This window comes from Gymnodraco acuticeps, unplaced genomic scaffold (assembly GCF_902827175.1).
Source record: "Gymnodraco acuticeps unplaced genomic scaffold, fGymAcu1.1, whole genome shotgun sequence".
Taxonomy (NCBI): Eukaryota; Metazoa; Chordata; class Actinopteri; order Perciformes; family Bathydraconidae; genus Gymnodraco; species Gymnodraco acuticeps.
The window spans coordinates 2,116,231-2,177,178 of NW_022992265.1; the positions used below are offsets into that span (position 1 = coordinate 2,116,231).

A 60,948-nucleotide genomic window follows, 5' to 3' on the forward strand; every position below is an offset into this window, starting at 1 on the left:
CTCTTTTTCCTCCCTCTCTTTGGACAGCGCCAGTGTCTGTTTCATGCAGCAGCTGATCCAGTAATAAGTGACCCGGCCGACAGTAAAAATAAACATATTTATAACTAGTTTAGGTAGTTTGAGAGGTGTGTCCGTCCTGTCAGATTAGACTTCACTCGCGTTTATGTCCATATCGAGAGAAAGATAAATAATCTGAATTCAGTGTGCAGTTTAATTTGACGCGGGGGTTAGCAGCAGAGGTGGGGAGAGGCGGGGCTATTGCCTCATCATGATCAGAAAATGATCGTATAGGGCGTACACACGGAGCCGCTGGACCCCCCAGAGCGTTGCGTATGCCGTTCTATCCACCTTGGGACCCGTTATCGTTTCCGCAGTCGTTTAGTGCCGTATTCTGTCGTCCTCGTGTGGCCGAACGGTCTATATGACACTAAACAGTAACGCAAACGACCGTTTTCGTCCTCGTGTGGCCGGGGCATCAAATGTGATCAATGTTGGCCAATTAACTGAAATACTAACCGTTTTATGCAGATATTTTTTGTTTTGAAGGTACAGTATTTGTGTAAACAAAATAATGAATAGACTTAGGCCTTGATGATTTTGTTAGATGTAGGAAACAATGTTTATTTCTCTGTTTAAAGGTGGGGTAGGTACGTTTCAGAAACCGGCTCGAGTGCACTAAAATTTGAAAGTACACAGCCGAAAAGAATCCGCCCCTTCAGACTTCCTTACAGAGCACCTCCTCCAACACACATGAACGTGCACATGACGTCAGCAGACTGGTGAAAGTGGCCGCCTGTTGCTGGCGAGTCATTGAAGTACTGCTGCAATGCACGCCCAATAACGGCACGCCCAATGAGGGCACGAGATACATTTGTGCGTGCACGAGATGGAAGGCTGACAGACAGGGCGGCAATCCAATCTGCCGGCTAAACGGATTGGTTGTACTTTTTACATTATTACGGCTTCCACAGATGACATTTTTTTATGGATGTTGTGTCAAAGCACTTAAGATATTCATTGCTATCGGGATGTTAAGAGCATTCAATGGAATGTAACAAAAAGTGTATCTCGAGCCGGTTTCTCAAACTTACCTACCCCACCTTTAAACTACTCACTGTCTAATGTTTTTTGGTTGAAGGCTAAAAATAAAATGCCTATTATTCTTCCAAGAAAACCCTCTCCGATTGTGCAGTTTTATTACCTGCACCTCACATTACAACATCATGTAAAGAGTATGCCGGTACTACGAAGCAGGATTTGTGATTAGCAAGTTAACTTCAGGGTTGTTTAAACAAGTGCCATGAACCTGAGATTGATTCATTGTTTCATTCATTTATTTCGAACAAGTAAAATAAATAATTACAAAACAAATGTTGCAGTGCATAGTCATGTAAGAGAAATCAAAACAAAAAAAGACATTTACAACAACAGCATTAGCAACATAAACAGTGCCACATCTAGTGTTCGAAAAGGAGTGAGAAGAAGTATAATTTATTTAATCTCACCCCCTTGTCCCTAAATGATTTATTTATAATCTATAATCTGCAATAATTATAATTTGTATGCATTATTATTGATATTATTAGTATTATTAATCTACTTTACCTGTTGATTGACATATATACATATACATACATACATACACTGATATACATATATGCACACATACATATACACACCTACATACTCACACATATATACATACACATAGTCAAACACCTTCCCCATCCCTGTACCTTGAGAAAAATAATTTCTCTGTATTTCCTCTTGAACTGGTTAATGTCTGGACATCGTTTTAGCTCCACATTCACACTGTTCCATAGTCTCACTCCACAGGCTGAGATACAAAAAGTTCTTCTGGTTGTACGGACCCTATGAATTTTCGAATTGAAATTGTCTCCTTGAACTATATCCCCCCACTCGTTGAGTGAATACTTTTTGGATGTTTCCTGGTAAAACGTTATGATTAGCCTTAAACACGATTTGAGCCGTTTGGAATTCTACCAGGTCTGTGAATTTTAACAATTTTGACTGCAGGAATAATTTGTTAGTGTGATCAAGGTATTTGGCATTGTGAATGATTCGTATGGATTTTTTTTGTAGAATAGATACTGCATGTATAGAACTTTTGTAGTTATTGCCCCAGATTTCAGCACAGTAATTCAGATAATTAAGACTAGTGAACAGTAGAGAATGCGAAGTTATTTCTGATCTAGAACTTGTTTTACTTTGTTTAGTATGGAAATGCTTCTTGACAGCTTTGATTGTACATGTTTTATGTGTAATTTTCAACTTATTGTGTCATCTAGTATTACCCCAAGAAATTTAATTTCATGGACTCTTTCCATTTCAACCCCATCTATTTGTATTTGCATTTGTGTTTTTGTTCTATGTTTACCGAACAGCATTCATTTTGTTTTACTCAAGTTTAATGATAGTTTATTTTTGTCAAACCATGTTTTTAATTTGTGCATTTCATTTTCTATGTTCTCCACTAGCTGTTCTAAATTCTCCCCAGAACAGAATATATTTGTATCATCAGCAAACAAAACTAGCTTCAGTACATTGGATACTCTACAGATGTCATTGATGTACACTATAAACAATTTAGGGCCCAACACTGACCCCTTTTTTAACAATATTTAATATCTCTCTTTCATCAACTGGTTTAATTTTAATTGAGCAGGGATTTCTCTCCAAAACATCGTCTTGATGTTCCCCAGTTGTTGTTCCCCAGTTGTCCCCAGTTGAGATGTAAACAAATAAATGCAACAAATAATGTCCAGGCTACCTACAAAAAGACAATACAGTCAATCAGCTACAAAATCTATGAATAATACGTTTGACTTACTCAGGACATTGATGACCCTCATTAACATTATGAATGAATGAGTTGTGTTTTTTCTAAAATGTAAATGAAGAACATACTGCAGAAATACTTATGTTTTCCCCCTGACCCATCGTTAACACCTATATAATGGCCATCAAATAATTTCCTCTATGTCGCTTTGCATTTCATAGCTATACATTTGGTCAGTAGGTAGACATGCTATATCCTCAAATACAGGAGCATAGCTGCTAAAAGGAAGGTGTATATTTAAAATATTTCCCCATTGCTCAAACATACTAGAGGGAGCACTCTCAGCTTTATCCTGACCTGCATCAGAGGGACAGGTGTGCTTTAAGAATGTGCTGACAGGTAGGATGCCTTGTTGTCTGAAGCTGCATGCAAACTGTCCACACTCAGACTCCGAGCAGGTGAATGTGCTGTCTGTTTCACTGTCAGAAGAGCCATTGATCAACGTGTGGGACTTGGTAGGTCCAGACCTCAGGGATTCTCGATGTGACATTGTTTTGTCCTGAGGAGTGTTTAGTTTACTAATTTCTTCAAGAGTGAGGCATTGTACAGGATCCAGGAACTCTAGTTCCAACCTCTTCTTGTGACAAAGTGGTGCATACTGTAAATCGATCTTAGTCAACAACTGCTTATTTAAGAAAGCAATATCTTGTGGCTTTGTCTGACATGTTGCCCTCTCTTCACTGGAGTGTTCTTTCTTAAATCCTGCTAACAGTCCCCTCAGATCTCCCCTCTGCTTCGGCTCAACTTTCACACACTTTGTGCTGTACAAATGCTTGTGCCAGCTGAGCGTCAGTGAGGCAGTGTCTGAATGAAGTTCACTACAGATGCTGCCGATTTCATAATACTCCAGCTCATTGTTTGGCACTGGCAGAACACTTGACAAACTTGCATCACTGTAAAACTCCACTTTCAACCTCGGCTGATCTGCCCTTATCGGGACGTTTTGTTTCTTGTTTTCTGCATATGTGAGCGTTCTGTTGTCGTCAAAGCAAAACACTACATTGCCAGTCCCTTGCTCTGTTTTCTGTTGCGAGTTATCAGTCTGACCCTCTGCTTTGTGACGCCTCACTTTGTAAACGGCAAAACAAATTCCTATAATCACAAGGATGGATATCAGAGGAAGAATCAAAGCTAGGAGCCACAGGTGCGCACTGACCTGGGCCTGAGGGCATTGGTTACGGCTCTCTGTTGTAGAGAGGCAGATATCACAGGCATGGTCAGAAACGTTATGTAGACAGACGCAGGATGTGTTCTGCTCAGCACGTCCACACCCACCCAGACGGTTTTGACAGAGTGCAGAGAGACAATGCCCCCTGGCTGTGTCCTCCTCAGAGCAGGGGAGGCAGACAGCTGGAGGGCTGCAGCCCGGTTTGATAAGAGTCGAACTTGGCCTGACTTCTACCATCTCACTGTGTCCACTGACAGGCAGAGTGTAACCGCTCACAGTGAAGTACTGCACACATCCAGTGAACCCTGCATAAAGAGATAAAGACAGAAATGCATGTACGTTTAAAAATACAGGTTGTAATATAAGTGATCTTAAACAGCAAAACTTGGGTGCTTGGTCCTAATTTAAAAAATTTGCTGCAAGTTATTACTTAAATGATGACGAAGCAACAAGAGATAATGAGAAATGACTGTCACGATATTCATGTTATGTCTCTCCCTGTCATGTTTTCCTCCTGGGTTATTGTCTGGTCCTTTTCCCTGTGTTTTTCCTCCTGTTGTTAGTTTCCCTGGTGTGTCTAGTTGTCTGATTGTGTTCACCTGTGGCCCTTGTGTTTCTCCTCCCCTGCCCGGCTGTTTCTCGTCTTGTGATTACCCCTCCCTGTATTTAGTCTTGTCTCTTCCTGTGTTCAGTGTTGGTTCGTCTTTTGTTTGTGACTGAGTTCACCGTGGAGTGTTTTGTGTTTCCATGTGATATGTTCGATAAGAGCCCTTGAAATAAAGGTATTATCAGTATTATCTGCGTTTGGGTCCTACCTGCCTCACTCCCCGTATCAGTACGAACCAACCGAGAAATGGACCCAGCAGATGATCCATTTCAAAGGGAGCTGTATTCATTCACCTGCTTGCTGGCTTGCAGCCATGGTGAATGGAGGGGAGCGTCCGGAGTTCAGCAGCGAGAGGCTGTTTTGGCAGAGGCGCGCCAGATGGCTACGGAGAAACCAGGCTTGGTGAAATTCTTACCTGGCTGGATTTCAAATTTCCTCTCGGTGTGTGATTCCCGGCCTGCTAGCCCCAGGCATGCTAGCTCCCTGTCTCCCAATTCCCAACCTGGCACCATACGCCTCGGTGGGTTCCGTCTGGAGTCAACCCATGCTTCTGCCCCAGTTCCTGCTCCTGTCCAGGAGTCGTTTTCTGGAACTCGTCTGGCTTTTGGAGGTCCACGGAGCCTTCAGGCGGCTTCTAAGAGAAGAAGTCGCAAGTCCAGGCTGGCAGCCCGAGCCCCAAGAGCCATGGTTCCGGCCCTGGTTCCGGCCCCAGCAGCCATGGTTCCAGCCCTGGTTCCGGCCCCAGCAGCCATGGTTCGGGCTCCAGAACAGGCCCCAGCAGCCATGGTTCCGGCTACAGAACCGGCCCACACAGCCATGGTTCCAACCCCAGTTCCGGCCCCAGCAGCCATGGTTCCGGCTTCAGTACCTGCCCCAGTAGCCATGGTCCCGACTCCAGTTTCGGCTCCAGGACTGGCTTACCGGCCGACGCCAGCTCCCCGAGTCCTGTCGGCGTACCGGCCGACTCCAGCACCTCGTCTCATGTTGGCTCTCCAGCCGACGCCAGCTCCCAGAGTCCTGTCGGCTTACCGGCCGACTCCAGCACCTCGTCTCCCGTTGGCTCTCCAGCCGACGCCAGCTCCCCGTGTCTTGTCGGTGTACCGACCGACGCGAGTCCTCTCTCAAGTCCTCTCTCAAGTCCCCTCTCAAGTTTCCTCTCTAGTCCCCTCTCGAGTCCCCTCTCGAGTTCCCTCTCAGGTCCCCTCTCGAGTCTCTTCTCAAGTCTCCTCTCGAGTCCCCTCTCAAGTTCCCTCTCGCATCCCCTCTCGAGTCCCCTCTCGAGTTCCCTCTCGAGTTCCCTCTCGCGTCCCCTCTCGCGTCCCCTCTCGAGTTCCCTCTCGCGTCCCCTCTCAAGTCCCCTCTCGAGTTACCTCAAGTCACCTCTCGAGTTCCCTCTCAAGCCCTCTCTCGAGTCTCCTCTCGAGTTCCCTCTCGAGTCTCCTCTCGAGTTCCCTCTCGAGTCCCCTCTCCAGTCACCTCTCGAGTTCTCTCTCAAGTCACCTCTCGAGTTCTCTCTCAAGTCACCTCTTGAGTTCTCTCTCAAGTCACCTCTTGAGTTCCCTCTCAAGCCCTCTCTCGAGTCTCCTCTCGAGTTCCCTATCGAGTCCCCTCTCAAGTCACCTCTCAAGTCAACTCTCAAGTCTCCTCTCGAGTTCCCTCTCAAGTCCTCTCTCGAGTCCCTACCCAAGTGTTGTTGGAGGCCCCGCCGACTACTCTTCTGTCGGGGGTCCTGCCAACCCTATGTCCTGTGCCGTTGGAGGTCCCGCGGACTGCTCTTCTGCCAGGGGTCCTGCCAACCCTATGTCCTGTGCCGTTGGAGGTCCCACCAACTACTCTTCTGCCGGGGGTCCTGCCAACCCTATGTCCTGTGCCGTTGGAGGCCCCGCCGACTACTCTTCTGCCGGGGGTCCTACCAACCCTATGTCCTGTGCCGTTGGAGGTCCCGCAGACTACTCTTCTGCCGGGGGTCCTGCCAACCCTATCTCCTGTGCCGTTGGAGATTCCGCCGACTGCTCTCCTTCCGTGGGGGATCTTGCCGACACCTGTCCCACCGGCTCCGGATCCTGTCCGGTCAACACCGGCTCCTGCCCGGCCTCCAGAGCTGTCCGGTCTTCGCCCTCGGGCCCGGCCCCCTGAGTGCCACTGTCTTCGCCCTCGAGCCCGGCCCCCTGACTTTCCCGGTCGTGGTCCTCGCCCTCGGACCCGGCCCCCTGACTCTTCCTGCCGCTGCCTTCGCCCTAGTGCCAGGTCCCCTGGGTTCGCCCGCTGTGGTCTTCGCACGTTTTTGGACTCTGCCTTGCCCCCGGGCTGTCCGCCCGAGACCCCCTCCTCGAACTCTGCCTTGCCCCCTTGCCGTCCGCCCAAGACCCCCTCCTCGAACTCTGCCTTTCCCCCGGGGCCGTCCGCCCGAGACCCCTTCCTGGTCCTCTGCCGTGCCCTGGGCTGTCAGTCAAGGCCCGTCCTCCGGACCCCCTCCATCCACCCTGCTGGACGTTTTGGATTCTTTTTTGTTGGTGTTTAGGGACGTATAGTATCCGTCCCTTGAGGGGGGGGTTCTGTTACGATATTCATGTTATGTCACGTTTTTATGTCTAGGTTTGGGTGTTTTGCTGTTCTCCCTGTCATGTTTTCCTCCTGGGTTATTGTCTGGTCCTTTTCCCTGTGTTTTTCCTCCTGTCGTTAGTTTCCCTGGTGTGTCTAGTTTCCCTGGTGTTTCCCTAGTGTGTCTGATTGTGTTCACCTGTGGCCCTTGTGTTTCTCCTCCCCTGCCCGGCTGTTTCTCATCTTGTGATTACCCCTCCATGTATTTAGTCTTGTCTCTTCCTGTGTTCAGTGTTGGTTCGTCTTTTGTTTGTGACTGAGTTCACCGTGGAGTGTTTTGTGTTTCTATGTGATATTTTCGATAAGAGCCCTTGAAATAAAGGTATTATCAGTATTATCTGCGTTTGGGTCCTACCTGCTTCACTCCCCGTATCAGACTGACTATATAGATAGAGATAAGACCCTGATCATCTGAGGATCACGCCCTAAAATGATCTCTTTAGTTTACGCGCAACAAAGATTATCTTTTCCTTCAGATTCGACCTGATTAATCAGACTGTTGGAGCTTTGAATCACCTGTCACAGCTGCACCAAGAATAATCTTTTCCACACGAACAGGAGAGAGATCCATCCTGTGCTCAGTGATGTTTAAGGCTGATGTATTATCTAGAAGCAGAAAGGTAGTCTGTCCGTTGCTGAGCAAAGTGAGGACATGCCACACTCCGTCAGCCACAGGAGAGTCCAGAGGGAACTCTGACTCGTGTCCTGACAGTGTATCTTTGAAAATGTACACAGGCCTTCTGTCTTTTATCTGTATTAGACAGAAGGAACAAGCTATTACACACTTCAAATATATGTAGTAATATATATGTATGTAATCTCTGGATAAGTGTGTTCATGCCTACCTTTAGCATAGAGAATCCTATCTTTTCAACAACAGATATTAAGACCCCATCTTCTTGGGTCTTGAACTTGATTTCAACCACTCTTTGGTCTCTGCTGTTTTCCTCTTTGTTATCATCCAGCAATCCTTTCAGCAGATAGTCTCTCTTGAATCTCTCCTTTATGACATACTCAATGTATTCATTCCCATTAAATCGCAATACAAGCTCCTCTGACATTTCTATTGAAAAAGACAGAACATGTTTAATTTGTATTAAAAATAAGAAAATACATTTCAAATCAGCCCTGGGTATAAAAAGGTATATTTACCCTTAGCACAGTTGCTTCCAGTAAAAATGCTTTTGCACTCACAAATAGAATATGACCAAAGGTCATGGCACACACCGCCGTTTTTACATGGGTTGCTATGACATGGTGATGCTGTTGTCCGAGGACACCTTCATTAAGCAAAAAGATTATGACACAAATCATTTGTGGAAATGTGGACATAAACATAAGTAAACCTCACAGTTTATTCTTACATTGGAAAAATGTATTGTGCATATTAAATTACCTATTAAGGATGTTATATGTTGCTAGAGCCATTGAAGGTCTCAGCAAGATGCCATTCACATGAGTGTTACGAATACATCCAACAAAGTCATGGGTTTTAATCTGACCAGGATGCAGTAAAACAGATTCAAAAGTATTGGTTCCTCCAAACGTCATGTTACTGCCAACATCTAGTGTTCTGAAAAGACATGAGATTAATAAACATCAAATATAACCAACAAATAGGCTGTGTATTGTGTGTAAGTACTGATTACTATCTTACTGCTACCTCTTCAAGCTACTGCCATCACTTTGTGAAAAACAGAATCCAGTGTTCTCTTCATCTGTGCAGTTGTCCACATGCAAAGAACCCATCTGTTAAATGGAAATATTGCTTCTATCAGATTGACTATTTAGATTGACTTCTCTCATTTCAAAATGTAAAAAGCCAACTCATTAACATTGCGTATATGTATTGACATATGTAAAACTCACATTCCCAATCCTCCTGGCAGTGACACTGTGGAAATATCCGTCTGCCACTTGTTTGTTTGTGTGTAGCCTCACAGGTCCAGAGCCAAGGTCATAAGAGAGATGTATGGCCCCATCCAGTATCTCCAGTGCAAAGAACTCCCTGCTGGATGATCCTCCATGGTTATACAGGAGCAGAGACTTCCTCTGTACTGTTGCAAACTCTAGAGAGATTAAATTTGTCCTGCGATCCAACGGGGGAAACTCCATGAAGGATAGCTCCTCAAAGCCATAACTGTGCTCCTCGCAATGGACTCCACTTACTCCTAAAATGAAACAGGCTGCTTGAATATTTTATCTCTGTCAGGTTGAAAAGTTTAAGGAATATTTCCTTAAATTAAAAATAATAATTAAAGCTGCAAATTACACATTTTCACCTTCTTGAGGAAAGTGGTAATATAACATCAGTAACAATATCATATTCTGTCAATTAAATGTAATGCCTTTAAGCTAACACCCCATTAGCTAAGTTTAACAAGTGCAAGAATGAACATTTTAAAAGGGGTTATGCTCCAGACTGTTTTTTCCTTTAATATGAGAAAATGGCCCACAATTTCAGACAGTTTCTCTTGGAAGAGTGTTCCACTCATGTATGCTTATGACAAGGGACAGATAACATATAGAGAACGAAAAAGAGAAACCTGGAAAAGTATCGTGGGAATCACAAATAATGATCCCCACAATAGCTTTCAATAAAGTTTCATGAGTTGGATTTTGTTGCTCTTTTACAAAGCCAGTGTCTTCGTCCTGTTCCAAGAGTCTGTGCTAAACTAACCTTACCAACTGCTAACTCTAGCAGGAAAGCAAATACTACAAATGTAAATGTTCCCATCTGATGAACTTTGACATTAAAGCTCCCTCTTTATGCATATTTCTTACCAAAGGGACATTGACAAGAGAATCCAGTCTGTGAATTGGTGCAGCTGCCCTCAACACAAGGGCCTGACCTACAGTGGTTTGTTGGCTGCTCACACATTTCTCCTGGAAAACAAAACAAAACTAGCCCAGTTTTTTAAGAAATTCTGAAAACTATTCATGCATAACGTTTTTAAATATTTAAAAGGCTACCCTCAAATCCAGGCACACAGCGACAGTGATATCCATCCTGCGTGGGAATACAAGTTCCACCGTTTTGGCACTTCACTTTCAGGCATTTGTCTTCATCAGGAGAGCAGAACAAGCCAGAGAAACCGCTCTGACAGTGACAGTAGAAACTTCCTGGAGTATTCACACATGTGCCTTTATTTTTGCAAGGATTTGCTTCACATTCATCAGTGTCCTCTTCACACAATTCCCCAGTGAAGCCAGATGGACATGTACAATTAAAAATCTCTTTCTGGGGTGACACAAAGATGACTGCTGAGCTTTCCAGGACAGCAACATCCCGGCTGATGTAAATGTTTTTGTTGCATGTTGCCCCGTTTTGACATGGGCTGGTGAGACATGGATCAGTTGTGATGCGAGTAATCTTCACATTGCTTTGAGCCTCCAGTAATCTCCTATGACCTACAGAGATACCACTGGCCACCTCTTTGCTAAGATATTGACCGTTGTAATTTTTCGCCGCTGCCAATAGAAGGATCTCACTGCCAAGATGCTTGATTCCAAATACATGAGTCTTAGAGGCCTGAAGGTTAAACAGACTGTCTAAAGCTTTCACAAAGCGCAAATACTTATTAGACATAAACTCTTCCATCGAGGATGATGACACATAAAATAGTATGCAGCTGTCTAAAGTAGCATTAGTGAAACCTTTGTAGTTTACATAGATGCTGTTGTTGACTGGGAAGTGAAGCTGATCTGTAGCCTCGATAGTGATGTTTAATGTAGCCTCACCTTGAAAAGGAGATGACATCAGCTCACATGTGCCGTTAGGTATTGTAAACATATTAAGTTGTCCACTTTTGATGGCGCAGTAGAATGTATCAGACTCATCCTGATCTTCAGGATGGACGTTACCGATCAGGCCTCCATGGAAAGCACTGCCAAAGTATTTCACCTCGATGAAGATATTTCTAGGCAGTGAAGGGTTATCGTTCTCATCCATGATCTTGATGTGGATCATTGTTGTTGATGAAAGTGGGGGGACCCCTGCATCTCTAACGGCCACCAGGACTCGATAGGAAGAGATTTGTTCCCGATCGATAGTCCGTGTGGTAAATAAAACTCCATCAGGAGTCAGGGAAAAAGCAGTACCCGTTGAAAGGTTAACCAACCAGTAAGTAAAAGGTCCCTGGTTTGGTGGCAAATCAGAATCAAATGCATTTAAAGTTGCAATTAATGTGCCTTGAGGTTGATTTTCCTTCACTTGAGCCTCAGTGAGTGTGAGTATGGGAGTGTTGTCGTTAACATCATCAATAGTGACAATCACATTAGTAGTTCCAGTGGATGGTGGAGAGCCATTATCAGTGGCTGTAACAGTCAGATTATAAACTGGCCACAGCTCTCTGTCAAGTGTAGAGTTTACTGAAATAACACCACTTGATGAATCAATGGCAAAAGAGAAGTTTGTGTTTCCATTTTCAATACTGAAGAAGAAACTATTCCAGTCCAAGATAGAGTCCTCATCTAGAGCACTCACAGTTATCACAGATGTCCCAACCGGGCTATCTTCTTCAACATTGGCCAAATAAAGTTCAGAGGTAAAAACTGGTGCATCGTTTGTGTCGATGACACTGATGTGGACCAAAGCCTCGTCTTCATCCATGCCAGTGATAACACCAGAGTTCTTCGCTAGAATTTTCAAAACTACGTGACTGTTGCCTTGTTTTCTCAAACTGCCAGTTGTGTATATTTCTCCAGATTGTTTGTTAATTTCAAAGCCCATATGTTTGTTTTGACCAAACATCAAGTAAAACACCTGACCTGCAGGGCCTTGGTCATAATCTGTAGCTGTTATTTTTCCAATTCTAGTTCCAAGGGCAGCATTTTTAAATACAGAAAAGTTATATTCTTTTTTTCTGAATATAGGTGTATACTCATTAACATCTGAGATGTGGATGACAACGTGTGCTAAACTAAATAAAGTATGACGACCATTGTTTAAAGCTTTGATTGTCAGATCAAACATTTGCTCTTGCTCATAATCAAATACATCCAAAGTGATGATTGTGCCATTATTTGAATCAATTGCAAATTTATCCACATGGCCAGCAATAAAAGAGTAGGCTATCTGCGCACCTGCATCAGCATCTGTTGTCTTCACAAATAGGACATTTGTTCCAATTTCAGAGTTTTCAGGCACTGATGTAATATACTCTGAGGATGAAAAGACTGGAGGATTGTCATTCACATCCATAACTACCACAGTAACATTTACCGTTCCAGTTTTAGAGACCCAGCCTCCATCCAGGGCTGTGATTTGGAGATAATAAATATTTTCTTTTTCAAAGTCAAGCTCTCTGATCAATTTTAACAGCCCAGATGCTTCTCCTACAGAGAACGGTAAATATTTATGGTCAGGGGTAATACAGTACATGATTGCTCCATTGGGACCATAATCCCCATCTTCTGCTAGAATTTTCCCAATTACCGATCCTGTCGGCAAGTCCTCAGGGACAGAGAAAATGACATCTGGCTCTCTAAAGCTTGGAGAAAATTGATTTCTCCCAGTAATTTCCAAAGTGATTTCACTATGTGATGACAAAGAAGGGAAGCCCTGATCTTTTGCAATAACTAATAAAGTGTAATACATATTTACACTCTCAACCAAAGAGTGATTTAACCTTACTTTTCCATTGTCCGCTTGGATCCAGAAGAAATCCGATGCATTACCTCCATCCAAAAAATATTCAATACCAATGCTGGTGTTACTGACATCCTGATCTATTGCTGTTAACTGGACCACCTCAGTACCAACAGCCATGTTATGCGGGATAGCAATAAGAGGCTTGAAAGCTAAAAACATTGGTGGGTAGGAGTTATATGGCTCTAATCTCACTGTGACTGTGGCAGTGCTGTACAGAGGAACACTGCCGCAATCCAAAGCAATAACTGTAAACTCATAGATTTCGAAAGCAGAATTATGTAACATCAATGGTTGCTTAGTATAGATCTCACCAGATGAAGCATTCACCCAAAACTGCTCATGTTCATGTTCTATAGCATATACGATCTCACAGTTCTGCCCCATGTCTGCATCTGTTGCAAAAACCTGCATAACAAACACCTCTTTAGCTTTTGTTTCAGTGAGTACAATGCTGTAAAAAGGATTAGAGAATACTGGTTCATTATCATTGACATCTACAATGATTATAGTGACTTCAGTGCTGATGCTCCATGCTGAATCATTTGCATTTACTTTCAAGATATAATGATCTTTCAACTCCCTGTCCATAAGTCTTCCAACAGTGATGAAGCCACTAGTGAAACCAATATTAAATGTCAAATCATCACTTTGGTCAATTATGGAGTAATAGATTACTGCATTGGCACCAGTATCATCATCGGCTGAGGTGACTTGTAAAATTGTGTGTCCAACTGGGGAATCCTCAATGACCTCGGTAAGAAAAATCTGTGAAAAGCGAGGTGCGTTGTCATTTCTGTCTAAAACAACAACGATAACAGTTACGGTGTCTTTGTGAAGAGGGGTGTTTAGCTCTGCAGCTTCAACTGTTAAATTAAATTCCGGGATATGTTCTCTGTCTAAACTTGCTGTGGTGCTCAATAAACCATTTTCAGGGTCAATTGTGAAAAAACCATCTGTGTTTCCTTCTGTTATATTGTACTGCACTGTGCCATAGCTGCCTGAATCAGCGTCAATGGCAAGAACATCACAGACCCAGGATGGTGGGGAGTTCTCAAAGACTTCACACCTGTACACTGCTTGGGTGAAGTGAGGGAAGTTATCATTTATATCACTGATGTTTATGGGAATTTCTGCAAATGATGAGAAAGGAGGCGAGCCAGAGTCTCGTGCTTCTACCAACAAAGTAAACTCCTTTTTGTTCTCATAATCCAGAGGGTTCTCCACAGTCAAAACTCCACTCGCTTGCTCGACATGAAACATGTCTTCTAAGTTTCCAGAAGCTAGATAAAAAAAGACAGGCTCAGCTCTGATGCTTGCTGCAGAGACAACTGCCACTAACGTTCCGACTGGCGTGTCCTCAGAGAGAAAACCGCTGATGACACTCACATTAATCTCTGGAAACTCAGAGGCATTCTGAAACCTGATGCTGATCGTAGTGACATCAAATTTAGGATTTTCTCCAGCATCTTCCACATGTACATTGACAACGATAGCTTCCGTTCTCCAGAGAGCACTGGAAGTGAATACAGTGCCGCTGTAGGGTTGGATGGAAAACAGATCTGAACTTTGTCCATATAACGAATAATGTAGTTCTGCGTTCATCTCAGTATCTTCATCAGTTGCTCTTAATGCACAAACAACTGAACCTGTAAGGGTAAAAAACATAAACAAAATAAAACTCAAGTCCATGTTATCCAGGGTGGAATAAATAACTGTCAAGTGGAAGTGAAAACTCTCACCTGGAGCCATCTCTGTGGGTACATAGGCCACATATGGGCTGTTCAAAAACTGGGGCCCGTGGTCGTTAATATCTCCGATGAGCACAGTAACCAGCACTGAGCTTGACATAGGCTGAGTAGGATGCTTGTCACTGCCAATCACCATCAACCTGTAAATGGCTACTGTCTCCCTGTCCAGGACTTTGGTTGTTAACAGCTCTCCAGATGTTTCTTCAATCGCGAAAGGCACATCAAGGTTTTCCATGGAATACCTTAAGATGTGTGAAAAGATGTTATAGTTTTCAAGGATTATGTATCGATCAATATATTGTATATAGAATCTAAGAACTTTTCCAGAGTATCTTATGCAGTATAATGAGTAAATACTCAAGAAAGACCAATGTGTCAGAAATGTTAATCCTAATGTTACGCTACTATTGTCAAGAAACATGATACCAAACAAGGTCACGGACAAAAATGTGTAACTTAAGCCTTCAATACCTAAGTATGTTGACTAGTATACACATTACTTATCAACATTGCTGTCTAAATTTGAGAGACAAATTTGACATTTCACCTTATTTCCCCATTGAGACCTTCATCAATGTCTGATGCTGTTATCATGGCAAACACGGTGCCTGTGGAGCAGCCCTCGGACACTATGGTGTTGTAGACTTCCTCCGAAAACTCTGGACTGTTATCATTGACATCATCCACTATGACGTGTAGAGTTAGTGTTCCTGTTAGAGGTGGTAATCCTTCAAATGACAAAGTAAATAAAGATTTGTCACACAGTTTGAAGTGAAACTGACAGAACAAACATATGATAAAGTTGATCACATTTATCGTTGGCCTTAATCACCTGAATCAACAGCAATGATGGTAACGGAGTACAAGGATTCCTTCTCTCTGTCCAGGCTGTGTACAATTTGAAACGTGCCATTGGGAATAACGGAGAAAAAACCGTCACTATTTCCTGTATGTATAAAATAGGTAAGCAGGCTGTTGATACCTAAATCTTCATCCAATGCCGAGATCTAGATAAAAAAATGACAACTAGAAGTTAGCATCAAAACATTATGTAGTCAACATTTAATGAAGTGTTCAGTTAACAAGAGCACCTGATGTGTCAGCTGAGAGGGTGCCTCCTCATTCTCCATTACATGTAAGGTTAGTGTTTGAGGAGTAAAGATAGGTGCAAAGTCGTTGACATCCAACACTGTGAGACTGATAGCAGCAGTAGAAGATCTGTATATGTCACCCTGATCTACAGCTGTTATGATCAGGGTGTAGTTTGAATTCCTCTCCCTGTCCAGTTTTTCCATGACTGTGATGACACCTCGAACAGAGTCCACAACAAACGGACTCGTCTGAGTCAATATGTACAGCACTTGTCCATTTATTCCAATGTCCCGATCGAGAGCCTGAACCTGAAACAGGCTGGTTCCTCTCGGGGCGTCCTCTCTGATTGTCAGGCTGAAGGTGCTTTGAGAGAACTTGGGGTCATGGTCATTAACATCTTCTACGTGCACCGTTATGTTCCCTGTGGTAGCCATCCTGGGTGACCCTTTATCAGTGACTGTAACAGTAATAGTCATTGTATCTACTTGTTCTCTGTCCAATGCCTCCTCCAGGTATATTTTTCCACTCCTGTTATCGATGCTAAATATGCCACTGGAAGTGTTGTTTAAATAATATAAAACTTCCCCATTTGATCCGGTGTCTTTATCCTCAGCATGCAGAGTCATTATAACAGAATGAAGTGCAGTGTCCTCTGGTATGCTGATTGTTTTGGCTGACATAAACGATGGAGCATTGTCATTGATATCACCAACCACCACAATAACATTTGCTGTGGTGGTGAACTGTAAATACACAGGCTGGACACAGTCATTGGCTGTCACAGTCAGATTGTAGAAGGGCTGTCTTTCTCTGTCTAACTCTGTTTTCAGGCACAAACTACCAGCTCTGTTTATGAAGAACATTCCTTCATCAGCTCCACCGGCCACTGTTAGTTTCAAGGCTCCATTGTCGCCTGGCAGAGAGGGAAAATAATCCATGATGAACACAAATTATGAAATGTCTTTAAAAATAAAATATTTATAAAGGAACAATTCCTGCACTTTGCACATGACGTACTGACATTATGACCTGTTCGCTGCTTCACATATACTGTATGCTAATACTAAACTGTTGTGCATTAGCAAAAACAAAGATACTAAGAAAATAAATTCAGTGGCAAATGTAAAACTAAAATGTGCCAACTACATTTTGGATTTTCAGCAAGACACAATACAATAAATAAATAACACAAAGATAAACAACATGTGTGATCATGTCTGGATTTGACTTGCCAAATGTGTCTCACTAAGAAATGTGTGAATAATAATCATGCTATTTCGCACTTAAAACCTGGAAGGTTTCATTTTCACAGTCTTACATGCTTTTCTGGACTTGCAGATTGGGCTGGGCAGGTCAATCCAATTAATAAGAAGACATTTTTTCATTGCAACCCTTTTTATTGCTATGATAAATTGAACGATGTAGATGTGGTTGATGCTAAGTAAAGAGAATATACAAATGCTGTCATACATGGCTAAACTTTGTATTTTACACCAATTAATTGCACAGATCTAAAATCCTCCATTTGCAGCAGCATGTGAAAAAAGGTGTATTTGTAGTCTATGAGCAATTGTGAAAAATAGACTTTAAAGTATTAATGTGTTGAAAAACTATTTCATCTAAGAACTGTAAAGTCAATTATTTTTGACTTTACCACAAGAGGCTTAAAAACAAACTTACTGATGAAAACTGATGAGGACAAACTGCAAAGTAATACAGTAAGAAAGAAAAGGTAAGGTGCCAGTACCAGTTACCAGCAGTGTGTGGATGCTACTTTGTGTGTGACATACTGTATGTTAAATTATTTTACATTTCACTTGCACTTACCATCATCTTTATCTGACACAATCAAGGCCAGGAAGCAAGTTCCAACCACTGTGTCTTCTAGCAGTAATGCAGAAAAGGTATCCTGGCTGAAAACAGGGGGGTTGGCATTCACATCCAGCACATTGAAGTACACCCTGACACTGGACACCTTAGAATCCCCCTGCTGCACCACCACAGTGAGTATGTAGAATCTTTGTGCTTCAAAATCCAGGCTGCGGGACAAAAGGAACTCCCCTGAGAACGGGTTGAGGAGGAACAGGTTCTCCCCGTCATCCTCCTGCACTGAGTATTTGATAGGCGTGAGAGCCTCAAACACTGTTCCCACCTTTCCCACAACTGTTCCTGTCAACACATAATGCACAATCACTGGGTGATCTAGTGACCGTAGAATACAAATAAAACATTGGTAACAGCATTGGCCAAACGAGAACAAACTACACTATCCTAAATATTAATAATGATGATAGTATTTATAATCATAAGTAAAATAACATGAATTAAAAGAATATCCTTTTCTACTCAAAATCAAATCAATGAACATCATGTATTTGATCAATAGGGAAAGGGGAGCATCTCTTCTTTGATTACTAACCTGGTACTGTGTTTTCTTTCACTTCAAATGAATAAACCGTTTTTGTGAAAGCCATCTGTGTTTGCCATCTGTTATGAGAGTTGGTCCCATGCTTCAGCACATCATGAATAGATGTGTTATACCAGGAGGGAAGTGTTTGCTGCCCTGAGATGATGTCTGCAAACTGTCTGCTTGCATTCACTGTATTTCCAGATGAAGGGTCATGTGAGGATGTAGTATTTAACACCTGATGAGCCATACAAAATAAGGAAATAACTTGTTTCTTGTGCGAGTGAAATATGCATTGACAAGCAAATGTCGAAGCATTCAAATGATACTTAATTGTCCCAGAGACAGATTTGTTTCCACAACCTATAGTACATATTCCACACATTTAATATAAAATTAAATAATTATGAAAATGATACACACAAGTCGACAACAGACGATATATATTACAATTAAAATAATGTTAACACTTTCTCAGAGTACAAACTAACACTTGAGACATAGTTAACTTTTTCTTTTAACTCAGAGCAGTGATAGTTGTTTAATCCCTTAGTGTTACTTTAACTCAGTTTTGAGAGTTAAAGAAGTAACTCTGGCATAGTGTTAAATATTTAACTAGTTTAAAAGTGTTAATGTAACTCTTCAGTGAGCAATATAAACTCTGTAAGAGTTAATTCAACAACTGACTTTTTGCTGTGTGCTGCAATATATAAGCTAACAGTCAAACTTACCAGAACATTTAAAAACAATAAAATGGAATATGTTATCCAGTGTCCAATGAAGTCCATTATAAAGTGTACTTCCCAAGTGCCTCTTACTTGCAAATTAGGTGAGAAAATGGGACCGCAAACAAAACAAAACAGAGTAAAGTACTGGAAACTACTCAGCATTACCTCCACACAGGACCAACTATTGGAAAACTATAAAAGATGTATCCATAGCGACTACTCGATCTTCTCAGCAACTAATCCTGACTGACACGCCCCTTTGACATCACTCTATGCAAATCCTGCAGTGGAGAAAAAAAAGCTCTTCTGGGGCTTCAAAATGAGGCAGATTGTATAGGTTTGTTGTTATATGTATTTTAAAAGAAAGCACGCCTTGTATTCAAGTCCACATGTTCTTGCTTTCTTTATGAAAAATGTATTGTGCAAAATAAAAGAAAAGAATACACTGCTATTGTTACGGTGTGCAGGAATCAGGACCCAAATGCAGATATAACGAAAATAACTCCTTTATTTCAAGGCTACAAATATACCATAAACAGAGACAGAACAGAACACTCACCGATGAACTGGTCATTACACAAGACAACCCGACAAAGAGAGACAGAAAACCCAGAACTTAAATACACCCAGGACTAATCACATAAACACGAGACAGGTGAGGAGGGAGGAGAAAACACAGAGGTACCAGGTGAACACAATCGGGTAATCGGGGAGGGAAACAGACAGAAAGCAAAGAGGCAGGAAACGGGGGTGAACACTTTACAAAATAAAACAGGAAACCCAAAGATAGAAAAAGACAAGAAAAACACCAACACAGACAGATCCTAACAGTACCCCCCCCTCAAGGGACGGATCCCAGACGTCCCAAAACAAAACAAAAAAAAGTCCAAAACCCCAAGCAGGGTGGGTGGAGGGGGTCCGGAGGAGGGACGCATCACTAAGCCACCAGGGTGGGTGGAGGGGGTCAGGAGGACGGGACTGAACTGACCGCCCAGGGGCACGGCAGAGGACCAGGAAGGGGTCTCGGGCGGACGGCCCGGGGGGCAAGGCAGAGTCCAAAAAGGGGAATTCGGGCGGACGGCCCGGGGGCAAGGCAGAGGACCAGGAAGGGGTATCGGGCGGACGGCCCGGGGGCAAGGCAGAGTCCAAAAAGGGGGACTCGGGCGGACGGCCCGGGGGCAAGACAGAGTCCAAGGTGAGGACCATGGAGGGGCGAAGGCAGCGGCAGGAAGAGTCAGGGGGCCGGGCCCGAGGGTGAAGGCAACGGCAGGAAGAGTCAGTGGACCGGGCCCGAGGGCGAGGACCGCGGCACTCAGGGGGCCGGGCTCGAGGGCGAAGACCGCGGCTCTCAGGGGGCCGGGCTCGAGGGCGAAGACCGCGACTCTCAGGGGACCGGGCTCGAGGGCGAAGACCGTGGCTCTCAGGAGGCCGGGCAGAACCCGGTGTCGACCGGACAGGAACCGGCGCTGGTGGGACAGGCCTCGGCAGGATCCCCCACGGAAGAGGACCAGGAGTTGGCAGGACCCCCGGCAGGAGGGCAGTCGGCGGGACCCCCAACGGGACAGGGCACAGGATTGGCAGGACCCCCGGCAGGAGCGCAGTCGGCGGGACCTCCAACGGGACAGGACATAGGGTTGGCAGAACCCCCGGCAGGAGGGCAGACGGCGGGACCCCCAACGGGATAGGACATGAGGTTGGCAGGACCCCTGGCAGAAGAGCAGTCTGCGGGACCTCCAACGGCACAGGACATGGGGTTGGCAGGACCCCCGGCAGAAGAATAGTCGGCGGGACCCCCAACGGGACAGGACATATGGTTGGCAGGACCCCCGGCAGAAGAGCAGTCTGCGGGACCTCCAATGGGACAAGGCATGGAGTTGGCAGGACCCCCGGCAGAAGAGCAGTCTGCGGGACCTCCAACGGAACAGGACATGGGGTTGGTAGGACCCCCGGCAGGTGAGTAATCAACGGGGCCTCCAACGAGACAGGACAAAGGGTTGGCAGGACCCCCGGCAGGAGAGTAGACGGCGGGACCTCCAACGGGACAGGACAAAGGGTTGGCAGGACCCCCGACAGAAGAGTAGTCGGCGAGGCCTCCAACGGCACAGGACAAAGGGTTGGCAGGACCCCCGGCAGGAGAGTAGTCGGCGGGGCCTCCAACGGGACAGGACAAAGGGTTGGCAGGACCCCCGGCAGGAGAGTAGTCGGCGGGACCTCCAATGGGACAGTACATGGATTGGTAGGACCCCCGGCAGAGGAGTAGTTGATGGGGCCTCCAACGGGACAGTACTTGGAGTTGGCAGGATCCCCAGTGGAACCTCCAACGGACCAGGACATTGGGTCGGGACTTGAGACGTGACTCAAGGGGGAACTCGAGAGGGGAACCAAGGGGGAACTCGAGAGGCGAACTAGAGAGGGGAACTAGAGAGGGGACTCGAGGAGGGACTAGTGGAGGGACTAGAGAAGGGACTAAAGGAGGGACTAAAGGAGGGACTAAAGGAGAGACTAGAGGAGGGAACTCGAGAGGGAACTGGAGAGGGGACTCGAGAGGGAACTGGAGATGGGACTCGAGAGGGAACTTGAGAGGGAACTGGAGATGGGACTAGAGAAGTGACCTGAGGAGGGACTAGGGAAAGGACTAGAGAAGGGAACTCGAGAGGGGACTCGAGAGGGGATCTAGAGAGGGGACTCGAGGAGGGACTAGAGGAGGGACTAAAGGAGGGGACTGGAGATGGGACTAGAGATGGGATTAGAGATGAGACAAGGGACTAGAGGAGGGACTTGAGATTGAACTCGAGAGGTGACTTGAGAGTGGACTCGATAGGGAACTCGAGAGGGGACTCGAGAGAGGGCTTGAGAGGGAACTCGAGAGGAGACTCGAGAGGGGACTCGAGAGGTAACTCGAGAGGTGACTCGAGAGGTGACTTGAGATGGGACTCGAGAGGAAACTTGAGAGTTGACTGGAGAGGTGACTTGAGAGGAATCTCGAGAGGGAACTCGAGAGGAGACTTGAGAGGTAACTCGAGCGGGGACTCGAGAGATGACTTGAGAGGGAACTCGAGAGGAGACTTGAGAGGGGACTCGAAAAGGGACTCGAGAGATGACTTGAGAGGGAACTCGAGAGGAGACTTGAGAGGGAACTCGAGAGGGAACTTGAGAGGGAACTCGAGAGGAGACTTGAGAGGGGACTCGAAAAGGGACTCGAGAGATGACTTGAGAGGGAACTCGAGAAGAGACTCGAGATGGGACCTGAGAGGAAACTCGAGAGGAGACTTGAGAGGGAACTCGAGAGGGAACTTGAGAGGGGACTCGAGAAGAGACTCGAGATGGGACCTGAGAGGGGACTTGAGAGGGGACTTGAGAGGGAACTTGAGAAGAGAATCGAGAGGGGACCTGAGAGGGAACTGGAGAGGAGACTTGAAGGGTGACTTGAGAGGTGACTCGAGAGGTAGCTCGAGAGGCAACTCGAGAGGGAACTGGAGAGGAGACTTGAGAGGGGACTTGAAAAGGAATTTGAGAGGGAAGTCGAGAGGGGACTTGAGAAGGGTCTTGAGAAGGAACTTGTGTCGGTCGGTACGCCAACAGGACACGGGGAGCTGGCGTCGGCTGGAGAGCCAGCAGGAGACGAGGTGCTGGAGTCGGCCGGTACGCCGACAAGACTCGGGGAGCTGGCGTCGGCTGGGGAGCCAGCAGGAGACGAGGTGCTGGAGTCGGCCGGTACACCGACAGGCCTCGGGGAGCTGGTGTTGGCCGGTACGCCAGTCCTGGAGCCAAAACTGGAGTCGGGACCATGGCTACTGGGGCCGGTACTGAAGCCAGAATCACGGCTGTAAGGTCCGGTTCAGGAGCCGGAAACATGGCTGTAAGGTCCGGTTCTGGAGCCGGAAACATGGCTGTAAGGTCCGGTTCTGGAGCCGGAAACATGGCTGTAAGGTCCGGTTCAGGAGCCGGAAACATGGCTGTAAGATCCGGTTCTGCAGCCGGAAACATGGCTGTAAGATCCGGTTCTGGAGCCGGAAACATGACTGTAAGGTCCGGTTCTGGAGCCGGAATTGTGGCCGCTCCGGCTGCTAGCCTGGCCTTGCGACGACTCCTCTTAGCAGCCGCCTGAATACTCCGTGGACCTCCATAAGCCAGACAACCCGACAAAGAGAGACAGAAAACCCAGAACTTAAATACACCCAGGACTAATCACATAAACACGAGACAGGTGAGGAGGGAGGAGAAAGCACAGAGGTACCAGGTGAACACAATCGGGTAATCGGGGAGGGAAACAGACAGAAAGCAAAGAGGCAGGAAACGGGAAACCCAAAGATAGAAAAAGACAAGAAAAACACCAACACAGACAGATCCTAACAGCTATGTTTTGCCAGATAAGCCAATTTAATATTCTCACTATGGATTTTTCTTTTGAGGTTCCGCAACATAGAGATAAAAAAAACAGAACAGTTGGTCTAGAGACGGAGCTTTTTTGTTGCATGTCAGAAGGGGAATTTATTCAGAGACCGCAAGGCGTTCATTCAATGCGTCAAAAGAGAGAAATTCTGCTCTGAATCACAGGTTTGAGAAGATAGCTGACATGACAATGTGGCAGAGAATACTAAATCTGAATATAGATAAACTGCTTTTTATTGTACCTAGATAATATATTTATTGGAGCTTGTATGATATTCAGACTTAATAAAGTGCCTCTTATGGGATGACATTTTTGTTGTTGTTAGTATATTGTTAAAATGTAACCAATACACAGGGTGACCATCATGTGTTTTCCCTATGACAAACAAATGAAAGCTTTTGCGCAAGTTCAATAGAGAGGCGAAGTCACGCCCATCTACTTCCGGTCCATGGGACCCCGGAAGCGAAAAATTATACATTGAATTCAATGGAGAGAGAAAACGTATCTTTTGATCCCGTTTGAATTGTGCCACGAACTACACATATGATGTTTGTCAATCTTAAACAATCATTTCCATGTCAAAAAAGTCACATTTTGTCGTAAAACTGTTGAAATATAAGACTATGAAAAATACGCGACTACAAAGACTACAAATCCCATTCTGGGTCGCGTAAGTGATGTCACCGGCGATAATGCTCCAAGTGGTTGGTTCACTTTTACAAGATGCCTGTGTGCTTTGTACCAGGTTGTAATCACAAAAGTGATCATACCACTTGCTCGTTCTATCGCTTCCCGTCTGATGAAAGGACCAGGAGTCGCTGGATCAGACATATCAGGTAATATCATAATATACATGTTGTGCATGGAACATAGTCAAGTTAGCTACCTAGCTAGTAGCGACGAGTAGCGAGCACGTTAGTTAGCATTACATTACTTAGCCTTGTCATTTTTAGTAGCCTTACCATGAAGAAATTATTTTATTACATGAAGTAAACCAACATGTTAAACAGTAAGAGTAGTCATGATGGTAAGTATTTCGTGAAACATTTGAAGAGTAGCCTACTGCGCCCTCCACCGGGGTGCTAAGGAAGCAGTTCAGGGAGAGTCGAAGGCAGGCAGGGAGCTTTGCATGACATTCTTCTGGACGTGTTTCATTGTGATGACAGTGAGGGTGAGTCAATCTGTTTGTTGGAAAGACAGTAGTTGTGTGCTTACTGAGAGAAAATTGTTAGAAGAAATAATTATTCAAAGTGTTGTTACTTTAAACTAAGTGTTGTTACTGTAATAAAGTTGATCTGTTTTCTTTATTCTTCTCTCTTCCCAGCTCCATACATCACCATTCTCTGTTCCTGCAGGTCCTGCTTGCTAATCAATGCTCATATTTTTTTACACAATTACAAATAAGTCAATGTATTGTATGACATGAAGTTGTGCTTCATTCGGAGTCAATAATAAATTCATTCTGCCTTCAACTGCACAATGATTGTGGACTGCACCGACTTCCATGTAGCTGCCCCCCAGTAAGATGAACCAAGCAAAGAGGGTCACCATCATGCCCAAGGACATCCAGCTGGCCCGCCGCATCCGCGGAGAGAGGGCTTAGACTGACCTGAGACCAGCACACCCAAACACAACGGCTCTTTTAAGAGCCACCTACAGTTTCAAAGAGTTGCAATCCTACGTTATTATAATGATTAAACTGGTTCATGTATCACTTAGTTTACTGAACCGTGATGAATGAAAGAAATTAGTGAGGTAGTGGTTTACTGAAGTTACAAAGACATTAATATATGAGTAACAGGTCAGTGTAAACACAAGCTTCTGTCAATTATGGATCATTCAAACTATTTATATACAAATATGTAATAAAGTTCTAAAACAAGTATTCGGTATATTCCTTGATAGCTTTTGGAGAAGGTTGTTTTTAAGTTTACTAAAATCTATCGTTTCAACTGTTTCACTTTATAAAAAGGGAACAGGTGAGTAGAGCATCATTGAGTTTCTTATTCTGTCAGTAAATTATCCAAATGAATGTTTTTCATTATTTTAGTCAACCCTAAACAAATTGATTGTACCTTTTAATAATGACCTTACATGGTTGGCAAAGTTAAATTAACTTCAGAAAATCAAATCTGTTCTGAGAAAAAACTAATAAATGTTTAAAGATAGGAACTTGCCATCCCACTGAAAAACAGTCCGTAGAGATTTTAAGGCGTAGTTGTAGTTCAGTCCAACGTTTCATTTGGATTCATTTGACAACAGTCAACTATTTTCATAAAGATTTTTTATTTTTTTTTAAGTCAACTTTATTGTCAATCTTACTCAGTTTGTGTTTATAGACAGAGAGATCAAAAAGACGTTTAAATAAAATTATACAATTTACAGATATGTATACAAATATATATATCCTATATACACCATCATGTATAATGATGGTGTATGATGTAGAAGGAAGTGTTGTAGATAACAAGTAAATATAGAGTTACATACAGATCCATGTTACAGCAAAAGATGGAATAACTAAGAAGCACGGAGTATAATAATAATTACATGCAACAATTAAATAACTACTCAGCATCTCCACCACAATCCCAATCTGCTGTGTCCTGTTTTCCTCCCCCCTGCATAACACCCCATCACACATACGAAACACAACGCAGAGTCCGAGGGTGTTAAGAGTATGTTTATTTAAATGTCCTCCTCTCTACTGGCCAACACAGGGAGCATATGCTGGGTGTAGAATTTTTCCAGGAGGAGATTTACATGCCATGCAGGGTCTTTGGGGATGGGGATGATGATCGCCTCCTTCGTGGTCCACACAAAAAAGTAGCAGAGACTCCGGTCTGTGATATGCAGCTGCCCTTGGACTGGTGCCAGTATGGGTGATTCTCCTTGAGAATATATGACCCACCCTCCTCACGGAGACAGAAGGATGGTAACTGGACTGCCTCCGCGATGGTCATGTTCCTCTGGCTGTGTGGACACTTCACCTCCAGCAGGGCAGATGGCTGCACAAGTCCATCGGGTGATGCTCCCAAAACACCCGACTCACTCACAAAGAGACCAGACTCGAACATTGTCACCCGATAGGCCTGCACAAAAGCCTTCACCCCTTCGGCCTCGTTTACAACCCCCCAGTTGACAGTTGGCGATGTCTCTGGCCAGTGGGTTGTATGTCTCCTCTCGCTGTTGGTAAAGTTGAGACACCGGCTGGACTACTTTTTAAGTGCCAGGCTTCCTCCACTGGCACTCAACATCTGTGGAGCTGATCTGCCACATGGCAAATATTGCCAATGCTGCAACGTGGCTGCATTTGTACATCCCCCGTGCACAATCACAGACAGCGCTCTGCATCGCGCCATCGTCTCCCATGCAGATCTGTAAAAATAAAGTAAGTACCATTTGTTAGCATGCTATAATAGATTGAATGAGCAATAATACAAGGATGGTCCGGATCTGGGGGTGGGAGGGTTTATTTTTCCATAGTTTTGTCCTCTTGTCTGATTGTTGTTATTGTTTGTTTTTTCTGTATTTTTTGTAATTTGTGTTGTATTGGTTGTGATTGTACATTGTATTTTTTTAAATATGTATAAATACATTTTTTGAAAACATTTGATCAACAATAAAAAAGGATTTGGTCAGGATCTAGACTCAGTGTGTAGTTTATTAATTAATCAATGCTCTCTACATTAAGAAAACACATACCAGTGTACCAGAGGGAGTCACACACAGCTGTGCCTAGATAACCAAAATCCTTGAATCTACACACAGCAAATAAAGTCAAATGACACAACGAGAAAAAGGATATCACACATACAGTATAGTGTAGTGCCAGGAAAAGGGAGTCGGAGGCGGTGAATTAAGAACAGAGTTCCAATCTTTATTAGCCATTAACAACAGAGAGGTTATCGCATGAACTGCTCTGCTTGACGAGCTAGCAGGAATGCAAGCTAACGCTACAGGTGTTCCCACTAAAGGGTCCGTGTGGCAACACAATACGAGAGGTGAATTATGTCCAATAACGTGTCACCACACAAGCCCCCCCAGAATTCACGTGTAAACAAAATCCGTGTGGCGGGGAGGAACAATCCGCCTGCCCCCACGAGACCTGCGCACCGGAGTCGGTACATCGACCTCCACCCGTGCGGCCCCTGACAGAGGAGGGACCGGAACAACAGGTCCACACTCCCTGACAGGAATCAAAGACGGGGGTCGGCCCCGTCTCGGCGGCCGAGCCAGCACCACCGGCCGGTCCACGTCCAAGTGAGCAGCCTTCACACGGTCAACCGAGACGTGCTCAGCCTTACCGCCCATGTAAAATCACCAGGTGTTTTTCACAGTGTTCCAAAACCCGGAAAGGTCCATCGTAAGGGGGCTGCAGGGGTCCTCTGTGTGCGTCGTGACGAATGAAGACGTGCCCAGCCGAGCGTAGCTCCGCGGGAACTTGAGACCCTGGCGCACCGTGCTGAGTCGTCGGGACTGGAGCGAAAGCCTCCGCCGCATCACGCAGAAAAACTCGCCTTGCCGTGGCAGACCAGGGAGCTGATGCATTTGGGAGTAAATCCCCCGGAACTCTCAGCGGCTGACCGTAGACCATCTCCGCTGTAGAACACTGCAGATCTTCCTTAGGTGCGGTCCTCAAGCCCAGCATCACCAAGGGCAGCTTGTCGACCCAGTTACCGTCCGTAAGGCCGGCCTTGAGGGCCGCCTTCATGGAGCAATGAAAGCGCTCGCAGAGGCCGTTAGCCTGAGGGTGGTAAGCGGTAGTCCTGTGCAGCTTAACCCCCAAACCGCCTGCCACAGCGTTCCAGAGCTCGGACGTGAACTGAGAGCCCCTGTCTGAGGAAATGTCTGACGGGGTGCCAAAACGACACACCCACGTTGCAATGAAGGCCCGGGCAACGTCTGCGGCTGATGTCGAAACGAGCGGAACCGCCTCCGGCCAACGGGTCGTTCTGTCCACCATGGTGAGGAGGTAGGAAAACCCCTGAGAGGAAGGCAACGGACCAACCAGGTCAATGTTGACGTGATCAAACCTCCTCTCAGGCACCAGGAAACGCTCCAACGGGGCCTTCGTGTGGCGGTGCACCTTAGCGCGTTGACAAGCCACTCACTCCCTGGCCCAAGTCCTCACGTCCCTTTTCAGTCCTTGCCAAACGAACTTCGCCGCTACCAAACGCACCGAAGGTTTAACGCCGGGGTGTGACAGGCCGTGCACAGCCTCGAACACAGGACGCCTCCAGCTGGCAGGGACGACAGGCCGCGCCAGGCCCGTAGAGACGTCACACAGGAGAGTAATGCCCGCCTCGCCGAACACCACGTCCTCCAAGCGCAGCCCCGCGCTCTCCACCTTCAGGGCCTGGACGCCGGGATCTGTGACCTAGTCTGCCGCCATGTGAGTATAGTCCAGGCCCAACTGGACGGCACCGATGACAACCCTGGAGAGGCAATCAGCAACCAGGTTCGACTTGCCAGCCACGTGCTTAATGTCCGTAGGGAATTCCGATATGTAGGACAGCTGCCGCTGCTGACGTGCCGACCAAGGCTCCGCCACTTTTGACATGGCGAAGGTAAGCGGCTTGTGGTCGACAAACGCCGTAAATTCACGGCCTTCCAGCATGAAACGGAAGTGCCGCACGGCCAAATAATGTCTGAGGAGCTCCCGGTCAAAGGCGCTGTATTTGCGTTCTCTAGGCGTCAGCTGGCGGCTGAAAAAGGCGAGCGGCTGCCAAACGCCCTCCACCCACTGCTCGTGCACTGCGCCGACCGCGTAGTCCGACGCGTCCGTGGTGATGGAGATGGGAGCCGTAGATGATGGGTGTGCCAGCAAAGCCGCCTGAGCCAACGCGGTCTTGACCTCAGCAAAAGCGCCGTCCGCCTCTGCTGTCCAGTCGATCTCCTGGACGGGGGTCTTGCCTTTCAACGCTTCATACAGCGGCCGCATGATGTGTGCGGCCCGGGCGATGAAACGGTGGTAGAAAGTCCCCATCCCCAGAAACTCATGGAGCGACCGGGCTGTGAGCGGGCGAGGAAAAGCCGCAACAGCCTCCACCTTCGCTGGCAGAGGTGTCGCACCGCCCTTGGTGACGCGGTGCACCAGGAAATCGATGTCCGACACCCCGAACTGGCACTTTGCAGGATTGATGATTAATCCGTGTTCGTTGAGCCGTGTGAAAAGGGCTCGGAGGTGGGACAGGTGCTCCTGCACTGAAGCGCTGGCGACGAGTATGTCGTCGAGGTAGACAAACACAAACGGCAGGTCCCGCAGCACCGAATCCATCAGGCGCTGGAACGTCTGAGCGGCATTTTTGAGTCCAAAAGGCATCCGCAGGAACTCAAAAAGTCCAAAAGGCGTTATCACTGCTGTCTTGGGAATGTCCAGGGGGTGCATGGGCACCTGGTGGTATCCACGCACCAGGTCCACCTTGGAAAACACCCCCGTACCGGCCAGATGCGCCGAAAAGTCCTGAATGTGCGGCACCGGATAGCGGTCAGGCGTAGTGGCGTCGTTGAGTCGGCGGTAATCCCCGCACGGGCGGAACCCGCCGTTCGATTTGGGAATGACGTGCAGGGGGGAAGCCCAAGGACTGTCGGAGCGGCGGACAATGCCCAGGCGCTCCATTTCAGGTGACTACACGCCGTGGTAGCACTACAATACTCCTCCTCGTGAGAAAACCCGTAAGAAACAATTAGCTCAAGATGTCCAACTCGGACAATTCGGAACACGAACCTTCTCTGGAAGTCTCCGATCCCGGTTCGGCTCCCCACCAGTGGCGTTTTCTCCCGGAGGCCAAGGGAAGCCAGGCTTCCCCTGTTTTTTCGGATTGTAGTTATAATTTAAATAAATAAATAAAAACACTTTGTTTTGTTTCGATAATTCTCCTTTGCTGTGTGTTGCTGCCGGCCCGTCGCTCCCCCATTCTCATTGAGTATTTTACAAAGAGTGAAACAAACAGCGCCCCTCTAGATGTTATGGTGAAACAGTAGATTGCACTAACTGTTGCGAGAGGAGGCCAGCCGAATCTGGCTTCCCTTGGTGAAAAACATGGAGGGATTGACCAATCAGATGAGGCCCACGTGATGCCCCTGCCAACCTGTGATTGGTCAGGGCCATGCCAAGGGAAGCCAGCCGCCTCTTGCTTCCCTTCAGAGGCGGCTGGCGATTTGATTGGACACTGCCATACAATCAAATCACATCAACATCAGTTTTAATACTGATCATCACCGCCGTTAGAAATTATCAAGCAAATGAAGCATTATGGAGGGTGGAGATTTGGCGTACTTAATCAAACATAACTTTACTAAACTTCCGCTACAGCAGCAACTGAAAATTAAATCAGATGACAGGCCAATGCCCGCACTCGAGCTGTGTGTACACAGAGGAAAAAGGGAGAGAATCGGACGTTCAATGAGGATAATTATGTCCGCACGGAGTGGCTAACTGGAAGCGCTAAACTTCAGCGTCTATTTTGCTGGCCATGTCTTCTTTTTGACAAGGATTCGTGCTCCCTGAACAATCCTTGGGCAACTTCAGGAATCATCGACCTGTCACGGGCAATTGAGAGGCACGGTAAATCCAAAAATCACATAGATTGTGTGATTGTCTGCATTAAATTAATAAGGAGAGAGTTTCAGCTGGAGAGTGCGTGCGGACCTTTCGGTTAGATAACAGGCGTGTGCAAGTCCTGCATCTGTGTGATACAAATGTGTGTAAAATGATACCGAGCGCTCTAATCACTCATCTGGTTACGTTATTGACCACCCCCCCCCCACCCAAAAAATGGGCTTCCCCTACATTTTTCCCCACGCCACGCTACTGCTCCCCACAGCAGCTTATCAACAGAGGCAGACTTCCTCATCGCCTGCTCCTGCAGCAGGGCATTCCCACAGCCCCAGGCCTCACTCTCTCTCAACTCCGAGAGCTCTCGGACCAGGTCTCCAGCGTAGCTCCCCAGTCCGGGGCAGCAGCTCCAGTCAGCTCCCCAGAGAGCAGGGCGAGGACGCGGAGGTAAAAAAAAGGAAAAAAAAAAGGGCAGGAAGTCGAGCCCTCCAGGATCCCATCCGCCTCCAAAATCCACCCCTTCCCAGGCTCGCCAGTCCGAGAGCGTCACTAACACACCCCTTATGGAGAGTAGCGTGGCCGGCTCCCTGCAAACCCTGGCTAGCTCCATGATAGCTATTGATGCTCGCCTCCAGGCCCTGGAAGACTCCGTCACAGGAGCTTCAACTTCCGTTGCACTCAGGTACTAGTTTTAACGAAAATGTTTGCACTCACCCTTACACAGGGTTGGGTCGTAACGGAATACATGTAACGGCGTTACGTAATCAGAATACAAAAAATCAAGTATATTCAGCTGGCGTTACATTTGAAAAACGAGTAATCTGAGTACAGTTACTTTCGTAAACCTGAAGTGAATACTTGGTGGAAACGTTTCCTCACAATAGGTAATATTCATTACCGGCAGAACCATGTGCACACTGCACAGCGCTGCAGCGTGTCTGCGAGCGAGAGATGCAGCGTGTCTGTGAGGCCCCGCCCCCGCACGCAGATGAGAGAGAGAGAGTTCTCTTTCAAAATATATTGAAAGGTAGAAACGGAGATGGTTAGATAAAACGTTGAAGATAACGTTTATGTAGCATTTATTTATTGTCGAAATGATGACATTTATAACGGGATCAAATCAAACTGAATGGCCTGCTGAATGCATGGGGCAAGTGACTGGGAAAAGTTTTAAAATTATTACATCGTTTCAGATAATAAATAATAATGATAATTCATTCCATTTAGGGGCGCCTTTCAAAGCACCCAAGGACACCTTACAATGCATAACATATTCCAAGGAAAGGTTTTAAGACAGTACAAAGAATGCAGTCTGGGTGAGTTTTTTATGTGTGGTGCAGATGAGAGAGCTGTCCAGAATGACACTAAGATGTTGTGTTTGTGCTCTTCATAAGCCATTAAAACAGTAAAATACGTGTCTCCCGTTCACCAAAACATACCCATCCGTTATGGAAAGAAGTATTCCCAAGAAAAAGAAAAAGAAAGAAAAGATAAAAAGAAGAAGAAAGAAAAAGAGAAAATATTATATAATAAATATAATAAATAATTATGCACATTTACAGATATTTTACATGATATGAGTGATAACACGTGTTATAAGGGCTATTTTGCACAATAGGTGTGCCTTGAGATTTTTACTTGGGAAGTTTGGGAACCACTGCTTTAGAGAATCCGAATGCACTGACACTATCCGACGTGTTTATGATGCGCCAGCGGACGTCATTGTGTGCGTCTGCTGCTGTGGGGAAACTATGGAAACTACAGTTTTCTATACAGCAGACTACAACATGGATGTATAATAAGAACGAGGGACTACTGTAAACTCATCTAGAGACTCTGCACCGTGCTCTGATGCTGTTGTTTTATGCTTTATGAATGTGGACAACAGAGAAACATATTATTCATGACCAAAGTTGGAATTGAAATAAAAAAGGAAAGTGAAACTTATGCTCGTCACCCTCTCCCTCCGGTCCACATTTATACAAATGATCCCAATACGTATGATTGTATGAACTATGAAAAGATCTTAAAATAAATACAGATGTATTTATTATAAACGTTAGTCCTTAACACCTATCACTGAGTATATCACCATTCAATCATCTTTTAAAAGTTGAACAAACCCCACAGCTCAGTAAAGACTGTGAGATGTTGACTTTATTTGATCATTTCAGTAAAAACTAACGTTCATATTTCTCTTTTCGATTATAATACTGATGAACGTTCAAAACAAAGCACTTTGGCAACTTACCACATACGTTTTAAAAAGCTTAATACGCACCGTAACTTTCATGATATAATTTATCGGTCATAATCGGTTGTTTCCGTGAACAGCCGACTGTTGTGTGACGGCAAATGCTGCGGCTGCAATGCATTGTGGGGCAGCATTTTCTCCTCTCCTTTCTGTTAGGGAGGTCCAGTGGTTCCTAAACTAAAGGAGGTTATAAAGGAAGTTTGAAACCTCCTTTCCTTTCATTTGGAGAATTGGAACGGCACTTAACATGGCTGCCACTGACGTACTTCCGGGTCATTTCACTTGGTTAGAAAGGTTCCTAAGCTAAATGGACTATTGGACTGCAACCCTGCTGAAAGGAGACCATAGTGGTTCAATTCATATTTGCAAACACGTTGAGTAAAAGTTTGATCAATGGCTACGTGAACACTCTTTAAGTGATTGTGAGACCACTGTGACCGTGAGACTGTCTCCAATTACACACAGAGGGAACTCTATCCCGGCAAAGGATTCACAAAAGGTTCCTGCCTTGACTCACTGGGGAAGTGCACACAAAAACCACAATGGAACTTTTCTCTGCACACTTTAGTGAAACTAGAATAGACACACATTACTTAGTCTTATCTTTTGGATGTGGTCAGTCTATCTCAGCTAACATTCTGGAGTCTTCTTTGAGTCACAAAAAAAACCTAATTGTTATACATGACAATGTTTTTCTTGGATTTAATTATATACTTTCAATGATATAAAACAATTCTAACATTTTGAATTAGGGATAGTAATTAGTGGTATGTTAGAAGCCTAAATTGTGAACATATTTTCTGAACAAAAATACAATTTAGTATGAAAAGAAGCAGCTTTTAGCTAACAGTTAAGGTGCATTATCATCAGCTATAGAAACAAGCAGGTTTATTGGTCTCCCTGAAGGGGAAAATAACTTCTGGTAGATGATTCAGGTGAGACTGAAATTACATTTTAGGTGGGATGAGATACAGAAAATGCACCGAAGGCATGTATATACCTGACAAATGTTTGTTTGAATACTGCAACATTTCTGTGTGTCTTATAAAAGCATGTGGGATGGGCACTTGTAAATTACATGTACAGTAACTGTTTCTTTAAATTGCCAACTTCATCTACCTAACGTGGCGCCCCCTTCTGGATTTGAGACCACAGTACACTAACCATCAAATCACATTCATATTCCAATGCTATTCTGGGAAAATAAAGAAATGTGGAAGAATTTGTTTGCATGTTCCCAAACCATTTTTAAAATTATTTTATTCTATAGTTCTTCACTTAATTTGTATTTTCTCCTTTCATGTTAATTGGTATGCAGTAAGATAAACACCTATGTGAATTACGTACTTACCTAACTTACCAATGAAATCTGATCAAATCATTAACATCAGGCCCTATTTTTATGGAACTACAAAAATGCTCATCATTTTATTGAGACAATAATTGTTGTGTGTATATTGTTTGCGTTTTGGATGACCAATCATTTCATCAAGTCTTACTATAAAGTCTATATAGATGTACTCCAAAGCATCAGAAACAGAGTACACTTACATTTATTAAGCCCTCATTTCCAGTTTAGAATATGTTCTATTAGACTGTAAGTATGATTGGACAGTGTGAGACTTATGTATTCTTTAATATATTTTATTACATGGCTTAGTTGAATACTCGATTCTGATGGGTCAATTCAGAACACGTGACACGTTGTTAATCCAGTAGTACAGACCGCTGTCAAGGATTTATTGACCGTTGTTAAGGACGCTCACATCTGCAGAAAGTCCGGTCGATTTAACTGTATACAGTTTGGCCGAAAAGCAGACTGCATGCAGTTTGCTTGTCTTTAGTTTTCCGTTGTCTACCGTCTGAGAGCAACATGGAGGATTTTAAAATATTTGGAGAACACAGTAATGTGGATGAATGGTTAGTGGCTGATGAGTCGCCAGTGAAGAAAAGAAAAAGACAAGAGGGACAAGAAAACAGCGGAGAAGTAACGGGGCATCCTCAACACGGAGCTGCGGTCCTTTTTACGCAACGGTCCAGACATAAACATCAAAACATATTCAGTTGCTAGTTACTTTGGCATTAGGGCAGGGATATCTAGATACTTCCGAAGGTTTGACTTAATGAATTGTGCTACTTTTAAAGCAAGCAACGATGTTTTCAAATCTGTAATCAAAAAGGTCCGCAAAAACGCTATCGAAGCAGTTCCTGACGTTTCTACATAGTTCAAATGGTAACAACGGACTATTTTTCTTAGCGGATGCATGCCATTCTAAATCAATAAAACTATTTTTTAAATCAATAAAAACACTTTCTAAATCTATAAAAGCATTTCAATTAATATTGGGAGTAATGTCGTTACTTTGTTGAGAATGTGGCCTTGTAATAAGCGGGATAAGGTGCAGCGACTTGGTCATTATGGGTAAAAGAACATGGGTTATTTTACCCATAATGACCGGCTCACTGCACATTATCCCTTACATAATATATGAATGGACTACGTTTTACACATTGTGTCTTTGATAACTTTCTGGTAGCCTTGTTGACAAAATAAGAAGAAAAGACAAACTTAAAAAAAGAAACGACCTTTATTGAAGACATTCTTCAATGTCAACAGCTGCTTTTGATATTAGAGTGGTATTCAAAGAACAATAAAAAGACATTGGGACGTCACATAAAAAAATATTTTTCAAAATAAAGAATACATTACCAACTCGGAATCTTATTTTTGAGTTGTAACACCTAAAGACTATTTACCTTTATACTGATTTTAAGTCCTCCCTTACTGTTACATATAGCAGGAGATAGTACTAGCACTAGAAAAAATCCCAAAGAAAAGATATGTAGCGTTAACTTTACAAAAAAAGGAGAATAACACTGTACATCTTAGAAACATTAAATATACACATGTTCTTGTTCAATCTGACTTATGTTTCAAGATGGTGAATTTAATATAGTAGGGTTATATGGCATAAACAAAAATTCAGGTCCCACCCCCATGCCGTCTACTCATCATCGTCATCATCATCTTCCTCTTCATCTTCGTCATCATCATCGTCGCCGTCGTCCGCTGCTGCTGCTGCTGCAGGAGGTGCTGCGGCCTCAACTGTGCCCTTTGTGCGGTATGCAAGGACATCCTTTGGAGGCAATCAAGAGTGTTACAGAGGATCTAAATATGATTATCAGATTCAAGAAAAAACAAGTTGAGCTTTGTCTATTTACCTTGTCATACTTCTCCTTCAACTTGGCTCCCTTCCTCTCGTATGGCTGTTTGTTCTCTGCAGAGGAGGTGTTCCACATCTCTCCCAACTTCTTTGCAGTGTCCCCAATAGTAAGTCCAGGGTGCTCGCTTTTTATCTTTGCACGAAAGTCACCGCAGAACAGGAAGAATGCAGACCTGAGGGGGGAAATGTATCAAATAAGTTAAAATATCACAGTCCACTTGGCACTGTCAAAAGTGTAGCAATTGTATTATGGTCCCTTACGGTGGTCTCTTGGGGGCATTGGGGTCCTTGAATCGCTTCTTCCTCTGGCCGGCTGGGGGATCGTAATTCTGCATGTCCCTCTCATAACGCACCTTGTCTAGTTTGGCTAAATCTTCAAACTTGCCCTTCTCTTTCTGTGACATTGTCTATGGGAAGAAAAAACAGTGTTAAACATCATATAAGACAATCTGATGAAAACACATTTTGGATTATAAAAATAAAATTCAGATAATAAGTCATGATTTTACCTTCCATCGCTCAGAGCATTTCTTTGAGAACTCAGAGAAGTTGACAGAGGCTTCAGGATGTTTCTTCTTATGCTCCTCTCGGCATGTTTGTACAAAGTAGGCATATGAGGACATTTTGCCTTTCGGCTTTCCCAAAACCTTCACCATCTTGGATTGCTAAATAGAAAAAAGAAATATAAGTATATGTTTTTTAAATAAATATATCCAAGTCTACTCATGCAGCAGCAGTGCCAATATCTAAATATCACCCAAATTAAAAGGAGGCCTATTGCTTTGTCAGTTCCACCTATTGTTTAAACCGGGTGGTGGGAGGAGGGTCTCTGGGATGACTAATAAGTAACCCATTGTATGTAAGGACAACATGATGCTCTAATACAACACATTAGTGTCCTGGTATGTATTTCCAACATGCATTCACGGTGATAAAGTACAACGTTACTTAAAATACATGTGTGGTAACTATATTACCTGGTGACGTAATTAGCCTTTTATTAATATAACATGTAGATGCAAATATTAGCATTAGCTTCCACAGCCTTTCATTGTTAGTCACCGTCCCTTGCCATTGCTTTGTGTCCCCTTGCCTTCAGCATTAGCATTTAGCTAATGCTAGCTAGCGGGCATGACAAAGAGCTCATTTCAGGAGAAGATTATTAAAATGGCTGATTTGATTGCGAACAATTGCTATGCTATCACGTGCCCCCCGGCTCTTATAAGGCCTTTTTTACCTGAATGTATCGGCATCATATTGCAAAGAATTGAGTTTAAAGTCTTAACAAAAGTAGAGATGTTCGCGGAGAAGGATGCTCCGCCTGCATCGCTCGGGCTGCTTCAGCACCAGCCGTGTTAACCTACGCTCACCTTCCAGCTAGCGTTAGCTTTTGTGATAGCAACACGGTCAGCCACCATTACCAGGCTAAAATAGTAGCTATACGGGTTAGCTCACTACACCCTAGCGGATGTTACGATAACCAGATGGTAGTAGTTGACTTTCATTCAGGGCTTTTACGTGCGGATCACCTTTATTTAGTTATCAATTTTGGTCAAAGCTTATTTCAGAGTTAGGTAACTGCGCAGCCAAGTTAGCTGGACATTATTTATCCTCAGCAGGAGCTTGATATCATTTTAGCATCCTCTCCAAGTCATACAAATGCAATTTAGCAAAGCAGATATAAACTGTGCAAACCTGAACGGTTCTATTCATGACAGGTAAACAATATCCCCTATTTGATACTTTAAAATGTATTATGCTTACCCCCGTAGCTCTGTGAGAAGCCAGCTCTACGTCGATACGTCCCAGACAATAGAAAGAAACGCACCGGCTGTGGGGAGGATGCCTCTGTTTGTCCTGTGTGTCGGGCTCCGTCTGTTGGACATTGGCTGCCGTCAGCTCCTTGGAGTATCTTATTGGACCCGCGCTGCTTCAGCCCTGCTTGTTGTGCAGTTGGTTGTCCAAAACACGGCAGAGCTGTGGCGCTAAACTTGAAACAGCCACGCCTTTATTCTAGAGAAAGCAAATATTATAACAAGTAGAGTCATGTTGGAGCGGGAAACAAGAGCCAGTTTGAGAGATGTAATATGAGCCCATCTTCAGCCTACTATAGTAGGCTACAAGTCATACCAGGCTACAATGCAATGCAACCGATTGAGCTTTTATTTCAATCTGCATTAAGGCTTGCATTGTCACTTGCATGTGCATGATACATTCCTATTTGCAAAATGCATTTCAAATGCCATTGTCATTTTAATAATAAGAACAAAGTAAATGTTGATTAATGTTTCTACCTACCTCCAAATTATCAAAAAGGCTTATACAACACTAAATATGTATTATTATAGTAGGCCTACTGGATTTAGCAGGATTTTACTGTATTGTTAAGATGGAGAATGTTCTTATTTTGAGGATTTATTAATCAAACCAGGGTAAAATTAGATTGTAATACTAAGATTAATGAATAGCTGTTGGGAAGGATTCTGAAAAATAAGACATAAAGGATCCGAGTGATTTCCTTCTCTGAATAGTATCGTGTATCCATATGTACTCAAATATCTTTGAAGATATTTTTATGATACATTGCTAAAATACGTTTTCTTAAAGGACGTGGGAGGAGAGCATGAAGTAGACTACTTTTTATTCAATCCTTTTTCACCTTATGCACAGTAATTATTTGTGGAAATTATATAGCTGTCATTAACAGTAAATGAGGGTTGTAGATAATAGCATGCAATTAAATTACTTTGTTAAATATATGGTTACTTTCCACCAGTGTCAGAAACAGACATAAACAGGGCAAAGCTGGCATGTTGAATTTGTATGTTTATGTTTATTAAGGATCCCCATTATCTTTTGCTCTTGACAAAAGCTTAATTATCTTATGTAATGTTAGTAAGGCAACATCTCCCCTGCTGAGCAGCTCAGTGTTGTCATTCAAATGTTGTAGGTCTCCATTACCACAGCACCTCAACACCCTGCTGGGATCCTTTCTGCCTCTGCACACATACAAAACGTTACCTGAAAAGACACAAAAAATCCACAGTTGTCAGTTATGCTTTTCAGCAAGCTATCCATGATGTGAACTATCATCTGGAAATGGAAAGGTGTTCATACACTGAAAACAACTACAGCAGAGGACACCAAAACAACGATCACCAATGACAACACAAGGTAATGTAAAACCAATGATATGTAAAGATTGAATTTACTTGAAAGTAAGGTTATCATTTAGATTTGCAAAAACATGTTACATTTGATTTAGAAGGGAATTTCTTATACATTGTCTATTAAATCTTGTTTTACTGTGATATAGCTTTATTTGGTGTAGGCTATACTCCTCCTCCTACTCCTGGAATAATTCAAGGTATTATTTTGGACTGTTGCGGATCACAATTTATTTTGATCAATCCTTAAGTTATTCTTTGGGTCAAAGCATTATAATTATGATACATAGAAGTGTATTTTTCATGCTCCCTTGCCAGGGGTAATTGTAATTCATATTATGGGTTCAAAAAAGACATTATTTCCACTGGAATAGTCTTATGTCATCCCTACTTTCCAAAATATGTATTTTGTCCCCCTCTCTTTTGTAGATTTATTTGACATTTTGTATGCAAGTTTCTCTGAACATTGTTCTCTATTGGGAAAAAAGATAACTGTCATAGTCATAGGGTCATAGTACATGGGTTTACAAAACTGTTTATGGGTGACAGTGTAGTATTTCAATCTTTTGCATTATTTGTTATTTGCTCAATTGATTTAAATGTTGTTTTTGTTTTTAGCTTTTTGTGCGCAATGCTCATTTTAAGAACAAATTAGAATTCAACGTTGCAATCTAATAATAATGTATTTCTTCTTTTTTTGTAGAGGGCAAACAATGGTGGGATCCATATGAAACTTCTAATAAAAGACAATTTGTCTACCGGCCAAACTTAGCTGCAGAGATTGTGCTGTAAGATATATTTATGTATTATGGTCTTCTGGTTAAGTTCTGAATGGGCATACACAAAATGTAGGATTGTTTTAGTGTGTGTTTAATTGTATGCCTATGTTGATGCATGTGTAGGTGCCCAGCGTCAACTTCAATTACAGACTCATATTCACAGTCTGGACCTTTTGGATCAACTGTGTACAGCAAGGAGTTTTGCTGTAAGCCGGCCTGTAAACCTGAGAGTATTCGCACAGGAACAGCCTCGGGGCAGAGGAGAAACAACCCACATCCCAGTCAGGTTGGTATTTAGGCTGTGTTAGCCTCAATTTTACATTTATAGTTTAATGCCATGCTTGACCTCTCCCAGTGTATCGTAACTTTTAAAGCAAAATATTTTCCTGAAGTCTTTCATGATGTGGAGGCTGCCTAAGGATGCTGCACAAAGCTCTGAGTATGTCAGCTTTCCTTGGAAATATCCCCCATCTGAGGGGGTGATCAGTAAAGCCTTGACAGCGCAGTACAGCTCCGTCTACAAATGTGACTACATGGATATGCCTCAAGGTATGACAAGTCTGTTGGTTCATTCTTGTGTACATGAAGACGTCAGAACTGCTCAACTACTGACATTCAAGCACTCAGGCCTTTGACAGTACATGATCATGTTAATATTTCAGAAAGAAGACTTGCACCTCTTCACAGCAGACATGAAATGCAAATTTCTACTGATACAGAGATGAGGGGAAATTACCGCGAGCCAAAGCAAAAACCTGAACTGCAGGGCAACTTCTATCACTACAGCAGCAGCACAAATCCCAACATGTCCTGTCGTGGTATAGGTGTGTATAAGAGTGCTTACAATTCAACAAGCCTCAAGCTTTGTATCTATTATTGCCCTCTGTGTGTTTCAGTTCCTACTGTTGTGCAAAGGCACGCTCAGCAGAGAAGACCAGACTTGACAAACGGTGGAAAGAAATCACTAATGTCACAGATATGATAAAGACTTTGCTGCCCGAGGAGCTACAGCAGTTGCACAAAATGTTACCTGAGCAGGGTAAGTTTCAACTTCAAATGTTTGAGCATTTTAACAGGCTGCTTACTGATTTTAACAATGACAGGTAATTCATATGCTGTGTCTTTTGACTTTGCAGGAAAGGAAGCTAAGAACAGCTTGAAGTAAAGACCCAAACAGAAAGGAGAAAGTTAATAAACTCCCAGCTATTGTGTCTAATCGCTGCTCACCAAAGTGGATATCAAGCTCTCTCTATATATATAATATATATACAATATATATATATATATATATATATAATATATATAATATATATATAAACCTTGTTGCTTATGGTAGAGGTTTGTTTATCTGTCTTTGTATTTTGCTGTTTCTTTTTCTAATGAAAGGGGTCATAACTGTAATAACCAGTACAACATAATATAATTAACGCTCATTTAATTGCTATGTCATTATTGTTGTGGAACCTGTGTGCTGTGATAATTAAACACTCCTGCCTAGTGAAAAAATACTTGGCTGCCTTCATGTTTCATTGCCCCCGTATTCTGCTATCTCGTACATTTTGCAGTCTGTTTGCAGCTTGATAACACATCTGATTAAAAACATGTTACATTGATTTAATGGCTCAATCTGCTTATAATATCACAAGCAGTACCACTTATTATCCTACTGTTTTGCTTTGTGATACACTGTTTTCCATTTCATTCTCAAAGAAATTCAATAATGTTTGTTTAATTTATTTATCCCCTTGGTAGTTCAACGAAAATTAACTAGTATTACTTTAATAGTATTTAAGTTAAATGTAAATAGTGCAATACATTGTTACATGGCTTTAACAAGGCCGTCAACAAGCGCAGCTTCTTGTCTTTAGTGTCTCAGTTGTCACCCTTGGTTTCTTAGCTACCATGGGGCCACCCGCTCAGCTCAGGTGTAATGTTAGAGTGAGTGTCAGGTAGACGAATGTGAGATCTTTTAAATTTAAATTCTGACTGAGGCAATGTGCTGCACTAAAGTCTGCGTTTTACATCACATCAACCCTTTAAAATACAACATCTAACAAGGATGCCACTGGGGAAGGAGGTCCGCTCCTCTTCAGCCTCAGGAAGATTAGAAACCCAACATGTGTCCAGGTAACCTGATATTATGTTTCTCTCCTTAATTTCACCACATGTGTGTATTTCTCTTGATTTATTTATAGTTAAAACCAATTTTGTATTAATTTTAACTGTTTCATTGTCTGGAGAACTTAGTAATAATAGGTTGAGCCTAGGGCTGTGCAATTAATCGTATTTTAATCGCGATTACGATTATGGTTTGCGACGATTATGAAAACAGCATAATTGACAAAATACGATTATTTAGCTGGGTGCGCTTCGTCCCTCCCTAAAAGCCCACTCGGCCACGTAGGAGTGACATGTGTTGTGAGTGTTCAGCGCGAGCGAAGATGTCAGAACAAGAGCAACAACTCGTTAAAAAGAAGGGTACAACTATTTCCACTATTTGGAAGTACTTTGGCTTTCAGGAGTCCGACGTGGAGCAAAACAAAGTACAGTGCAGGATTTGTTACTAGGTTGTGTTGGCACCACACGCTAACACAACCAATCTCTTTAATCATCTGAAATACAACCACAAAGTGCAATACGACCGGGCAATAATACAACAAAAAGCAGATGCCCGCTCGACTTCATACACCACATCATCACAGTCATCGATTCAGGACGCATTGTACAGAGCAACGGCCTACGCGACGAGCTCGCAGAGACACAGAGATATTACAGGTGCCATTACATTTCACATCGCTAAAGATATGTGCCCAGTTAGCACTGTTAGCAACCAGGGCTTTAAGCAACTTGTCAACACGTTGGACAAGCGTTACGCGATGCCATCTCGGTATTATTTCAGCAGGTATTATGTGACAAATGCCGTGGGGAAGTTGAGAGAGATGTGGCTTCAGCTGACTACTTTGCCACCACAACGGACCTATGGTCTAGCCCAGGGGTACCAGTCGATCGCGAGATGTGTCTAAAAATAGAACAACAATATTCTGTTTTATCGTTAATGTCCTGTAACATAATCTTCCTGTGCCAGAATAATGCACTTGAACGCATCAAAGCTTTGTGATTGGCCGGCGTCACCCCTGTGTCCGGGCGTGGCTGAGGGTCTTCAGTACAGGTGGCAATATCGTCACCTGCCTGCGCTCATCTCTGAAACCAGACCATGTAAACAGCCTGGTATTCATTGCAAAAAATCTTTAAGAGATGACATGAGCAGCCCTACCAGCATTTGTCATGGTGGCCAAAACATTTTTATTTGGTCTTAAATTGTAGTTCAACATTTATTTCCTGTTACTTTTGGACCATGACGGTTGGCCAGCCTTCAACGTTTAACTGAGTGGAATAATGAATATGTTTTACCAAAATGTTGGCTATATGTTAAGTAGTTTTCAGTAGGTTGTGACAGTGCACTGCAACATGTTTGATTTCATTTATTTTGGTCTAATTTATTTTTATTTATCATATTAATAATATATGTTTAGTATGGTTTTGAAAGTGTGCTCCAACAAGCTTCTCACATAATAATAATAATGTTTTCCAGAACAATATTTACTCTTTATAACAACCTGCTATAAGAACAGTGCTTGCATTTAATTAAAACAACATCTCAAATCCTCCAGCATCCTCTGTGAACTGTGGAGAACTGCAGACAGGACGACGGGGTCAGGTTGTTGCGTTGAGAAACTCACAGATGACTGCAGTGAGGACAAACAGCAGCCTGAATGGCTGGAGCGAGAGCTGCTGAGCCAGAACAGGCGAAGACACTCAATCACACAAGGAGATGAGGCTCAAATGAGAAAACAACACCCTATTATTGACTCAACTCGCAGATTGTGCAGCCTCAAGGTAAAGTTAACACAGTCTGAAAGTAAAATCTGAGAAATAAGTGTGAATATGTTTGACCTCTCAAACTGAAAGATTCTCCTACATTTTTATTATTTCAGCGCCATGATAGATTTGTATCATTTTACCATTGAGTTTGCTTTCTTTAAGTTGCAGCATTTAGCCTCAAGGTGTCACTAGAGTGTTATGATCACTAGTTTACACACTCTTTCTGATGTGGTTAAACTACACTACAGCTGAAGCATATCCCACTCACAAGGTGAGCTGCAGAAAGAATGAGGTAATTCCAAAAGTGCCATTTTAATTCAAGTTGATGATCAATTTACTCCCAACCTGACAGCGCATTGGGCAAGACGATCTGTCCCAGAGCCAGGGATGGCCATGTTTCAGTCTAAAGTGGAACAAACTTAGTTGCTGAGCCAACCACTTAAAAGAACCTCAGTAGATTCAAATTCAAGCTGACAAAAATGATGGACTGATGCAGGAGCCTGAACACCAGCAGAAGTTTCCGGTGCAGGTGTCAGTCACACTCTCCTGCTTTATGTAATAAGCAATGTGCCATGGCAGATTGGACGGAGCAGGCTCAGGAGTCCAAAGTTATGCAGTGTTCATAAATACATTTTGTAAAGCAGACAACTTTCAGCACTTCCATCACTGACTGATGGAACAATTATCTCTGAAATTCAGGAGATACCGTGGGGAAACCTTGACTCTAGTTACATCCTTAAGGAACTAGGCTGTTTATCCACGTTATTTATTAATGATGGATCAAATAGCGTCATGGATAAATGACCCGTTGCCAGGAAACCATAGCAAAATTAAGAGAGGCCATTAGACGCAGAGAACATGGCCAGCCATCCCGCCTTGTGAAAGCACACATCATGGCTGACAAATGGCCTTTACAGATAGTCATTAATACTCAGAGGTGCAGCCCTAACCATATGTGTTGATAATTACATGCTGTTAATATCTCCTTTCTAGCACGCATGCTTTATGAACTTCCTGGTGAGTGCATTTGAGTGGACTGAAAATAAATTAGAAGGAGCATTTGTTTGTCAATTAAACCTGATTTCTGGTATATCCTGTATTGTGCTATTTTCTTTGAATATTCACAATCACCCAGCATTATTATTGATTCATGTAATAACACATGTCACTGTTCTTTTCTCCAACAAGATTGATGAGACGATATCACTCGACAATCTCCAGAAATTGAAACTAGCGTTCGAGGTATTGTATGAACTGCATCTTTTCTCACTGACAGTCTAGATATGCATTTCTGCAATATGTGACATCATTTTTTCTTGAAAAGGAATTTGAAAGGGGTGGCTCGAGATCCATTGATGCAAAGTGTTTTGGACGTATAGTGAAGAAGTGTTTGGGTTTGCCTAAGACAGTAAGGACAGTGGCACATTCCTCCTAATATTTTAACTCTGTTTCAGATTCTCTCATCTCTGCGTTATCTGTTTCTCATTTCTTTGCAATTGAGGACAAGCCTCAGCTATTGCCTGATTGATTTGTGTCATTGTTTTCTATTCTTTTGTTATTTCACAGAGCAATGCGCAGATTCAACGGTTATTTAAGAAGATTGATTATTTGGGCCAAGGACAGATTTCATGGGTGAGATGAAATGTATATTTGTTTCTTATGGAGCATTCATCTATTTCATTCAGGAGGTTTGCCTTTTTTATGACACTTTGCACACTATGCCCCTATGAAATGTGACAGTTGTAATTCACTATGAATTAGTGGAGCAAGTAGAGCTGTTACTCACCTGAAGTTCCTGAACACAATGATTCAGGCTAAATCAGGAATTTCAATACACATGTTACTGGATGATAGAACATTTGTCACTATTTGTAGTGTCATTCATTTGGAAAGCATATTGTAACAAATTGTAACATGTAGAAAATAGCCGAAATCATCAACAGCCAATTTGTTTTTGCAACAAGTATTTCTGTATTTTTGTTTCCCCCCACCGCTGAAATCTAACCCTATAAAGCCATGATAAAAATGATATGACTGTCAAGGTGCAGGACTACCATAACCTGACACAAAGTGATGTGACGCAGGGTGAGTTCTGCACACACATGATGCATGAATACAAAGAGAAGCAGGAAACTGTGAGACGCAGCAAGCAGGTGGCTTTCACTCTGCCAGCCTCGATGAAGACATTGTGTCATGGCATCCCCATCGTCAACATCCACTCCAGCCATGATGGCACCATTGTAACAGTGAGAGAAGACGGTGTTGTTTGCTGCTGCAGCCCTGAACTGAAACCACTGAAGACCAAACATTTGTTTGTATGTATTCTTTGTACATTCACCAAAACACTTTAGGGATAAGTCTGTTTTTTTTAATTTCCAACAAGCACATTAAAGACCATACGTCTATCTTTAAATCATGTCTGCAAGCCTGAAGCCCATTGGTTCCTACTACTGAGGGCACAGATATTGGCCAATGACTGTCGTTTTTATATCCCAAAAAAATTGGTACAGTGTCTGAGTAATAGGAACACATCACCCATGGCAACAATATGGCTCATACTGTATATGTGTTCTATGTTGACAATGGAGGTCTATAACAAGAATGTTGTTGTTCTTAAATGACACAGCTGGTATTTCCTCACTTAATATTGGAAACATAATTATATTTCAGAATGAAGGACCAGCAAGCAGGAAGTCAAAGTGGGCAAGTGACTTTATTCTGATGACAGAGTTTAACAAGCTGATGATTGGAACAGGGTAATATTAAAAAAAGCTTTAATAACATAATTAAAGACCCAATTATTTATAAAGTAAACTGACTGCAGGGCACAAACTATCCTTGCTTTGCTTATTGTGTGTCTTTTTTTATCTTGCAGGGACAGAGAGATCCAGCTTTATGAGCTTTCCACTCTGGAGCCTTACTGCCAGATCAATGCTCTAGAAACGGTGCCTTTGACATTAGACTTTGGGTGAGCAACGAAACTGCATGTTAACATATCTTCCAAATGTCACAATAAGTCACAATAATGGCCTCCGTTTTTTCTCATAGCTGCACTGGCCCTGATAAATGTTATATTGTGTATGGAGACGCGGAGGTAGGTCCTTTGAATAATCCTGAAATAAATCTTAGACAAACTTATCATTAATTATACCCCACCTGATTTATACTGGCATAGGTTAAATATGGTGTTTGTGTTTCAGGGATGTGTTACTATCATTTTAATATCCTATGTTGGAGATACCCTCAGGTAATTTTCCTTTCTGTTAAAACCTCCAGTCTGTGATTTCCTTTTTGATTTTTAAACACTTATTTCCAGGTTTCCATTGTAATTTGGGATACACATTTTCAGAGAATCAAACTCTCTGGTTCTGATAACATAATTACATTTCCATATGTTCTTTATAATATACAAAACTCTTAATTAATTCATAAGAATATAATATATTGAGCTTTGCTATGCAGACATCTAGAGAAGGAAAAGGTTGTATGTGTTATCTTCAATCACAATCTTTTTAGGCTGCACAAAAAAACCTTTGGGAATCAGTTTTTCCAAAGAGTCAGTATTCTATTGACTGGTTGGTCATTGTGTTTCTCCTGTGACCATCCCCATCCCTTTCATTTCCATGAATAAAGCATATGTATGTGAGATTATGTCGAATTATGGGAAAGTCGATCAAAGTATGAATTTATCTTTTTGTTGTTGTTCTAGTCATAACAGAGAATTGAGTGTCTGGACAGATTGAAATACTGTAGCCGGGTAAAAGCCGTAGTTACACAGAAACTTAAGGTGGACAAATTATACCTATAACTATAGGTTGTACTGTTTGTAGGTACGACTGTGTCCCAATACATTTAAACAGTTTCATGCATGATGTATAACTTAATTTCTTATTGATAGGTTATGGAATAAATTACCGGAGATTGAAAATATGCCCAACATAGCGATTGACGATGCAGTGCTTTTTCCAAATGTGACATTTGTCAGATGGAAGGTTCATCAGGACTGGGTAACACAGGTGAGTTTTAACCTTTTCCATGTGCATGTTCACTTCCCTTATAAAGAAATACATCTAAATTCAGCCAAGTGACGACTGACATTATCTGCAGATGGTGTGAACAATTTACGTGCATTACGGACATATTATAATGAAATAGACTGAGCATCTAACTCCTCTCTCTAACTCTAGGCAAAATATTTTCATAGTTTTCAAGCTGTTGTCTCCTCATCAAAAGAAGAATCTACTTCGCTCGTTATAGGTAATTTCAGTTTGTTTTGGCTTTTAAAGAGAGAAATGTTGGCATAAGTTTAGCACCTTTATGGGTTTAATTATTGTGACTTAAAACACTTACACATCTATCATTATTACACATGCATATTCTCTGTGATTTAAGATCCAAATAAACAAATGAATGCTAAAAATGTTGCTAAGACTCTACAGTGAGCAGTCATTAAATGGTGTCGAACATTAGGCAGCCTGGTAGGAGAGCGCTGAGGGATGACGCATGATGGTGCATCTATCACAAATTCACCAATCAATGCAAGCGTGTGTGTGTGTGCGTGCGTGTGTGGTGTGTGATCGACCATGACCACTTGCATGCTTGGTAATTTATTCTGATAATGGCTCACCCTTGCTACAGAAGGCATGTTTGATCAATGCTGATACACGTGATCTCATAATAACATTTATATTTTTTTCTTCTTCAGGCTGTGTGCTGCCTCTAACAGACGCTGAGCAGCAGTTGGATGATATCAGAGAGGCCTGCTATGAAGGTAAAACCAAGAAGATCCAACTGAGCTGGATTCCACAGCTCCGTGCATCGTGTGACCAGACAGTTTTCAACATATCCAAAGGTGTCAAGACCTTTGACCTTTGTCAGAAGCACAGCCTGCTGGTCACTGGAGGCATGGACAGGCTGATACGCATGTGGAACCCACATTTTTCTGGGTGAGGAGCCAGAATTCAGTGGGCTTTATTCAAGACAATTAACAATAAATCCAAAAGCCTCACCTCTTGGTTTGGTTTTTCGTTTTAGGAAACCTAACGGTATTTTGAAAGGCCATTCAGCTCCAATCACTTACCTGCACATCATCCCAGAGAACGGTCAGATCTTCTCTGTCTCTATAGACTGCACTGTGAAGGTGATTTATGATTCATTTGTATGTTTCTGTGATTTTCCACATTCTAAATGATCAAACGGAGTACAGCATTCATTTGAGGGCGTGCAACAGAGATGTTCACAAGTCTTTTTTTGCAAGTCCAAGTCAAGTCTCAAGTCTTTGGTCACGAGTCCAAGTCAAGTCTCAAGTCTTTGTGGGGTGAGACTTGATCAAGTCTCAAGTCTTTGGTCACGAGTCCAAGTCAAGTCTCAAGTCTCTAAAAAATAAAAGTCTCATGTTTCTTCTGGTTGTAATAAGCCTTCTATTGTCTGCTGCTATCCAGTCTGTTAAGAATACTGCACAGCTATATCTAAGAAATTCAAAGCATTTACTGTATTATTATCACTCCTATATCTATTAGCATACAGTATCAGTACTGATTAGTTGTTTGTTATATGATCACTTTAAACAGGCTATTGCAATGCAATATGAGGAAAAACATCACACTTTAGCTAAATGCAAACAACTTATAAGCAAAACACTTCAGAATCAGAATCACAAATACTTTATTAATCCCCCGCAGGGAAACTGTGTTAAAAGTACTTAAAAGAAAACATTTGTTCTTTGCAACTAAAAAACTATTGCTGCAATATTATCTGAAATATACTGAACTGGTGATATTAAAACATGACCTGTTCCAAAAGAGATATCTACCATTAACACCATTTACCAGCCAAATGCTGGTAAATCATGCAAGTGGCTGGTACTGTATGTTGCACGCACCAGCCACAAATAACAATGGCAATCTATTGAGTGGCTGGTAACATATCAACATTCACTAGGCTAGCCATTTGGCCAGTGGACAAAAATGTTAAAATGTGACCTCTGCAACCGTATTGTTTAATTACACTGGGTCTCTAATTACATATTTTAAGTCTACTATAAATAAACATATTCCTCTATCCTCTCACTCAAACCCAGTGTAATGGTAACCCGATAAACCTGTAACATTAACGTTACGTGGTCAACAATAAACCTGTAACCTGCCTATAAACCGACAGATGTATTTATGTATGTAACTATGTATTTTTCTACGTTTAACGTTAGCCAGTAGATGGTGGCAGCGGAACGTAATGATTAACGTTACCGACCTTTTTTTATGTCATGTCAAGAGTTGGATGTCAACGCCACTCAACGCAAACAAGTGTGACAAGCAAACATTCACTCATCTTTTCAAATATTCAGTTACAAAGCTAGTAGCAAGCTAAGTTAACATTACATAGCTGATGCTGAGCTAAACATGTTTGCTAACCGTCCATATGCGTTAATGTGACTGACCTCTCCGGGTGAGTTTTCAAGTGCCTGATGAAATTTGACGTTGTTGCACCAGCATCCTTGATTTTAATATTGCAGACTTTGCAGTGTGCGCTCCTTTTGTTGGTGCCGCCGGCGTTTTTGTTCGAAGTTTTTATAGTTGAACCTAATTACAAGCGGTACAGCTGCAGGTGTGCCGCCGGTCGCCATGGTGTTACCATGATGTTAATGTTAAAGGTGGGGTAGGTACGTTTGAGAAACCGGCTCGAGATACACTTTTTGTTATATTCCATGGAATGCTCTTAACATCCCGATAGCCGGCCCGGCTAAAATAACTGGATGGCCTACCTGCCTGTCAGCCTCCCATCGGGGCACAAACTTATCTCGTGCCCTCATTGGTCATGTGCTCGTTCGTGTGTGTTGGAGGAGGGGCTCTGTGAGGAAGTGACAGAATTTCTCCGGTTGTGTATTTTCAGATTCTAGCGATCTCGAGCCGGTTTCTCAAATTTACCTACCCCACCTTTAATACGCCAAAAATAGAAAACACAATGATTGTTCACGAGTCCCAAAACACGAGTCCAAGTCGAGTCCGAAGTCTCTTTTGAGCAGGAGTCCAAGTCAAGTCTGAAGTCTCTGTGTGTGCGACTTAAGTGCGACTCGAGTCCGAGTCTCAGACTCGAGTCCCCATCTTTGGCGTGCAATAACCACTGTGGACAGTTGGAAACTTTGAAAATGTAAAACAAAAAATCTTTGACTTGAGTTTTTAAATGTTGTTCTGCTTTTAAATTAATTATACTACTCTACAATTCAGAAGACAATATTATAAATGTATATTAGCTATAGTTACTTACTACTTGTTAAAGTCTTGTTTTATTTTGTTTTACAAAACACGATGCCTTATTATAGACATGACTTCACAGCTGGATAAACAGAAGCTCCACCTAGACAAGCTACAGTGTTAATACTATATGATCAAATACATAGAGTATTCATATTCTATGGTGCACATTAGGACTTCTGTGCTTCTAGAAAATATTGAAGGTTTTAGTCTTTTTTTTAGCACATTCCGTGAATAATTTGGACACTACTGTTTACCTGTTGCTCTTTCAGATCTGGGATATTCAAGATCAGTGTTGCCTGTTTACAGCAGACTCACAAGCCAGCGGGATTCATGGTGACATATCTGCCTGCTCGTATTCTTCTGCTGTAAAATCCTTCTACTTTGCAGCAGACTGCATAGCGGTGCTCTCCCTGAAGATAAGGTTGGTTGTCAAGCCCCCGTGCTTTATTCATCATAGAATCCAATGTACAGTACTGTGAAGATACTTAAAAACAAAATTTCTCAAGGTTGTTGGTTTGTGAAATTCAAATAAGAAAAAATACAGAAAAGACTGTTGAAGAGTTGTTCTTTTATTATGTTGTTTTTCTTTTCCTCTTTAAGGCCGAGGCTCCACAGCCGTCTGACTGTTTCTCATGATGAGACTGTAATGTGCTGCGGATACAGTGAGGAGTTCCGTCAGGTTGTCAGCTGCAGTGAGGGATCCGTGAGTAAATGAATACCTTGAGTACACCATAAAGTCATTCAAGTGACCCAACTTCACATTTCCAGCGAAGAAATTATCCAATCTGTGTCAAAACAGAATTGATCTTACTTACTGTATATCAACAGTACAGTTCATTCAATATGTTACTTTTTCCAGGTGGTTAAAGTCTGGGATTTTGACACTGGGCGGCAGGTTTTTGAATTTGGTGGCACCCATGACCAGTCTGCCATCACATGCATGGCTTTTGACCCCAAAGGGAGGAGGTACAGTACAACAGTTTGTGATACATTTCACTTTAATAAAATATATTGAGCCACAACTTTATCTTAATAAGTTGTTTTTATTTGCAGACTCATCACAGGTGGAAGAGATGGTTGTGTAAAGATCTGGAACTTTAACAATGGTCAGTGCCTAAAGACACTTAGGAAAGGTATGTATTTGACCTTTCCATTACTTCTGCATAAAACAAAAGGTTTGTATACTATATTATACAGTATTTGTGAAAAATCCCTTTAAATCTTTCCCATAGATGGTGAATGTCACAAAGTGTGCGACTGCATCTTTTTGCAAGTTCACAGGACTTTGTGAGTAATGATGTGATATTTGGCAAGTGTTCTGTGCTCAGTATACATTCTAATCTATGTTGAACTTGTGCAATTTTATATTTGAAGCTATGTAATGTCTGTTGGCGGGGACCGGAAGATTGACATTTACCCAGTGAGTACAAAAGCCATGAGTTTTTTGTATCATTCGTCATTTGTGCTTCAGAAATCCCATTCCAATTATTCCTCCAGTTCCTCCATCCATCCATCGTATTGTATCCAATTTTCATTTGTTTACATTGTCATTAGCAGCTTATCTCTATCCTGAAACAGCAAAGAAAATACTGATAGTTCATGCGGCATATAGCCTGAATTTCATTATAAAACTAGAAAGAAGTTTGCAAAATGTTTTACTGCATGGCGGATGTCACTTCTTGTCAGTGTCTGCCTAATAAGAATTGTAATGTACTAATATGTTTAATAACAATTAAATGTTTTAATATCGAGATGTAAAATATTCTGTTTGCTTAGTGGACATTTGCTTTTTTCAGGACATACCTGAGGGCCTTCATCATGTCCAGAGGCCACAGCCTTCATGGCAAGATGATCTGGTGAGTAATGAATAGAGAATTGTCTTGACAATAACATTGAGAAAAGCGATTCAGTCAGACAAAAGTAATAGTTACAAGACAAGTTATTCAATGGGCTCCGACTGAGAGTTAGTATTCCCCCGTGACATTGATTCTAGGCAGACACTGGATGGATCATTATTCTTCTGTTTCTGAAAGAGCACAGATACAGTATCAGCATAAAAAAAACCCCGCCATAAACACAAATTGGATGTTTTCTGCAAAATGAATGTATGATCAAAAACACATTAAGCTAGAAAACAGTATGTGCTAGCTCTGAAGTCATTTCATTACAACCTCATTCATCATGTTGTTGCTACAGTGTGAGTATAATACTATTTTTCAGAACATCTGAATGTTTCCTGCATGTGGTGCCATGTTATACTTCTACTACATTGTATTTCAGAGACAAAGGTTGTGCCGATTCCATCATATTAATTTTAAAACAATGAGGATAAGAAATACATACAAATATATAAATCTGATACACCGTATACAAAGCCAATAATATAAACAAATAGTTAACTTAGTAGAACCTTACAATGCTGTTTACATATTATCATTGTGTATTTCACATTAGAGGTGTGAGTTCTGTCTTTGCACTGCCTCAGTCACTGGTGCACCTGAAGGGCTGTGTAGATAAAGCTTCACTGCCAGTTGTTTGTTCATATTACACACAGAGGACACTGGTGTCCTTAGAGCCTTTTTTGCTGACTGGCCATAAAACTCAGTAAGATATGGGTAACACAGCCTCCCTGATCTCTGCCCTGCTGTGCAACATTGATTGCAGAATTTTCTATTTTAAATCGAGCAGCAACCCTGCCTCACTTTTATCCTCCATCTTTCCTTGTTCCGTTTCTCTCACTATTGAGAATGTTATTAAAAACATGATGATAGCATTTTCCCTGCCAACTTCATTAACCTATATTGTATGTATGTAGGGCTAAACTAATTTATAGTGTAATATATAATATTGAGGGTTTTCTCACAAACACATCACCGCTGATGTCACATCACATAGCTTCTCACTACATTTTTAATGAAATGTAAGATTTATTTTTTTCTGCAACAAATGCACCGCCTACAGTGTCTAATAGGTCAACGTCAGTATATTTATTCCCCGTTATTGTGTGCACATAAATGATATTGAGATTAGAACAAAAGGTCAGGCACGTGCATGTTTTGTATTACAAAGCAATACATCTGTCCTAAGAAAAATCTCCTTGCAAAAGCTAAGGATTTGATCCTCTAAACGTGTCACAGTGTTGTAATCCTATTCGTGATTTTGTTTAAGAACTTTAAACCTTTCATAGTATCTTTTCATTTGATAGAAGTACATTTAGTGAAGTGAGAGTTTGAATCTCACAAACCTATAAAGTAAAATCAACAATTACATAAATAAATGCAGTCGTGTGCTCTGAAAGCTGTGTGTTCAGTCCATATAAAATATCAGAATAGATTGCAGTTCCTTTATCAGATTGTACCTGTATAAAGTGGACAGGTTATCTCAGAATGCAGGGCCCAGCTCTCTTTCCCATCTCTTTTATTATGGTTGGTGGTTGCACTCACCCTCATATAGGCCAACTAACAGAGGAGAAATAATGCAGTAGAGAGGACAGCAAGAAAAGTGACCCCTGTTAGAGCCATCTCTGATGATTGTTTTTCATCAAAGGCCTGCAGGAAAGAGACCAATGGGTTCTTCTATATACATTATATAATTTACTGTATATTGGTCCATTTCCGTTATCCACATGCTCGGGTTTACTGTGATTTATTCTCTGTTCCTCCAGATGGTCTGAGTTATGTTACAATTCATTAATATTTCAAAACATGGCCTGGTTCAGCTAATATTTCACTTGGCCTTTGAATATAATTTACAGTAAGTTAAGTAATCAGTGCCGGTCAGAAATGCCACCTGCTTTTCTTGATTTGTGTATAGTTTCTGGTTGGCAGCATCACACCAAGAGAACATATTTCTGTTGAGATCAGTGCAATAAAACAAGACGCACAATACGCATCAGTTTCAGTGTTCAAGTACAGTGGCTGAAGTAATATTTGACTTGTTTGCATTTCCTTTAATTTTTTTGTGAACAAACTGGGGAACTCACTCACTCATTCTATAAGGTGTGCAAACTCCTTGATCTTTTCTAAATTGATATGGTTAATATAGGAAAACAAGTAAGTTAAGGTTGTGGCTAGTTAGAGTTTAAAATGTTTTTGAAGTGATAATACATTATTCCACTCTGTTCTTAGGTAACAAAAAGGGCAGGAATGTTTCATAACAAACTGTGCTCAAACTTTTAAACGTTTTATCCTGGAGTAATTTAAAAATACTTGCACTTTGTCTTTTCTCAGAGAAGTGGCCATACGGAGGACATCCTTTGTGTGGCGCAGTGTCCCCCATCTCTCCTAGCCACCAGCAGCTATGATGGAGAGATTATAGTGTGGAATGTAATTTCTGGACGAATACGGTGTCGGTTAGTCAGCCCTCTTCTAGCTGAACACCAAAATGTTGAAGGTAACCTTGAAGCAAGGCAGATGATGAATATATTTAAAAAAAAAACTCATATGTGTATATAGGCAACGCAAGGCAAGTTTATTTATATAGCACCTTTCAACACAAGTAACATTGCAATAATGACATGTGTTTTTCTGTGATACAGGACTGGATACCAGTGTTCCAAGTATAATTTTCTTTAAGAACTCCAAGTTGCAGCACTTTTCCTCGGCTACAGCTCTGCTGTCGGCAGGAGCCATGGGTCAGTGTAATGAACAGCTCTAATTACAGTGCATGATGGCATTTTAAAACCTCTCACAACGTCTTCCATTACACTGTTAATTATGTATTTTCTCTTTTAAAGGTTGTATAAATATCTGGAACGTGCTCAGTGGAAGCAAATTAGCTGGGAGTTTCAAAGCTGTAAGAAATGCATCTCAACAATATTCTTGGATTCAGTTTTGGGTCCCAAGGCATAGGACTCTAGTTTTTGCTTTTCTTTCTCCTATATTTAAAATTGCTAATCAGGCATTAGGATCGTTTGTGGCAAACTGTTTCTTTGCTTAGTGCTATTTTTTTAGTTGTTTGGATCCTTCCTTGCAGCTACATAATGCAAAGCAGGGACCTTTAATATTGGTAGCCTGAATAGAAAATGTGCACATGAGTACAGAAATTGCGTTTTGAGGCTAAAAAAACTTTAAAAAGTCATACATTTTCACTAAAGAAAAAAGAAAAAAAACCCTAAAACAATATATTTTCTTTGCTATCGTAGCCCACTTGTTTTGTTACCTAGCAACAATGTCTCTCAACAGTTTCGAGCTATTATTTGAATCTACTTTTGTTTCTACAAAAGTAACCAGGCACCTGATATTATGTATCTGGAGAGGATATATTAGGCTATCTGGAGAGGATATAATGTATTAAGTCTCTTTTCAGGGAAGGTAACACTTGCTACAGTACAGTCAGTTAATGCAAAAATCATTAATATGAAAAGTTGGTGAGATGTGCGTGCCATGATTTTCAAGTAACACTTTTTGCTTTTTTTCATTTTCATTTTGTAGTCTAAATTCCAACAAAAGATTACAAAACTGGCTAAAACAGCCAAAGACACGTTGCTGTACGCTGCTGACCGGATTGGTTACATCTATGTTTACAACATGGAAAAGTTTACTGCTGGGCAAAAATCACCAAGAGGTAATCTGAATATTTCACCTTGATTAGACATACAGTGAAAAACTGTTACTGTCCATCAGAACGTGGAAAATGAATCCCTCTTTGTTTTTTCAACTTCATTTAGTTGAAGGCTTCTGGCGTGCCCACACCAGCCAAATTACTGGGTATGTAAAAAATCATGGTCAGTCATATTATCTAATCTTTATAATCTGGTGAACGCTATCAAACAGGAATTCTACTCTGGGTTGTGTCTCTAACTTTAAGTTTGTTGTATGCTTAAAAGTCCCCGAGGGTACATCCTTAGTGGAAGCAATCTTTTTTTTCTAGAATGACTTATTGGTAGCAGCAGCACAGCAAAACTTCCTTCTGCTGCAGTAGACAAATCAAAAGAAACTGTGTGTGGGAAGGTCTTAAACAGACAATCAGTATAGGTGAGGTGCTGTGCGGGGTGCATCTGCCATCAGACGTACCAACAGAGTGGATGATTTAGGGTGTTCTGCCAGAAATGCCGTCTCTCATTAAATCTCATGTCTCTGTATTCTGGTCCAGCCTGCAGATTGTTGACAATGATCAAGTGGTGCTTACCTCATCCACAGACTACACTGTGCGCATTTGGAGCGCACATGGAGAATACATAGGTGGGTGCCATTTTACATCTGTCAATCCCCTCTTTCTAGACATTATTAATGTCCATGCCAACAACATAAATCATGGTGTGGTGCTTTTGGAGGAAATGCTGTTATTTGTGGGCTTTTTCTTTCAGTGTGACAATATTCATGGCTGTATTAAACCACTATGGGGCCTGGGGTAAAAACAAGCAGTTTGGCCCTTTTATTCCGACTCCTCGTGTAGTGTGAATGTGCCCTGTCACCATCAAGTACAGTACACATATGGCGCGTTTCCACTGCAGCGGGTAGCTCGCTTTAAGCGTGCCGAGCCGTGCGGGGCCCGTTTTTGGTTTCATTTCCACTTGGACTAGTTTTGGCCCGGGGCTACTTTTTCACCTTTTTTCTGGCCCGACTAAATCGTGGTTCTAGGGCCAGGAACAACCAGACTGAGTCGGGCTGAGTATGCTAAACTAGAGAGAGAATCGCTGGCAAGGGGGCTACAACTACAACAAGATGAACATATTTGACCGTGATTTAATTGTAATACACGTTTCAAAATGATGCCGAAGTAACAACATACTGATACCGGTTAGTAAAAACCATGAATTAATGCTTTGACAAGTCTGCAGACAGACGGCAGGCGAAAAACCCTTTTAAAATGCGTGCTTTCTAAATGGAGCTTGGCTAAGCTAACGTTATATACGCTCCGACCGTCCACACTCACAACAACAGCCTATACAGACATAAATAAACCAGCGACTGTATTCGCCATGACACAGGCAGTCTGTGGTTTGTACTTGTTTAACTTCTGTCTAGTTTCTGAACAGATATGAAGAGCTGTGAGCTCTGAGTGCTAAGAGCTAACGGCTGTATTGTTTTTTGGGGCGCTCATTGAAGATGACGTCACGGCTCCGCCTACACTGCGTTACTATAGTAACTACCCCAGTTCCTAAACTGTAATGGAAGCGCAGCATAAAAGTGAGCCGGGCCTAATAAGGCCTAACCAAACCGAGCGAGGCCTGCAGTGGAAACGCGCCAATAGCAAACTACATGGCAGCTTAATTACATTTGCCTATAGAGACTGCATAAACAATCAGCACTTCTATGCTAAAATACTACCTGGCTGCAGGTTTACACTATGTGAATTACTTTTTTGGTAATAACACACATTTATTCAGGGTAATGCACCATGTAAGCACAATGTTAGCTATAATAACCTATACATACATATACATAATAATCAAATAAATAAGGTAATTTGGTTGAGTTATTCAGTCAGATAATGATGTGAGACCACATGTTCCTTAAGGCTATAACATTGCGACAAATAAATAGACGTTTAAAATTGTTTCTACTGACCAATTGGTGTAGGGAACCTCCAGATTTTAGAAGTCCAAGACTTTAAAGGAATAGTTCTAAAATAAGTGTTTACTGTCCAGTTGGGAAATAGTGTTTGTGCAAAGCTAACTGGCTGGTGAGTGTAGGTTCATATTTAATGCACAACAAAATATTGAGCTATTAATTTAAACCGCTGTCACATCGATGGTAGTTCCGCTTCATGTACATCCAGCAAAACCGACTTTTTCACCTATTGAAAATCTACATCCATAACTTCTACATAACTGTGAGCAATTGTATTTTTTTGTGTGTGACGTTGATAATCTAAGAGTGGACAGGAAAAATAAGTTTCAAATTTGTTAGGAACTGTCATTAGTAATATTTTCAATGTATATGTATATTTCAACCTGAAATAAGAATCAAATATAAAGATTACAATTCCATGTGGGTCAGTAGTGGGGGTCTGCACAGTAGGGACCTGCAGACACTTGATTTCAAATGGATTCAGACATTGTGACATTTTAAGAAGCCACATTTTCAACTGCAAATTCCTTCAGCACAAAGCTGCCCAATGTGGAAATAAAATAGAAATTGCAATATCTTTGTCCACAGGGACCTTTGGGCAGTCTGAGAGCTGGAATGTCCATATATCCTCCTCGTGGAAACATCCTGCTGTCCCCTATGAGGTCCTCATTGATCCTCTGAGCATGCCTCATCATGAAATTCTGAATGTTAAAACTCGTTCTGATTACATCGATACTGACAAGACTGGGGCTCATAAAGGTGAACTAAAGGTGAGCCGAATTCTTTCACTTAAGATTATCTGAGCGGTGTAGCTATGTGTCTCTCTGCCTCTCCCTTCTGCAAATGTTGAATCAAACTGAACTGTGCCTGCTCCTCTTGCGTCATGATTGCAGTCAGAGACACACAGTAAGGTGTAAGTAGATTTAAAGGCAGGTTGTACCCAGAGGAACACAAAACAGGGTGAGTAACCATTAAACCAGCAAAAACTGCTGTACCCATGCTATGCAAGGCTTACACTAGACTCAGCTTAAAACGTGACAATTGTATAGAGTTATATTATTAATTTATATTCAGAGTATGTCTTCTTTTGCATTTCAGGCTCTGTCATGGAACTCTCAGGCATGCTAACAAGCTATCGAACCACTGTGCTCTGAAAGGCTTCATGCTGTGGAGCCATCCAACACCAGCCCTCTTATAAGAAGGGCTGAGGAACTAGATCAATTTGAAAAATATGAAACTATATTGATCGCAAAAGTGTAAAATGGATCATTCAGTAATTGAACTCCTTCAAATAAAAAAGCTCTAAATTCCCACTGTGCATGACATGCTCACCGTTGAACAGCTGAGGAGACCGACAAAGAAAAGCTTGTGAACATAGTGGAGCCTTAGCAGGTGGACACAAACATGATTCAAAATAAATACTTATGTTGATTCTCTGTTGCGTTCACATAAATCTACAACTTTTTAATGTGAGAAAAAAAGTTTTTTCACAAGGATAATTTTACTGTTCTAATATCTGGAAAAAGGGAAGGGTAATATATCTCCACCCTTCCTAGTTTGCATAATACCTTTATTTATATTCAAAATATGATGTATTATCCTTGTTTTAAGTGCATTATCTTGGATTTACAAACGGCATCTATTGCACGTCTGTCCGTCCTGGGAGAGGGATCCCTCCTCTGTTGCTCTCCCTGAGGTTTCTCCCATTTTTCCCTTTAAACTGTGGGTTTTCTCCGGAAGTTTTTCCTTGTATGATGTGAGGGTCTAAGGACAGAGGGTGTCGTATTGTCATACTGATATTCTGTACACACTGTGAAGACCACTGAGACAAATGTAACATTTGTGATATTGGGCTATATAAATAAACATTGATTGATTGATTGTATATACAGGTGCTCTGGCATTCAGTGTATTATTAATAAAACCCTGCATTACAATTTTTGTAACACTCTTGTTTTAGCTGTTTTCTACTTCCTTTATTATATACAGGTAGTGTTCAGGTATATCTGTTTTTGGATGGAGTGTGGCTTATTAAACACCACCTGTTTAAGGCACAA

At 42.4% G+C, this 60,948-nt stretch overlaps 4 protein-coding genes across 7 annotated transcripts; 2 read left to right on the plus strand and 2 right to left on the minus strand.

The window, feature by feature from the left end:
• Positions 1 to 1,621: 1,621 nt before the first annotated feature.
• On the minus strand, positions 1,622 to 18,366 carry LOC117540449 (protocadherin Fat 4). 3 transcript variants are annotated; one of them, XM_034207127.1, is made up of 16 exons: positions 18,149 to 18,366; positions 17,557 to 17,898; positions 15,729 to 16,642; positions 15,470 to 15,644; positions 15,185 to 15,365; positions 14,629 to 14,879; positions 10,210 to 14,535; positions 10,021 to 10,122; positions 9,106 to 9,407; positions 8,900 to 8,985; positions 8,633 to 8,809; positions 8,389 to 8,516; positions 8,082 to 8,299; positions 7,753 to 7,987; positions 4,017 to 4,333; positions 1,622 to 2,791 (listed from the first exon to the last, which is right to left on the minus strand). In XM_034207127.1, exons 1-16 carry the CDS (start codon positions 18,201 to 18,203, stop codon positions 2,675 to 2,677), a joined length of 7,926 nt encoding a protein of 2,641 aa, XP_034063018.1. In that variant the 5' UTR covers positions 18,204 to 18,366; the 3' UTR covers positions 1,622 to 2,674. The 3 variants fall into 3 exon arrangements, 2 of the variants coding, with proteins under 2 accessions (XP_034063018.1, XP_034063017.1); XM_034207126.1 differs by having other exon boundaries at positions 2,649 to 4,333; XR_004568170.1 differs by lacking the exon at positions 1,622 to 2,791 and having other exon boundaries at positions 4,294 to 4,333; positions 7,753 to 7,842.
• A 17,275-nt stretch (positions 18,367 to 35,641) lies between these two features.
• On the minus strand, positions 35,642 to 38,318 carry hmgb1b (high mobility group box 1b). 2 transcript variants are annotated; one of them, XM_034207170.1, is made up of 5 exons: positions 38,061 to 38,318; positions 36,806 to 36,961; positions 36,558 to 36,703; positions 36,295 to 36,469; positions 35,642 to 36,209 (listed from the first exon to the last, which is right to left on the minus strand). In XM_034207170.1, exons 2-5 carry the CDS (start codon positions 36,950 to 36,952, stop codon positions 36,078 to 36,080), a joined length of 600 nt encoding a protein of 199 aa, XP_034063061.1. In that variant the 5' UTR covers positions 36,953 to 36,961; positions 38,061 to 38,318; the 3' UTR covers positions 35,642 to 36,077. The 2 variants fall into 2 exon arrangements, with proteins under 2 accessions (XP_034063061.1, XP_034063062.1); XM_034207171.1 differs by lacking the exon at positions 38,061 to 38,318 and adding an exon at positions 37,534 to 37,738.
• A 39-nt stretch (positions 38,319 to 38,357) lies between these two features.
• LOC117540429 (testis-expressed protein 26-like) lies at positions 38,358 to 41,407 on the plus strand. Its single transcript, XM_034207093.1, is given in 8 exon segments — positions 38,358 to 39,470; positions 40,167 to 40,251; positions 40,366 to 40,528; positions 40,635 to 40,791; positions 40,905 to 41,066; positions 41,139 to 41,189; positions 41,192 to 41,281; positions 41,379 to 41,407. Coding segments are annotated over 8 exon segments (750 nt in total). The 5' UTR covers positions 38,358 to 39,457.
• Positions 41,408 to 42,301: 894 nt separating this feature from the next.
• wdr95 (WD40 repeat domain 95) lies at positions 42,302 to 60,589 on the plus strand. The gene is made up of 31 exons (XM_034207094.1): positions 42,302 to 42,369; positions 42,934 to 43,017; positions 43,914 to 44,139; positions 45,313 to 45,366; positions 45,449 to 45,532; positions 45,691 to 45,756; positions 46,209 to 46,439; positions 46,795 to 46,880; positions 47,000 to 47,092; positions 47,173 to 47,218; positions 47,325 to 47,371; positions 48,023 to 48,140; positions 48,312 to 48,381; positions 48,830 to 49,070; positions 49,159 to 49,264; positions 51,647 to 51,798; positions 51,978 to 52,080; positions 52,237 to 52,343; positions 52,431 to 52,510; positions 52,610 to 52,664; positions 52,752 to 52,797; positions 53,174 to 53,233; positions 55,607 to 55,769; positions 55,915 to 56,010; positions 56,113 to 56,314; positions 56,706 to 56,709; positions 56,810 to 56,942; positions 57,046 to 57,085; positions 57,471 to 57,559; positions 59,480 to 59,661; positions 59,990 to 60,589. Exons 1-31 carry the CDS (start codon positions 42,302 to 42,304, stop codon positions 60,017 to 60,019), a joined length of 3,162 nt encoding a protein of 1,053 aa, XP_034062985.1. The 3' UTR covers positions 60,020 to 60,589.
• The last annotated feature ends 359 nt before the right edge of the window (positions 60,590 to 60,948 follow it).

Coding starts and splice junctions, on each gene's coding strand:
- hmgb1b (XM_034207170.1), bottom strand. CDS start 36,952: ATGGTGAAGGTTTTGGGAAAGCCGAAAGGCAAAATGTCCTCATATGCC. Junction 36,704..36,805: donor AATGCTCTGAGCGATGGAAG/GTAAAATCATGA, acceptor TTCTTCCCATAG/ACAATGTCACAGAAAGAGAA. Junction 36,210..36,294: donor TGAAGGAGAAGTATGACAAG/GTAAATAGACAA, acceptor TTGCCTCCAAAG/GATGTCCTTGCATACCGCAC.
- wdr95 (XM_034207094.1), top strand. CDS start 42,302: ATGCCACTGGGGAAGGAGGTCCGCTCCTCTTCAGCCTCAGGAAGATTA. Junction 52,081..52,236: donor TCAGCTGCAGTGAGGGATCC/GTGAGTAAATGA, acceptor TACTTTTTCCAG/GTGGTTAAAGTCTGGGATTT. Junction 52,665..52,751: donor TTGCAAGTTCACAGGACTTT/GTGAGTAATGAT, acceptor TTATATTTGAAG/CTATGTAATGTCTGTTGGCG.
- LOC117540449 (XM_034207126.1), bottom strand. CDS start 18,203: ATGGCTTTCACAAAAACGGTTTATTCATTTGAAGTGAAAGAAAACACA. Junction 16,643..17,556: donor TGTGTCAGATAAAGATGATG/GTAAGTGCAAGT, acceptor CCTCTCTGCCAG/GCGACAATGGAGCCTTGAAA. Junction 8,517..8,632: donor ACATATAACATCCTTAATAG/GTAATTTAATAT, acceptor TGCTTAATGAAG/GTGTCCTCGGACAACAGCAT.